At 35.5% G+C, this 53,658-nt stretch overlaps 2 long non-coding RNA genes across 3 annotated transcripts; one reads left to right on the top strand and one right to left on the bottom strand.

The window, feature by feature from the left end:
• Window positions 1–20,026: 20,026 nt before the first annotated feature.
• On the bottom strand, window positions 20,027–23,118 carry LOC135302974 (uncharacterized). Its single transcript, XR_010364520.1, has 3 exons — window positions 22,790–23,118; window positions 21,379–21,810; window positions 20,027–20,142 (listed from the first exon to the last, which is right to left on the bottom strand). It is a non-coding gene; the product is annotated as an uncharacterized LOC135302974 (long non-coding RNA).
• A 179-nt stretch (window positions 23,119–23,297) lies between these two features.
• On the top strand, window positions 23,298–34,215 carry LOC135302973 (uncharacterized). Of its 2 annotated transcripts, XR_010364519.1 has the most exons (4): window positions 23,298–23,528; window positions 26,515–29,085; window positions 32,497–32,601; window positions 33,949–34,215. It is a non-coding gene; the product is annotated as an uncharacterized LOC135302973 (long non-coding RNA). The 2 variants fall into 2 exon arrangements; XR_010364518.1 differs by lacking the exons at window positions 32,497–32,601; window positions 33,949–34,215 and having other exon boundaries at window positions 26,515–29,717.
• Window positions 34,216–53,658: the final 19,443 nt, after the last annotated feature.

Genomic DNA, 53,658 nt, shown 5'->3' with positions numbered 1-53,658 from the left:
ACAAAAACAAACAACACAACCAACCAAAAAAAGACCACAACACCAAAAAAAAAACTCCAGGTAAAAACAGAAAAAAACCCAAATATCAACATGTTTTGTTTTTCCACCACCAGAAGATTTCTTTTGTTATGTATTTTTGTTATTTTTCCTCTCTTTTTTTTTCCTGGGGAAAAGGTACATTTGCATATTTTGCTATTTTTTTAACACCCCACACCCTCAAAATGTTGTCCATAGATTTTCATTTTTAAGCCTATTTTCTCGGTCTTCTTTGTGTGCAGAAGAGAAGAAGCCTCAAACAAAAATTTTGGAAAATTTGGCTACTGTCTAAAACTACTGCTTTATATTTTTAATTTTGTCACTAATATATAATGGATGCATCACAGGTATGTGAGCTAGAAAGACTCTGAAATCAATTGCATTTCCTCCTCTAATATTATATCAACTCCTTTAGCATGGTTATAAACAGCTTTCAGTTATATGTAATTCAATATATTCTCTGAGCAAGGATTCATGTAGTATTAGCTAACTTCTAGTAGCTATTAAGCTGTCATTTAGTAATGAATCAATTGTAAATTTCTGGTGCTTGGTAATAGTTCTCTGCAGATTTCTTCCATAGCATTTAACCTATTACACAGACAAAAATAGTTCATAAAAAGGACATTTTAAGAAATTATTTGCCATTAGTTTCAGTACAATAGATTAAAAGACATTCAAGTTCTAAAGATATTTCCTTTGGTTTTATTTAATGTCTAGAAAGTCAGCCCTCTTGGGGGGATTAAACTTGATTTGTTCAGATAAAAAATTATTCTAATATTCCATATAATTTAAGGGCTTAATTCACTACTTGAACAGCTTTCTCATACTACAAATGACCTTTTTCAGCTCACAGCTTATTATGATAGGTATTAAGAGAGGATAAAAACCAAAGGAAACAACTATTTGCAAACTCTCATGTTAGATATTTATTATAAATGAACATTTTTATTTAATCATTTGAATTCCATCATCCAAGGAAAGAGTTTTACTTCAGAAATATTCAAATAAAATCTGACTTGTTACAGAAATTAATAACATAATTCATAAATATTTATAGTTTAATTCCAAGAGACATTATAAATTTAAATGGAGTCAGCATAATTTTAAAAATAGTTTTATAACTAATCTACCTTCCTCATATACACAGAAATGCCCTTCATCTAGTGTAATATAAAGCTCATATTTTGAAATCTTTTTCTTATAACTCTCATTTTTACTGATTAAAAAACTCAAGCCTTATTTTCTCAAGTTACAGCTCATCTATCATTGTAAGATCAGCCCAAAGTTAACCATGTTTAACAAAAGCCTTTGACAAACAGCTAAAATTCTGCAAATATGTACAACTCTTCCATTTTGACCCCGCCTTTTTTTCCAACACAAAAAGTTTAGTCAGTTCAAAGAATACAGTAATTTCACTTACTGTTGTCTAACTGCCAGCAGAACAAGTTTTCATTATTCTCACCAAAAACAAATGCAAGCCTTGATATAAAATTTCAAGGACCTCAGGTTTGGGTTTTTTTGGGTTTCTTTTGTGAGAGAAGGCTGACCTAGCAAAGGGCCATACCTCCAATTTCTCTCCTCTCTGTGCATTCAACCAGCCCTTGATCTGATCACCACAGGCAGGATGGGCACAGCTGTCAGGCTGGTGCTGCCAGGGCTGGCTCCTGCAGGGTGCCTGTGTGGCTGAGGAATGGGGGCTGCTGGAGCCACAGAAAGATCTGGGTTTATCCAGCCTGGAGAAGAGAAAGCCTCTGGGGAGACCCTACTGCTTCTTACGGATACCTGGTGGGATGATAGAGAGAAGAAGCAGTCGGACTCTTCTTGGTGGTGTTTTACTGCCAAAAGGAGCAGATATCATTCTGTTTCCCAACTTCATATATTATGAGAGAACAAGCTGTAGAGGGGAAAAGTTTACCACACTTTTTAAAGGGCTATGATACATCTTTACCTCTAAATATATGTATGGACAGTATTTTATATGAGGAGGCCTTGTGCTTCAGAGAGAAGGTAATTCTATTTTTAGCCTAAGTCTGAAAGATATTGAAAGGAGGTTCCAACAGTATGGAAGCATTGTGTATTTTCAAGCATTTGGAAAATGGCTTTACGTCTCTTAAAACACAGCCTCTATGAAAAGCAGAATAGTATGTCCTCTGTGACTTCTTAAGAATCTGAAACTGAAGCCAAGCTTTTATTTGAAATCCTCTTTTAAATTCTCCTAAAAAGTCTCAGCCAGTAGTAAAAAATAGACTTAAAGAAGTACTTCAGTTCCAGTAAGCCCCACAGCAAAGAGCATTCCTCATATAGCAGAATGAACTATAATGAGTCTAGACTAACCCACATCTCAGTGTGAAAGGCCTAAGATAACACCTCACGTACTCCTTTCTCTGTATGACCAGGTGTAGATCCTAAGATGGAAGTATCATTGAGTAGATGAAAATCATGTAATCAAGGCTAAAGTATAAGAAGGAAACCTGTAATGTGGCAGAAAAGAAATCTAACTGTAAGAGAAAAGTAAGATTGTTGCAGGTTATTCATTCTCATCTTTACTGCATATTTGTCTGATTTACTTGCCAATATAATCCTGCAACAAATAAATGCTGCTAATAACATCTCAAACTGTCATTTTAGAAAATATTTGAACCAGCTCAGTAAGCTTATACCACAATCTGATTCTGATTTCCTTCTCACAAGGAAATTTCTCAGCAGCCATTTCAGTAATTACAGGTCACCACTTGCACCAGAGAAATCCTTCTCACTCCTTACCTGTATGCTCCCTGCTCTCAAGGCTCAGATGTGTCCAAAATTTGTTCATGTGTCAAAGTATTGAATTGGATGCAGGATCTGATCTGACAGAAAATGATTCCTTTGCCTCTTCTCCTTCTTTCCGTTTTTATCTGTGCAGCTCTCTTGCTGCACACTGTATAAGCACACCCAAGCATTTGTGCTGGTATAAGGATGGGAGAAATGAGAATACGAGCATGTTTTTAGTGGGGATAAGGAATGCTTTTTCCAGTATCTGTGCCAGCTTAGTTTGCTGAAGGTGCTTATTGAATAACCTAGCTGACTCTTCAGTAAATTTGATGTAAAATTTAACTAGTGCTTTTACTCTATTCTTATATTCATTTTCAGCAATATTTTGGTCAAAAAACTTATGAATTATATAAATCACCAAACTGACTAAACATTATTTGTATATTGAAACTAATTATACAGGATGTGTTTTAATATACAATGAAAATATATGACGCAAAATTTGCCTTATTTTGCAATAAAACCTAATTTCTTTGGAATTCTAGGTGTTTTATTGTCTTCTTTGGAAAAAAATATTTCTTTTCTGTCTGACATTACCTGCTGAACCTTCTCAAAGAATAACTCTTCCAGAGATAAATCTCTTACTTCTCTTTTCAAGACTTCAACCTTCTCAATTTCTGCTCTGTCAGCATCATTATTTCAGAGAGTTATTATTTTAGCTTTGAATAGTTATTCAAGTTTCAGAAGTGCTCTTTTCTATGTAATATGTCTTAAATCAGATGAACTAATAATTTCTACCACAAACAAAATTTTAAAAAGGACAAAACAGGTGTACTGTGGAAGCTTGCATCTAGCATTGCCAGTCCCTAAATCTTTCTAAAGCTGCTGAATTGTCTTACAAAACAGTTTGGGTTCCATATGGGGTTCTATCTTTGTTTATTTTTTTTTAAACTTACCTTTTATTGATTCTACTCCAATTTTTCCTTGAATTAATGAAGACAAGATCCTGACTTTTTATACCATGAAACCTGAGGCTCTAAGATAGCACAGATGCTAAGTGCTAGAGGGTTCAAAAATCCAAAATCCACTAGGTAATGTCGATGTCAAGGCAAATCACAAAACTGCCATTTTATGAAGATATAGCTGTTATAAGCAGGAAAAAAGTGCTATAAAATCACTGGTAATGAGCAAAATGAATACAGAATATCAGATACCATCTGTCTGTGGCTCAATAGTTCTACTTTCTTGGAAGCTTTATTTACAGTGCTACAAATGTCCATTTACTGCAGTTACAGTTATGCACTGGAATTTCAAAGATCGCGTTAATTTAAGAAACTCTTTAAAGTTTGATCAAATCTGGGAAAACATCACCTTGGGGGAAAAAATAGATCTATTCCTTAGATGAGAGTACTGGTTATCTTATAGCATAACCTATCACAGAGAGAAATGAGGTTCAAGAAGTGTTTGGACAATGCTTTCAGGCACGTGGTGTGATTCTTCAGGCTCTTCTGTGCAGGGCCAAGAGCCGGACTTGATGTTCCTTGTAGGACCCTTTCACATAAGCTTACCGTAAGATATTTTTGATTCTACCGTGGTCATGTGATAGAGACTAAGTTTCTAGAAGGTATGCAAGAAACAAGGTAAATTATTATCATTACAGAAGAAGGATTCTTTCTTTAAACTGAGTTGCTTTAAATTTTCCAGAGCTCATGTGCAGAGTGAAGGTGTGAAGTTGAATATATAATATTTGTCTTTGTTTTTTACTATTTGATGTATTCTAATGGGCAGTAAATTAAATTAATTTTCCCCAAGTCAGTCATTGGTAAGTGATGTCCCTGTCTTTATCTCATTTCAATCTTTCTTAATTTCTCCTGATCCTGCTGAGTAGGAGGATGGAATGAACAGCTAAGTGGGAGTTTGGCCTTTAGCCAAAGTTAACTCACCATGTGAAAACCAGTTGAACAGAGCTTTCAACTTTTCTAACAGTTCTGCTTGTGGAGACCATCTGACTCATCACAGCTTCTTACAAAACCTTTGAACAAATGCATCAGAGCATTAGAAATAAGACTCTAGGTTGCTGCACAACTACATTAAAATTTTCCCTGAAGTATTTATTGACACACTAAATATGTTGATTAATAAACTCCAGTTAGAACTAAAAATAATCATTCAAAAATTTTTATCTTGAAATTTGCATCAGTGTACATTTCCACAGAGAATTTCTTTTGTAGACACGTACAATGGAAAGCTTAGATTTATGCATATGTATGGTGATAATTCGCTCATGGTGTTATTGCACATACTTTTTTGATGCACTTGTCCTCCATGCACAAATAAATGTTTTAGTTTAGAGAACTATGTTCAATGCTGTGCAGGAACTGCTTGAAGAGGAAGTTGAGTCAGAGAAAATTATATTTAGTTTTGGTTTCTGAGCATAGACAATTCTTGAAAAAGCATTTTTCTGTAGGCATGGAATACTAAAGCTGATCTGAGCTATCAGAGGAAAATGTTTCTTTGTTGCTTGATCAGATAGTTTGGAACTGTGCTTGGTGCATGCAAACAAATTTGCACGAGATTATATTTGAAATTATTTATTAACATCTGGGTACCTAGTTTTTAAAAAACATTTTATTAGCTGCAGATATCTATGACCAATAAGGGAAGAATTGATTGACTTTTCAGAACTAGAAGTGAAGAAGAAAAATTATATTTACATTTCTAGAGAAAATGCAGTTGTCTAGGAATCAAAGTAGGTGGATTTCTCTTTCTTTTGTACTAGGCATAGGAAAGCATGTTGCAAAAGATAAGACTGGGCATACCTGTTGTATGACACTGGCCAAGTCACTTCATGTTGATTGTGTGCTCCACTACACAATGGGATTAAAAATGTTTTGACATTTCTTTCCAAAAGAACACGTATGAGTTAATAGCTGTTATTAAAAACATCTATTGTGTGAAAATTGAACTGAAGATAGACTACAAATTTGTAAGCAGATAGTGAAATATCTACCTTGTTCCTTAACAGAATTCCTGTTTATTTGCATAATTTAAATAAGGCAAGGAACATACCTACAAAAAGCAATCAAAGAAACCTTTTCTCCAGCATGTTTGATTTGTGCCACATGATCAATTCTCCTCCAAACCTCATAGTTAGCAATGAGACATTGAATTGTCTGAATTGTCTAGCGATGAACCTATAGACACCTTGGAGTAAAGATCAAAGGAAAACCACAGCACTTAGGGATTTGCAAGAGCAACTGGGCTGCGTTATGCACGTGTTACAGTGCAGGACAGACTGAGGGCTCTAGGAACAGCCACGTTCCCCTGTCACATTGACAGGTACAGCTTCACACTGAGCAAGGACAGGGGAGGAGTTAGCAGACACGGATCACGTTTCTGAAACATCAAAACTTTTGATCACGTCTGATCAAAACATTTTCATCACGTTTTTACACACATAACTATACCCAAAGTCCAATCACAAGCTCTCACACAGGTGAAGAAATTGCTGCATCTGGTAAGTGTCACAGCTGGCCAGCAGCAGCTTCAAGTTATAGAACTCCTTAGGATGATAAAGGTTTCATGAAAGTTCAAAACAGTTCTTTGATTTCTCCCAAAATATATATTCCGCTGCTTATTTAACTAATTTAACTAGCTATCCTGATTTAGCTAATACCATTGGTTATAGACCTTATGAAAATGAGAGACTGGATACAGAATTCTATGCGAACTGCATTAGTAAACAAGCATTTTTCTTTGTAGCCCAACTGCAGCACTTTAATTTTTATATCTAAAATATTGCTGCATTCTTGTCTGTAAAAGCAGATGTAGCAGCTACTGCCAAATTGGGTGTTCCCTGATGTGAGGTGTGACTGTAGGTCTGGTAACTCAGTAGGGAACAGCTTGAGGAAATAGGAGCAATTTAAAAAGTAATTTATTTTTTTTTCTGCATGGCAGGTCTCTAAAAGAAATAATTTAATATTCATCGGTTAATCCTCTTTATTGACTTTCAAGAAAATGATTCTTTATTTCCTGCAAGTTCGGTTCAGTTACGTACTAGAAGTAGTCTAGTGTGAGAAACAGCACTCCTTTGGTGATAACTTTTGAAGAAAGTACTATTGTAGAAAATCTATTACGTTAAGTAGAAACATTTCCAGTGTGAGTCACTTTCTTGATAGCAGAGACATATTATTATCCAATAAAATTATTTTTAATATTCAGCAACATCCTAAGAGCAATGTGCAGAAAGTCATAATGTTCTATGCTTTTAAAAGCTCATTGAAATAAGACGTTAACATTTTCAACATCTAAAATTAACTTCTGAAATCAAGTCAAGCAAATCCATTTGTGGTCATTAGTTTCACTTATCACCACTAAAATTTGGGGAATGCTGAATATATTTAATATATGAGGTGTGTAGTAAAGCTATTGGTACTGCTTTTTTAGTAGTACCAATAAAGAAAAAAGAAGCCTGTGCTCTGGGACAGTGTCCAAAAATGGCTTTAGATAAATCTCTACTTAAGGTAATGTACAAGGAACTGATAGAAAATCTATTGTCTGAATTGCTACTTAAAACTACTGCTGCTGAGAGTGGGGCTTTGCTAACAATGCAGCTTCCCATGTAAGATCTTCAGAAAGAGATCAGGCCTGTATTTTTCCGACAAAGAATAATTCAAAGTTATGGTTTGTATCTCCAACTGATTTCCTCTCTCATTTTTCCAAAATGTTATATTCAAAGATGCCTTGCAAATCCCTAGGAAGCTCTGCTGCAAGGAAATCTGTAACCACATTTGAATTTCCTCAAAGTCTGTACTTTTCTCACACTATTCTCTAGTTTTCTTTATCCACAGAAGTCTTTCCTTCTGATATAAATGAAAATAATGCATTAAGTGTGAAAGCATTAAGTTGATTTGATCAGATGAGAATCTGGTCCTTGAACATGGGTGACTGAAGACTCGAGAAGCACAAGCCAATTTGAGAAAAGTAGATTTCTGTTGTGGGGCCTGTCACTTTGTCAGGTTTTCATGCACTGCCAGCAAAACAGGACTGTGACTTCTCTGTGGTGTTTCTAAGGAAAAACAACAAAAAGCCTCAAAAAGTGCTCAGAAGGTGCCTAAAATGACATTTAAATGTTTAGCTGTTTAAACACTCAGGCTGCCGTCATGCTTCTTCTTGTCTACAGATTCTGAGGATAAATTTCCCTTTTTTTAGTTTTTCACTACAAAACACTTCAGAGTGAAAGAGACCTCACCTCAGAGCTGAAAAACACTTAGAGAAAGGTAAAAACTTAATGCCTATTATATTCATCTGTCTCAGAACATTTTCTCCACTTCTTACCTCAAAATATAACTCCAGACACCAGCAAAATCACAAGTCCCTCACATTTTCCTCAGTGTCTTTCCCACTCTGCAGGTTTACTTTTCTTTACTTCTTACTCGACAGGATATTTGGGAAGAGTGGTATTGAATTTTTGTGTAAAACCTAAACTAACAAAGTGATTTTGTTGATTATTTGAAATTACATCTAGCAATTATCAAAAAGTCTAAGAAGGTCATAGTTTTAACTATGGAATTTTACTGAGGAATAATGGCACATTGGGAAAGATAAATTTGATATTTAAACACTTGCTGTATGCAAGGTTGACTTTAAGGAGAAATGTTTCACAGATCTTTTAAATAACACAATTATGTGAAGCTACAGGTCCTTATACTGCAAATTTATTTGAGCAACAAATTGTTCTTTTACCTTTAGAACTGCTAATAATTTGCAGAATGTACTTTCCCAAGTATAGAAACACAGAATATAGAATTTGCACCACATGAACATTCTGGAAGCAAAGAATCACCAGATTTTGGGTCAACCTTGGCTTATATTTCAGTGAGTGAGACTTTTGAAGATGGAAAACAGGGAAGATTTGTCTTGTTCTTGTTAATATGTTCATATTAAGATAGTACTGATACCATATAAGTGTTTGAACAACCATGATATGCTTACTAACTTGAAGAAAACTAAGATGTTGGTAACTATTACCCTCTTCTGTTCTTTTTTCTTCCCTTAGGGTTGAACTCACAGGAGATGAAAGTATAAGATTCAGAAAGTCTCAGAAAGTGTAAGATTCCTGTCTTATAGAAACATTAATTGTGGAGAAGAAACAGAATCGAGTCCATATGTCTGAAAATTGAAAGTGAAACTGACATTTAAGAACATTTGCAGGATGAAAGCTTTCATAATGTTTGATTCTCCCCATGTTCCTGCGTACTTGACAACGTGTTGCCATTTTATTAAAACTCTCTTAAAATCACAAGGGTTTTTAGTGTCAGATGTAGTAAGTTTTCAACTTACAGGCACACTACAGTGCTAGCCTAAGCCCCAATAATATTCAGTAGGATTTGTGTAGTGGTTTAGGAATGATATTTTCCAATTTAACACTCCCACTACAACACATGCACCGCTCACTCCTTTCCTCCACCCATTCCTCAGCTGGAGAGGAGAACTGGAGGCACAAAGGACAAAGATCACAGGTTGAGATAAGGACAATTTGCTGAAAATCACAAGGAGATAAGAAAAAAGTAACAGCAACAGTAGTAATGAAAGAAAGTGCAGAAAGGAAGGATTCAGGCAACAATCCCCCTACAATAAACAACACCAACAATGCCCTCCTCTGTATTTTCTTGACTGGAAGGAATCCCTTCTCCTTGGAAGAGACTCTCTTCCCCCCACCCCTGGCAATGATGTGAGGTGGTATAAAATAACCTCCATCTCCTGGCCATGCCCTCTCCCAGGTACTGCAAAACTTAACCCGCCCTCTCTGGGACCAGGATAATTTGTGTCTGAATTATTTATATTCTCTCATTCACATTTAAAAATAGTAGCAAAATTACAGAATAACATTAGGTTGAGGAAGACCTATAAGATCATTGAGTCCAACCATAAGCCTGGCACCATCATGTTCACCACTAAACCGTGTCCCTAAGTGCCATATTGAATTAATGGTCTACAAAAGCATCAATTTACATCTCAAGTCTTAAAAGTTTTTTCACATGCTTTCATATTTAGAACGATGGAGCCATATTCTACCCTATAACACTTGCACAACAGTATTAACTGGTATGAAGGATCATGTCTGCCTTTGAATTGCAATAAATCTCACTTTGGTGACTGCAGGATTATGAGGTATTTTCTGTTAATTGGAACAGAAAACATATGAAATGTTTCTGACATTTTCTGAGACATTGTTTTGCATGAAATGTGACATAAGTGATATTCTGAATTATTATCTGGAATTCTAGGGAAGTTTTAACCTTTATTTATGTCTTTTATGTTTCTTTTTGTCTTAAAAAAACTTAGGAATATAAAGGTTGAAATTCTCACTATCCTGCTGAGATACTTTTGATACTTAATGGAAAGAGATCATCCTTTGCCTAAAGGAATATAGATGAGAAATTTGACTCTGGTCAAGTGTTTTAGATGAGATTTAGATGTGCAAACTAAAGGGCTGTTGGGATACTGATAAGATCACCTGGAGCTGAGAGGCTGCAGCTGAAAATTTGACTTTACAAGGGGAAAGCCAGATACCCTGTACCGAAAATCACATTATGAAAAGCCAACGTCCATAAAGGAGACAGAGGAGTCCCACAACTTTATTTGAATAAAGGTAAAGAGTCTACTGGGGCACACGCCCATGGGGTTTTCTCTTGATGTTTTAGAGGGCACAGCCTGCTTTTATCCCAAACTCCCAGCTGCACGTTGCCCTCTTCCTGAGGCACTAGGAAGGTACAGCTTTCCTGAGCCACCTACCACATATTCTCCTCTTATTCCCCTTGAACCTGTCATTTTATCCTGAAGTTCAGAAACTCAAGCTTGTGCAGAACCTTGTCTATTTCAGGAGCTAAGCTGTCCAGGCTTTGTAACCAACCTGCTGCTCAAAGTTAGTAGAGACAGTAAGACCCGTTTCAGAGATGTTAGCACCCATACCTTCACCTGTAGAATTGTCTGTAAATACATTAGCACACATTCCCTATCATCCCCAGGCAGAAGAAAGCCCTTGCCAAAAGGCAGTTCCATGATGTAAACTACAATCTCTCACATGTACTGAGCTCAGAGGTCCAGGTGCCTAAGACATCCAAAACATGTCAGGGAAGCCCTTCTCCTAGGAGTTCATGTGAGACCTCCCATCAGTTCCAAAGCATGTGTTTCCTGGGAATTCCAAACCATGTTATGTCATTATCCCAGTTCATTCTGTGGCAAATTCAGTCTTAAGTATTGCTGAAACCAGGTATCAGAAAGTAGGCAGACATTTTTGCAATTTGACTGCAAGATTTAGCTGTAGAAAGAAAAGAGTCACACGGATCTCACCCAGCTACAGAAGTTTACAGTGTAAGTATAAACATCTCTAGTACTCACACTGTCTCATTGCTCCTGCCACATTCTTTGACAGAGGATATCTAGTACTCCATTGTTTAACATGGGAGACTTTCTGCCGCGTACAAAATTAAATCAGGTTATGATTCCTATTATCTAGCTTTAGTGATCTGGAAAATACCTTGATGACTAAGATACCTGTCAGAACTGTTTATAATCAATGAGGAGAATTGGGTGATCCCAGCAATAGATTATTTCCACTGTCCTCGCCACTTTCAGTCTGAAATAAATGTTGGAAATGCTCCCCCTCCAACAATGAAAATGAAACACAAAATATCACTTCCACAGAAAATGGGCCATATTATTGATTTATGATACTAGATGAGCTACTGAGTAAATAAATAAATAAATGCATTTGAGCCTAATTTAATAGAATCACAGAATGGCTGATGTTGGAAGGAATGTCTGGATGTTATTTGGTCCTAATCTCACCTTGCTCAAGCAGTCTCACCCGTAGCAGATTTCCCAGCACTATGTCCAAACAGCTTTCGCATTTTAACAAGTATGGAAAGAATAAATCTATTCAAGGATAGATTTCAATGTTACATGTGCTAGTTTCATTTTAAATCACAGTTGTAAGAGATACTAAATTTATTTGTTCTTTGGACAGTGAGGTTTGGACACATTCATCAACCATATTGATACATATTTATTCTCAGATGAACACATATAATTTGAATTGCTCTTAGGAACTAAGACATTACCCTTACTAGAAAAAAACACCTGTAAAATAATGATAGTGATTGGTTATATTAATTGAAATAAATTTAAAAAAGAAGGAAAAAAAAGACATAAAAGTGTTCACGGCAATTCACCTGTTTTTTCCTTCTTTTATACTTTTTACTTCTATACACATCTGTTTTTTTTGTTTTGTTTTGTTTTTTTGGGTTTTTTGTTTTTTTCCTTAAGAATTATGTTACTTATATCACTGGGACTCTTTGTCAAGAAAAGAATGCACTTAAAAAAAACCCAGTGCCTTAGTCTAATAAAAATAAACCATGAGAACTAATTGGAATGAAAGAACATTAATGCTATAATTCTGAGAAAGATTTCAACCTCTTTAAACAGTTGCTCAATTGGAAATTAAAAGCATTGCACTTATAAACTCGTTAGGATTGAAGCTCTCTGGGATTATCATAGGTTGTTTATATTTCTGTGCTTTATCCTATGTGATTTCACTAAAAATTTTGATGTCAACAGACAAATTAATATAATTTTCTTAACAAAGTACAATATTATGATATTTTTGATGAAATCATCTTTTCTTAGCCCGAACTTTTGTTCTTTTTATAGGTTAAAAAACAGATTAATTTGTTTCAGTGAAAATCAGTAATTGTACTTAGTATTTAGATAGCAGTTTGAATATTAAGCCTTAGTACCTGGGCAATCATTTTCCTGATTCAAATTCTTCCTGATACGTAATTTGTCAATAATTATCACCTACCATTCCGGAGTGGAAAATCATACTAATGGTACAGAGCAGTATCTTGAATGCTGGCTTGTATTTTGCATATAAAAAAGATAAGTTAGATGTGGGATAAAGATCTTGGACAAGATCTTGATCCTTTTCTTTGCTTATTAGAATGCTTCTCTTTGATTATTAGAATTAAAGTTAAGAGATTACTTCATTGTGCATTATTTATTGACCTGTTAGAGGAATCAATTCATTTAGAAGCAATTAAATACTTGCAAATATAAGGAGACAGTGTCAGTATAGAGTCATTAGTGATCAAGTCTCACCATTAAGTGAAAGCCTAGCACTATCCACGCAAGTACCTAGTTAAGATACAGCTTGATGTTTGAAGTTTCCCAAAGCATAAGAAGAAAAAATAATAAAAAATAATAAAATAGCATTAGAATTTGCATACTTTTGTGACTGCCCACAGCACAGATTACAACTAATTTTCACTGAACGTCTTCACAGAATTAATTATTAGCACATCAGCTAATACTTAGTCTGAGAGTAGGTTCTTAATGTCAATGGCTATGTTGTGTTGCTGGGAAAAAAATAGACAGTGTAAGGCAACAGTGTGAGATGTGGAGAAATAGAAGTGTATATAAAAAAGGCTTACTCAAATGTTCTTCCCTTGACCTTGTCTTTTTCATGATGCACCCTTCTGTCAACACATCAGTTTTCAGTCCCAGCACTGACATCTACTTCATGGGAATTTTCTTACAGAGTTGAGGAAATAGAATAATTTAAAACTCGTTACTACAGTACCATTTTATCTTGGAGAAGGATTGATCCCGTTGGGATTCTGGTTTTTGCTCTGTTTCTGGTGCTGTTAGTTCCAATATTGCCTCACTCCTCACTCGAGTTCATATGGAGGGCTCTCTGTGCCCGGCTGCACTGTTAGCCCAGAGTAGCTGACAAGCCTGGAAGTGTATTCTTTGGACCTCAGTGATTCTGTTCCGTCACACTAACAAGTCCTTCTCCCAGGGAAGAAAAAAGTTCAGTCACTTAATTGTTCATAATCAGCCTGTGTCTTCTCACAGTTTCCTCCCACCATCTGATAAGGAGACCTCTCTTACTCTTCTTACCTTAATACATTGGGAATACACATGAAAGTTTCCAGTAGACAGATTTCTGCTTGCATTTGGAAAGGCAAGTAAGAGCAAATTAAGAGGTTGCAAGAATAAATAGATTCCAGCATCTTCACAATAGGTTGAAGGGATTACTTCAATCTCAGTAGCTGAATTATGAACCGCACAGCAATATACTTACTTCAAAATCCTTACAGTGAGACAAATTTGAGAAGCTTGTTATTACTTGAAGTTCAGGCAAGACTAAGGCTGAAAGACCATAGCCAGCAGAAGCAGCTCTTCTTGCTCTTTTGTTGTGTCCTTTGTTTTGTTTCAGCAAGACCATCTAATACAAAGTTATGACAATTTAAAGATGTATGGGTGTGGCCATTAATTCTTTTTCCCATTTTGATCTTATAAATTTTACTGCAGATGTTCTAGAAGCCTCCCATAAATCAACATCAAATCTCACATAGAGACAAGCTTAAGAAAAATTAAAAGTCTTTGAAAAGATAAGTATATCCAATACTCTGTGGATAGTAATAGCATAATTTTTATTTCCTCCATGAACTTCAGTTGAAACAGAAAATTAAAAGAGCCATGATGTCCCATTAGTTACTGGTTTGTGAAGAATTAATTATGTAGTTGAGATGAAATGGTATTTTGAATCAATTTTTATATCCTGTGGTACCCTAAAAAGTAAATTATAGAGTTCTTTTGATATTTGATACTAAAAAAGGTGACAGTCTTACACTAGGTTCTACACATTTCTAGAAGCTTACTCTTTCAAACTGTGGACCAACATTTGTGGTGATTACAGAGAACATATACTTTAAATGCATGAACTTTGATTCTTTTTTCTGTGACAGGATTAATTACTAAAAAAATAACTCCTGAGAAAATGTGTTTTGTGAATATCCTGGTCTGCTCACAGAATGGGTGGCATATGCTTATAAAAGAAAGTTCTTGGCTACATTTGCATTTTTTTTTCTTCTCAAATATCTGCACTTAAGTTTAAAGGCATCTGTAAGCTTTTGCTTTTATCAATTACATTTACTTCAAGGTTCAGAAGATTAAAATTTGGAGTATCATGCAGAACAGATATCAGTATTATCAGCTGGTAAAAGAACAGAGTTTGAAACTGGTTAATACAAAACAGCAAAGTTAATGGAAGGAATTATAATCAATACTTTTTCTCCTGATAAAAAAACAGCACAGGCACAAGAGGAAAACGTAGTCTGACATTACAGAGTTTAATCATGTGGACTATACCTCTGCTGAGATAATATATTGGACACAGAAGTGTATGGAAATTTTTGTACTTAAAGACAAAAGACATTTTTTTCCTTAAGGGAAAATACCCCAGCTGCTTAACATGACAGAGGACAAGCTGGCTACAGAACAGGAGATCTGAGCATGTGGGACCAAGTCTACCTCGGGGGGTGGGGGGGGAGGTAGTCAACAAAAACCTCCAACTTTGGTGCAAAATAACCTTTCTAGAGAATGCATCAAAATTCTCCACAGGAGAGAAAAGACAATATGAAAAATATTAAGTCTTCTCTAAATAATATCAGACTATTATTTCTGATAATTCTGATGTAGAAATTGAGACAGGAATGACAATAATTATATATACCTAGAGAAAGCCTATAATTTTGCTGAAATTGCCTGCCCTGCATAGTTTTGTTGACCAGGAAAATAAATTTTGACTCTTTCCAATCCATATTAACTATTTATTTTAAATTAATAGAAGAGAGATTAATGTATTTATTTTTATCTAAAAAAGGAAAAGCTTAAAAACAAACTTGGTTTTCAAATAGAGTTTTCAAATTCCAGAGGACAAGGGACCAAACTAGATGTCAGAGGCCTCCTTTGCAGAGCCTTTCTGTCCTGCCTCCCTGTAGGTGGGAGCAGGTCTGGCCAGCTTGCTTGGTGTGGTCCCACTGTATGTGGGGCTGGAGGTGCTCTCTTTGCCTGCTGGGACCAGGGCTGCCCTGTAGCTTGGAACCACGGGGATGAACCCTCTGGCATGATTGAAGCCCTTTGATCATGGCTTGCCTTGCCCAGAGTGCCCATTATCTACAAGTTAAAATAGCTGACTGCAGTGTCTGAACTGTGAGCATAGACCAGTACATATGTTTCTTTTCTGACCATCACAACATTCATCTTTGTGTTTGCAAATTTTATGCAGATTACTCTTTGAGGACCATTTCTGAGTGAGGTAAAGCTGCCAAATTTCATACAAGACAATTTTCTGCTTAAGTAAGTTTGAATACTCCAGAATTTACTGTTACAGGAATGGAAATATTGTAATTTTGATCATCTGTGACAAGACTGTAAGATATGTAAGCAGTGTGGAAAAATGAATATTTTATTAGGCTGGAGGTTATTATCTAGGCTGAAAGAAAGAAAATATTCCTTAGAAAGGAACTACAAACCAATAAGCTGATCTAGATACCATATTGTCCCCAAATTAAAATATACCATGAGTGGAAATATTCCACTGTTAGTCTGGAGAATATAATTTAGGCATAGTTTTAGGAAGAGAAGCCCTTTATAGAGAAAAGTTCTGCAGAGAACTGTAGGAGATTTATGCATTCAGAAATGTCTGTTGTTTTCCATGTTTGTTAGTTGATTGAATAATATATATTCTTCTCTTTACAAATTCAGACTCTTTAAAGGATACAGATTTCTGTACTCATTGTGACAGCAGTATTATTACCACAGCTCATCACTGTTGGCGCCAGCTTTTTTTGTTGGTGGAGTGCTCAACAGAAAATTTTGTAGTGGATACATATATTCATATTTGTGTGTATTATGCAAGACGCTTAAGAGAAAAATATACAAAACAAGAACAATGTGGGTTATTCATCAACAAGACAAAAGTTAAACAGTATTTAACTCCTATCAGAAAACAAAACAAAAAAATGCAACTGCTTTTTCTGAGGGACCTTGTAACCATCTACTGCAGACCTTATTTCATGCTCAGCCTGACCATGAAAACACCACAACCTTTTCTACAATTTAAGAAGACCCAGCTAATTCTCCACTGAGGGCTACTTCACAGGTGCATGGGAGCACAACAACCCTGTAAGGAATTTAAGAGTTGACTTAAAAAAAAAGAGTCACACTTGTTACTTAATATTTCTTATATCTACTGCAGGTCACTGAACTCAAAATGGCAAAGAAAGCTTAAAGGAGTTGCAATGTGGATGGACACCATTTTCCAGAACAGGAATTGTGCCTGACATGATGTGGTGCCTGTGTTCACACACTAAAATCAAACAGATGCTGTAAGGAGGTATTTTTTACTACAAGGGTTGTGAGACACTGGCACAAGCTGCCCAGAGAAGTTGTGGGTCTCCAGTCCCTGGCTGTGTTAGAGAGCAGGATGGGTAAGGCCTTGAGCAACCCATTCTAGTGGCAGGTGTCCCTGCTTACAGCAGTGGGACTGGAACTTAAAGATGATCTTTAAGGTTCCTTCTAAGCCAGTCCAGTCTATAATTCCATGATTCTGTGATGTGATGCACTGTGGCAGAAGAACTGGATCATTCCTGGGCTTCTATCTACCTAGTTCTCCTGAGATAAGATTGGTTGGGATCTCACACTTTTGTCTTAAAGATTTAAGAATACAGAGATACCATGATGATTTTTTTGGCACCTCCTGGAAAAGGAATTCTGTGGTGCTGTAGAAAGTTTATACAAAGATATGGGAAAGAAGCAGAATTTTCACCATTAATAGCAAGAACTCTATTGTTATCATGCATTTAATAAATTAGGAAAATGCATTAGTTCTCATATGAAATGTAACTTTTAGAGAGACTGCCGTCCCTTTCAAAGATGTGAAATGAAGATCCTACAAAGGATTCTATAAAGGATCTTCCTCAGAGAACTCTCTGTAAATGATAGTTATGACCCAGGTAACCTATATTTCAGCTTAAATGCTTTCTGTTTCAAAAGCATATAGGTATATGCATATAGATGTTTTACATGTTATCAGTATGCAAAAAATAGTATGCAAGAGATTGATTTCATTCAGTATCACACAAAATTCCCACTCAATGATCAAAATGGGCAGTCTTTTGCACTCCATGTTCAGGAATGGCAGATTCATTGGTCTGTGCAATCACAGGACAGTGAAATTTAATATTCCCTCCCTTGCTTTTGTACTGGCAGTGGAACTTCATTAAGAGTGACTGTGATCCAAAAACCAGAAGGGTAATTTCAAGAGAAGCAGGAAGAACTCAAGGCAGAAATTCTAAAACCTACACATTAAATTACAAAGTCAGTGTGGATGTGGAGAAGTGATTAAATAAGATTTTTTAAGGAAATGTAGTATATTTCAGGCTGCTGCTTCAGTTCTATTGACTTTATTTTCTTTGTAAATCAAGTAAGGAATAACTCTCCTGTCTAAAAAAATCACTTCTAGGAAAGAGTCAAGAAAGAAATACATGCAAAATGTTCCCTCACAGCAGGGATTGCATTTGCTGCTGTAGTTTCACTCCTTGGACTAAAGGGTTAGTTTGCTTTGTTGTTTTTCTGCTGCTGTTGCTGTTGCTCAAATTAGGCTGAGAGATCTGTTTCCACAGTCTACATCTTTTCATGCTGTGAAGCTGTGGAAAATGGTCAAAAAGTCCCTATGCAGTGGATCAAAAATTACGTATATTCATTTAATCCTAAAACATGAATGAAATAGAATGTCGACGTTATTTCCACACTCTAAAAATTCACTGAAGACAAGTAAGTGAAAAAAAACCCCAAACTACTGAGTTTAAAAATATCTAGGAAAAATAATTTTTGCAATTTGGCAGGCTTTAATAACAAAGCAAGACTTCTAGCAAGAACTCAAAAAATTACCTTAAAATGTTTTAATGAGCTGTTTTCGGCTTTCCCTTCTGAAAACATGTTCTGTGACTTGGCATCCCATCAGAAAGCAAAGGTACATTATTCTGTGCAGTTTCTGCAGTCTGGTGTCTGAAAGGATCAGCCTTAGAACTGTGTTACCATTAGCTTTCAGCTACCATTCTTGTTTTTGTAAAGGCACTTTCTTTCATTGCTGTTTCCATAGCAAGTGTACAGTACTCAGAGTACAACATGAATTGGTAGTCTGCAAATAGCTCATAGATATTTCTCAAAACTAGGTAATTATTAGGCAGTTTAAGGCAATGCCCATCATGCTGACATGGTGATTGTCTTTCTCACCCTTGCTGCTCTGATTTTCCTTTTATACTCAAAACTGAAAACCTGATCAGAAAGGAACCAGCACTGATGATGTAGTTATGCAGTGTCTGATACACTTGTGACAGATGCTCACACCAAGCTATTTCTCCTCCACACTGATTATGAGGTGATGAATTCTCAAATGGATGTCTTTATAAAGCCCCTAGAACTTCTGTTTTAGGATTTTTATCATGTTCTAGAAAGTATCTGCCCTAGGTTCTAGAATAACACTTAATGTTTGTCTTCAGCTTCCTGATGACAATCACAACCCTGCTTTAAATATGAAATTGCTCTTACTTGACTGTTCTCTCAGATCTGATGGATAAGCAGGGGAAACTGTTATGATCTTTTAAAACATTTGTTCTATTTTCTGTCACCTAGCTCATTCAAATTCACTTCAGTATTATTTGGGTGCAATCTTTGCTGCACAGAAACTGTCATTAATTTCCAGAAATTTTGACTCATTAATGTAATCTGAAAATAGCCCTGATGAAGTCCAATAGCTGGAACTATATTGACATTGGCCCTCTACTTCCCTCTCCTGTTCAATTATGGGAATCTCAGTGGATTTGTTTTTCCATTTTCCCAATGACGTCTTTTTTTCTAATGTTCAAGTCATTTGCAGAATGCTGTGTAAACATCTTATTTACCATCAGGGGTAATATTGAATAAAACACAGTCCATAACATATTTCAGGCAGATCTGTTTCTTACAGTGTTCCTTTTCAGTGGGATATAAATATCAAGATGACAGAATTAAATATTAGCTAAAATTATATGTTATTCTTAAAAGACAATTTATGAAGCTCTGCATTGCTGAAAAGAAAATATAAAATAATATGGGCTAAAATTTCCATCTTGGCTATTCAAATGCTGCATAATATTATCCCTAGATCTATCTGATATGAATTTAGGTTGGTATATGAGCTGAAGCTTATGTTTCTTATGTCCATGGTAGCTATGGAAGGATAGATGGTTGGGCTTGACTTCAGAATAAGGCATTGGCTTCTGAGGTTTCCAGAGCTGCAGCTGCTTCCCTGATTTGGGGTATCAATAAGCCCTTTGTCTTTTCCTACCTTTTTTTTTTTTTTTCACCCAGAATGTTTCTTCTCTGTGTAGCCCTGCTGTAGACTGAACAGGCATACAGATCAAATTCTCTCTGCCCTGTCCAAAAAACAGATACAGAAGTATCCTATGGAAAAAAAAAAATCCATGTGTTTAATTATAGTAAAATAAAATCTGAAGATGCAATCAGAAAGAGTTTGTAATTTAATATCTGCAAAACCTGATAGCTTCATTTATGTGTTGACTGCTAGTGAATATAATGTCAGGTCAAATGCTAATATAATGCCAGGAGCAAAGGTGATGGGTTATTAACATGGGGGTTCTTGTAGCTTCTTTGCTTCACATTATTTCTACTTCTCATTGTGGTAGAATAATGCAGTCCAAACACTTTTATTTCTTGTAAAAATTACATAATAAAAGTCAAACAACATAACTGAAATAGATTTCAAACTTATAAAACCAAATAACTTGAATAAATGTAGTAGAAATGTTCACAAAATCAGTTATTTCTACCTGAAAGATTTAGATATTGTCAAATTAATAGCTTTAATGGAAATATTGAAAAATCTTTATACGAAGTATTTAAATCAGCTGCATTACAGAACTTGTAACAAAATCTATAAGCTGATTCTCTCTATAAGTTTCACTCTAAGATTTTTTTGCATCTTAGTGATGAAAATATGTTATAATTATCTTCCAATTTTGCTGCTGATTAGGAGCTGAACTCCAGTATTATTAAGAATGTCTAGCTATTTCTGTTATCTTGAGGATTAATTAATCATCTGGAGTGGTGGCAGAGGTTTCATTGCTTGCTTGCTTAGTGCACAGCCAGGAGAGCATGGAGAAAGGGTAAGAATATAGGAATTGCAACTAGCAACTCCCCAGAAAATTCTCCTGCATTTCTCCAGCGTTTTACAGCTCAGACATTCAAAAGCCAGGAATTAATCCTTTATGTCTACTAGTCCTTAAAATTATTTTTTCTTCCATGAATGCAATCTTTGGCTTTTTTGACTCTTTTAAACTTTTAGCATCGACAATTACTTGTTACAACTGAACTAGAAATTAAAATTTTCTAATCTCTGACTTTATTTGTTCATTTCTGTTGTGTCGCACTGTTTCTGTGTTTATGGTTCATGACAATTTTTTTTGTTCTTTCCCTTTCATTCTATCTTTGTCATACTTACACATATATTTTTCCTTGTCCCTTTCAGCACTCATCTGTAAGACACAATTTTCTTGACTTTTTTTCGCTAGGAAAAAAAAAAAAAAATTCTCTTTTCCCCCCTGGTGTTATCAGTTTAATTTCTCCAATAATTAGTATCTATATGGTGCTTTATAATTTTTTAAATATCCATTTTCTTACCTGGAAAAGTGGAACAATTAAATCAATCCAGAAAAATAACAGGGGTCAGAACTGTAGGCACTGGAGGCTTGTGGTGCTGATCCAGTCATTACTGATTTTTGTCATTCTGCAGAGATGTCCCTCTTTGCAACCAGAGATATTACCAGCTTTTGAGACTAGGGGTTAGCTGACAGGCGGGCAGCTGTGTAAGAGCTGACACAAGGCTTGTCCTGAGTCCTGTTAATGGCAATTGAGTCACCAAATGCAATATATTTTCCTGTATTTTGCTCATATCTTGAAGAAACAGCCACCCAACAGCCTGGTACCTGTGACTACAGGAATTGAAGACCTGTGAAAAGTCTCTGAATTTGGAAAAACTTTCATTATGATTGGTCCATTAGACCTACAGTCAGTTTTCCTTAACAAGGGTGTTACACAGGTATTGAATGTGCACTGGAAACATAAGGAAAAAAAAAAAGAAAAATTATGTTGAGACTTTATGGTTGCCTGTTTCCCAAAGAAACATTTTACTGATCTATAGCAGTTCCTGAATCAATGTAAATGTCTTCAATGCTTTAATAGGTGGTAAAAAGGTATTGATATTTTCCCTAGCTAAACTTGGAAGAGCAGTAAGATAAGTTTTCAGTAAAATACAAACAGTTTTATTAAAATTAAACATTAAAGTATTCAGTGAAAAACATTGTTTTAGACAGTATGAGTTTAAAGTGTTTATAGCATAATATGTTTGTACTGCAGTATAGCTATAAACATCAGTAACCTCCAGTGTATGTGGCCCAAGAGGATGGTATAAAATTTTAGTAATGCAGTTTGGTGCTTTCTGAACAAGTCTTGGGGTTCAGAGTTTTATTTTAATCTCTTTTTTTTTTCAACAGAGAAAAATGTTAGTTTTCAAGAGTTGCTTTAACATAGCATGGACAACACCTTTGACAGGAAATAGGAAACTACATTAGAGGTGGAAGTTTAAATTGTAAGTACCTTTAATCAAACAAGTATACCACAAAATGTCTGCACCACGGGAAGCAGTGTTCCTTTGTATTTGTCGTCATATCATCTGTCATTTTGTCGGTCATTAAGTGTTATCAGTGCAACTTTTCACTTTCAACCTAACATGATTAGTCTGAAAAATTTGATAGCAGCAGCAAAAATTACCACTTTATTGTTCCTAAATAATTGTGAATATGTTGAACCAGGCAAAAGTTCTTGTTTTGAAATCCCAAGGTGATTCCCCAGAGTACAAGAGCTTAAAGATAACTGAAATTTTTAGGGCAGCTTTTGGTCACAAGGACAGTCTTTTAGATTTTGAAGGCTCTATACTAACACTACACAAGGTTAAATATACTTAAAAGAAATAAGATTTTCCCTATTGTCAATCATTAAATGAATAATAAATGTCACGTTCGTCTTCACAAACCTGTTCCTCAGATGTACCATTAAGCAGCAGTCCTTGAAGTGTTCTTTCAGACAAGTCTGACTGAGTTTCTATTCATATGTAGATAACTATTAATAATGCACATGCTGAAGTGTATTATCATCAATTCATTATCAGCATTGAAGCTTTTAGACTATTTTGCAATTGTAAAGGATACTAATAAGCCATTTGCTTTCAACTCAGGAGCTTCTCACATACAATGTTTTCTTTTTAATTTAGGTCATACCACCTAACTTTTAAATTTCAACAAACATGGCTGTAGTTAGGAATGGTGATCAAAGTGTTATTGCCCATAGTGCTGAAAAACCTCATTCTCTCCAATCAGTTCCAATTTATCTAGCCATTACCAGTCTTTTATACCCCTCATGTTCACACACTGCACCTGTGTGCCCTCTGCTCCCTTTGGTGGTTGGTCAGTGCCCCTGGGCACTCCCTGGCTCATTGCTGTCAGTGCTGCTCACCTGCTGCTCACAGCTGTGCCCACTGGGGATGAGGCTCGGCCCCAGCCCCACTCCCAATCACCAAAACCTGTGTGCCTGCAGCATTCTGCCCTTACCTTTGACTTCTAACATGTTTAAAATGTTGCAGTGCCACTGTAAGGTTGTCTACAGAGACTACAGGCCAGGTGCTGAGGAAGTGGATCCCACAGGTTTTTCCAGAAATAAATCTACAGAGATAAGTCAAAGCACTTTGGTTCCAAGGAAGCAAACCATGATGCTGGGTAAGAGCTTTCTGCAGAAAATATTTGCCTAAGCAATTGGAAGTTCATTGTCTGAGAGAAAAAAAAAAAGACTGCTTTAGTTAGTTTCCTTGAATACAGATTTTGTAAAATGCATTGTAGCTTAAAATGAACTTTGAGATAGCTTCAGTGTTCAATTACTACTTATTGAATTTATATTTCTTAAAATAAAATTTGAGAGAGTAAAAATGCACAAGTACAGATATTTTAAGAGCTTGGCAGCAAGATTATGATAGCCATACAAAGATAGTTATTTCACTTGTATATCAAATTCATGTGCTTTGGATTGTATGTTTGAGAAGTGAGACGAATAAGAAGACCTTCAACTTTGATATATTTTATTGACATTTTGTTCAATGTCTTTAGTGTGTCTCAAATATGTGTTTCTTCAGGATCATTTATTTAATGATCCATTTGATTTTCAGTCTGCAGTCAAGTCTTGGTTCCAGTTGCAGTCTTGAGCAAACACAAAGGACTATTTATTCAACTGTTATATTTGGGAAAAAAAATTAAACTATTTGTAGACAATAAAAGACTTTTTTCTATACATTGTGGAACCAGAAGTTTGGTCTGTGGTCTAGCTCTGAATTTTTAATTGCACAGTGAAAAACCCCTAGTTTCCTTAGCTCAAAGGCAAGAAGGTTAAGGTGACTTATTTAGTTTATAATGACTTTCGCAGTAGAAGGTACTAGTACTGTAGTACTTTCTTTGTAGTATTCAGAGTGTTTACAGATTTAATGGCCAAAATTCATATTCCTTAGAGTTGAACCAGAAAGAAAATTAAAATCACAAAATTGACATGGGTGGTGTAAAGGTGTGTAATTTGAACTCAAACAACAAACACCTGCTTTTCAATTCAGAAAATCATAGAATCATAGCATGGTTTGGGCTGAAAGGAGACCTTGAAGGTCATCTAGTTCCAACCTCCCCTGCTATGGGAAAGGACACTTTCCACTAGATCAGGTTGCTCAGAGCCCCGTCCAGCCTGGCCTTAAACACCTCCAGGGATGGAGTGTCCACAATTTACCTGGGAAACCTGTACTAGAGCCTCGCCTCTGGAAATGTGGATATTATTGACTTCAGCATCTTATTCTGTTCTTCTTTGCTCTTGTTAACAGCACTTTCCTTCTTTGTTAATATTTGCTTATTCTGTGGTCGCACAGAATAATTGTACCACACATCCTCACTCACTTTAGTATGGATCAAAAATACTCAATTTAAATGTGTACACTCTGGATAATCCGGCTTTATTCCAGGCAATAAATTTTAATGAAGTCTACAAAATGCAATGAATATATATATCAGGTAACAGGAGAAATGTGCTGTTGGTACTCTTGCTACGAATCTTATTCAGAATTGAGCTTGCTTTATAAAACAGATGAATATTTCAAGTTATTTAGGAACATTTACAAATTAAAATTTTATAAAACACAAAATACAATGACAATGAAAGGACAAACAATTATTTGTATGTAGATTTTTTGTTTTCACAAGTCACTCCGATTTTTTTTGTGTAGATAACAAATGTTGCTAAATTGTAATTTGAGTTGAAATTTCAGAAAATATTAATGGAAAATAATTGTTCTGTCACTAGCATGTCACTTCAAGCTAAGTATTTAAATTTTCTAAGGTTTTATCTTTGTGAAATAGTCTGTCTTCCCCTGTAATTTTTAATGCAAATAATTTCAGAAAGGTGACTGCATAAAGGAATTAATTGTCATAAATTGGTGGTTTAAGGAATTAATACAAAGCTGGATTTTGATTTCCTGACTTTATAGATTGCCTTCAATAGGCCTACTCAAGTTTAGTATCAGGAACCCTGCCACAATGAACTTATATGTGCTCTACTGGTACTGTATCTTCTATTATATATGGTGTATGAAATTGTGATTTTTGTTTCCTACCAGGTGCTATAGAAAAGAAATTAAAAAATATAGGTGATACAAAGTTTTCTCTGCAGAGTGGCACTATTTTTTGCTCTGAGCAAATTGAATGTGTTGTGCTACCCTGAAGAAATTTTCTTTTTTGTATTAAATGGTACTATAAATCAATAGTTTCTGTTACGACAAACTGCTGAAAAATGTGGGCTTTTTCTTACCAACTGCTCACAGTAGAACAGAAACAAAAGTTGAATCACCCTTTTGCTAATTTGAAAAGATGGCATTAGTAATTTGCTTTTTCTGTTGTATAGCATTTTTAACAAGTGATCTGATATTTTAAAAATCATCTGCTAAGTATCCACTCATTGAACACATACTAGAGCATTGTAACAGAATATTATTTTTGTTCAAATGAACTTTTGGTGACACTGATTAATTCTCCAGATAACTAAAATAATTTCCTCTTTGGTGTTCTACTCACAAGGGCAAAATGGATCAAGCATGTGTATGTTTAAATCTGGTAATTTTAATAATCTTTAAAAGATTGTGCTATTGCAGTTTTGCAGATTGTCTGCTGTTATGATATCCATCAACAGCTGAAGGAGTATTCTAACTTGTAATTTTGAATAAGCAGCAACTTTGAATAACTGAGGTTTTGAAAGCTGACCAACACAGTCTTGTAATTCACCTATCTGAGCATATCTTCTGTACTTTTATTATGTGTTAAATACTTCTGAACTGGTTTTTCCACTCTTATTCTATGCTTATAGCAAAATAAGGTGTCGTATTTTGTCATAGTATAATTAACTGAGGGTAATGCATCATTTAAGCCAGTACAGCTCCAGTAGTATTAGCAGAGAGGGTAAGTTCTGATAGATAAATTACAAGACTGTGGTGGGTTTGCATGGCAAGGTTTCTGGTGGTGGTGGATGATTACAGGGGTGGCTTCTGTGAGAAGTTGCCAGAAGCTTCCCCCATGTCCTGCAGAGCCAATGCCAGCTGGCTCCAGGAGGGACCTGCTGCTGGCCACAGCCAAGACAATCAGTGCCTCTTTGAAAAAATATTTAAGAAAACCCACTATTGCACAGATGAAACTGGCCAGAGAAGAGACAAGACAGAAACAACTCTGCTGACACCAAGATCAGGAGGAGGGAGATACTCCAGGAGCTGAAGTGGAAAGTCCCTTGCAGCTCACGGTGCAGACCATGGCAAGGCAGGCTGTCTCCCTGCAGGGACCATGGCAGACCAGAGATCCACCTGCAGTCTGTGGAAGAAAAGGGACCCATGCTGGAGCAGTTTGTAACAACTGCAGCTCCATGGGATGGACTCATGTTGGAGAAGTTTGGGGAGGATAGTCTCCCATAAGGGACCCCACACTGGAGCAGAGGAAACAGCTTTAGAAAGCACGGGATGAGCTGATTGTAAACCACATTTCCCATCTCCCTGTGCTTTGTGGGGAGGGGATAAAGTGTTGGGAATAAGGTTGGGCATGTGATGGAAAGAGGTGTTTGTGGAAGGTGGTTTTAGGATTTGTTTTACTTTTCATTATCCTGCCCTAATTCTGACTGGTAATAAACTCAACTAATTTGCCTAAGTAAAGTCAGTTTTGCCATGACAGTATTTGGTGAGTGCCTCTCTCAGACCTTAGCTTATGAGCCTTTCATTATGTTTTTTATCTCCCTTGTCCAATGGAGGAGAGAGAGATAGACAAGATTTGGTGGGTACTGGCATCCATCCAGAGTCAAGCCACCACAAAGACAAGGTAGTAATAAATGTAAACTATATAGAAAGGATATACGTGCTTAGAATGGATTTACAGAGAAGCTAAACATTCTGTGGTCCACAGCTGCTTAACTTGAACTGCTCTTCTGTCCTTTAAAATTGACCATACTGGATTTGAAATCATTACTTTCACTTTTTCCTATACATTATATCATATACCTGATCTCCCAGTCAACAAAGCTTTTAATGTATGAATAGGAAAATGCATTTGAAGTTTCAGTGATTGGAACAAAACCTCAATTTGATTTTCTCTAGAAGTATTGGGTGGAATAAATGCAGAAAGACAGCAGTGGAAATTAATAAATTATTTGACCCATGTTTAAAAACAGGCACATGTGTTCACTGTTGTTGAATTGAGCCTAAAGATTATACCAACCTTTAAAGGCAGATTGTTCCATGTGAAATATCTTGATTTTCTGTAGTAAGCAGTCTCAATTCAATATTCTAGGATAAAATGAGAAGCCCAGTTCAAAAGAGTTGTGCAAGTTAAAAGAAATTTGATATTGTTCCTATTTTGCAACACAGTATCTCTTAAAAGTGATCTTTTGATAATTATCTATTGTTCAACTTGTATAAACTCTCAGGAAGCTTTTATTTTACTTTTTAGGCATTTTCTTTTGTATTCCTATTTCAGTCACTAGCTTTAGCTTTTCAACAGTCACTACACCTTCCCCCATGTGTTTTTTCATCCCAACTGGAAAATTATTGCATACTAAGGAGTTAGTGATCCACAAAAGTTAACCCTAAGTATGTCCAGGCCCGTGCTGTGCCACACTGTCCATCCAGAACACACCTTGGGACCGTGTGGTGTGGCACAAACCCTTGGCCACAGCATGACCCCAACTGGATGTGAGTGCACTATCAGTGTGGCCTCAGCTTTAGCTAAAAGGACAGTGAGAAGTTCTCCTGTGACCGTCACTTCTGTTTGACTGTAGAAGTGATGGACTGAGTCATTAATCTTGCAAGGATTGATTCTTTGTAAGAAAATTCAATAAGAGCTCAAATGATCAAAAGTGGGAACTCTCTTCTTTGGACAGGGTCTGCATTGCATGTTGCATGTGGGTTGTCAGCAACTAAGGGAATCTAAGATTAGCTGTACTATTTTTTTCGTATTTTAATTCTCATAAATGGCATCATAAATGAATGATACCTTACAGAGTCTGAGTGACTTATGGGGACAAAAATGGACCAGCACTTCCTGTTGCAGAACACCGTGTAAGATAATGGTTCTATTTGCTCTTTTCCCCAAGGTTATCTTAAAGGATTAAATTATTGTCTTAACTTCAGCTGGCAACTAAGTACCTTGTGGCAGCTCACTCACTAACTCCCTGCCCTCCCCACCCCTGGTGGGAAGGAGAATTGGAAAGAACAGGTGAGCTAAGAACAATTTGATAATTGAAACAAAATATAAAATATGAAAATAAAAACTGTATACTACTACTACCAATTTCAATGTAAAGAAAGAGATATATGTGATATGCTGTAACATTGCTCACCAACACATTGACTGATGCCTGTCTGGTTCCCAAGCAGTGACTGGTGGCTCCCAGCCAACTCCTTCCAGTTATATGCTGGGCATGATGTTCTTTTGTACAGAATATCACTCAAATATGCAACATCTATTTCCACAAACAAAAGAAGAAAACTCTGTGACAAGACTTGGATATACTTAATCTCTTCCTATCTAAGTACTGTGAAATACTGAGAAATGTCCAGATTTTGGCTGCTCCTGTAAGAAACTAACTCTGCCAACAGTGATTGCTACAGCCTACTTCATCTCTTCTAGCTGAGGGAGCTACGTCCAGTGCCCCAGGAAGGGGCTGGGCTTCCATGCGTGTACCAACCACTTGAAGGACTAGAAATCTGTTTCTTCTCAGGTCAGCATGATGTGCATATTTTCCATGGCATTCTGCTATGAACTTGCAAGTCTGTGCTGAGACCACAACTTCTTCCCAAGTAGCTCTCAAAAGTTGTATTTGCTTATTAATAGGCTGTTTAGAAGGTTTTGTTATCTTTTTGCTTAGTGAGTTTTACAGGAAAGAAGTGAGCAGAGAGCATCTTTACATCAAATGTGGTAATTGTGCATAACTGGCAACCTTTTAAGAACATGCAAAGAGGAATTTCTACCTACATTTACAGTCGTCTATTGTCAAAAAAGGACAAAGCAGTCACAGCTGATGCTATTTTTAGGCCTCCCAGAGTGTACTGCAGAGCAGAGACTGACACAAACTGAAGAATAATTGCAATCAAGCTCTTGAAATTTTAACACAGAAGTGACTGCATTATTTAGAACATTAATGTGGTTTCAGCAAAAAGTAATTATTGGTTATCTGTTGCCAGAGACATTGTTTGCTGTCTAACTCTGGAGGTGCTGTTTATGTAGGAAATAATGCAAATACTGTCAAATATTTTAAGTAAGTCTACAGTAAATATTTTCTGTGTGCTTTAACTGCCTTTGATTGAAGAAACTGGACTGGTACCAAAGAGAATACATGTAATTTCTCCTTAATTATGGTGAATCATATTTCTTTCAGTTTTCTAGAGTGATTTACATAGCAAAATTTACTCCATTATAATAAATTCCTCCACAGCTCTGTTAGCTGAGAAAAATCTTGGGCTGTTCAATGAGGCTGTATCAGAAGTAAAAAAAAAAAAAATAGCCACTCCCACTTTAAAGTTTTGGCTACTAGGAAGGTGGAGAAAATATGTGCTTCCTCATAATTTTGTGTTTTACAGCAACATCCAAAGCACAGCAAGAGATTTAAAAGTAAAAGAAATGCAGCTAGTCCATGTGCTGTGTATGGGAGTGCATAGTGAGACAGGAGGAGAAGGATGGTGCAGAGCCCTTTCTTTACCCTAACAAGAGCATTCCAACAACAAACGGTACAATAAAATAACTGTTGTATTACAATAGAATGCAAATATAGATTGTGAACAAATCTTCCCATATGGGAGAAACCCATGTGCACAAAGCATCTGATAAACCCTGAATCCTCTCCCAGGATATGCTGCACAGGTCCTCTCCACAGAGAGAAATTATTTATTTTGGTCATTTAAGCTGTTATATAAAATTTTCATACAAGAAGGCAATTCTGCTCATAAAGGATGTTTGCATAAAAGCTTCTTACTGCACTTTTAAATAAAGTAAGGTAATCTTTAAACAAAAGCAAGACCATACATATTCAGGTATGCTTACCTTCAAGTTATTTCAAGAACAGTTAAATAGGACAAATGTAAAGTTACTGTTTTATTTATGTTCTTACTTGAACTGGCAGCTAAAATCTAAGGAAACCCTATGGATATGGTCCTTTTATTTAGGAAGCATCCTACCATTTCTGTTTTATTTACCATTGAAAGGAATTTTTTTTCTCAATACTACTTCAGCTGCGTTGGTCTTCATTAAATAGATCTGCAACAATGCCGTAGCAAACTGTGAAAAATCCCTGCCTTTGAGTAGAGATTATTTTTAATATATTTTGTTTTTTTAGTACCATGTTGATTTCTTAAAATTTGACAGGAAGTTTTGACTGAAACTTACTTTACACTCTGACTTACCTTTCACTGTGGGCTTTGATGCTGTTTTAGATGTCCAGACAAGAATGGTAGTGTCCTTGAGCCAAAAAAGATTAGTTAACATCAAACATTCTCTGACCCCAGTGTTTGTCCTCTTTTTTATTTGAAAACATTTACTGCAGGCAGGTAAAACATACATTAAAGATGATACAAAGTTGTAGAGAATATGCACAAGAAAGGATGGTGAAGAAGAAACAAGATGAAGAGTCTGAAATCTGTTATTCATCTTATTGTAATGCATGCCCTGTAAAGCAAACTGCATTATATAAAGCTGCTATAGAGCTTAACAGATGACAGTTCGACAGAGCCCTTCAGTGAGTTTAAATGTACAGCTACTTAGGGTGTTATAAATTTTGAGACCAAAATTCATCACTAACTCTTCATCAGATTGCAGCATTAAAATATTACAAAAATGGTAGACCCATAAAGATTCAAACTGGCCAGTAATGATTTGGAGTAGCTGTAGATTCACCAGCAGAGCTGACTCATCCCCTGCCAAGCCTTATCTGCATCATACGTTTCATTGTGCTAATACACTAGTTTTTACATCTGCATGTAACAGGGAACATTTCTGTTCCTGGTGAGAAAAATTACCTGGTGAGGGAAAAATAAAAGATAATTTCCTTGAATCTATTTATCATGAGGGCTTAAAAATAGTTCCAGAAAAACACAGGAAACTGGGCTTTTAAAAATTATATTTTCTGGGAAAAAACCCTAACCCGCATGTCTGCAACATTAGAGCAGAAATATTCTGTTAGGGTTTGACTGTAATACACCTCTTCCCTTCTGACTTTGCATGGCAAACCCTCAGAGTCTTATTATTTGTCTTGTAAGTCGTAAGAACCCCTTGGATTTATTAAACAGGTTATCAGATTTTCTTTATTAAAAATATATTTTCTCAGTCCTCCGGGTTGTAGAACCTTTAAGCTTGACTGAACAATATTGAATCTTAAGTGTAACACTGAAAAATAAAAGACTATTAAAAACTCTTTTAAATCTGACTGGGTATTTCTGGACATTTGGAGCTGGCAATACTTCTGATGCTCATATGTGGGTGAACATGTAGGTCAGAGCTATTTTATGGACTTGTTACTATGAGGGCTTTATACCACCTGGAGAGTTTCTTTCTGCCAATTTCTCATTGACAGCACAACCTGACAGGAACAAAGGTGTAAAGCCTCATTTCTCATTTTAGCCAGTTTAACAAAAAACTGTCACATCTTTACTGAATGGAAAGCTCCTCTGTAACACACTCTGTAATAAAAAGATTGCTTTTTTTTTAATAGCAGAAAGTTAATGCAATACAATGACATTTGCAATCTGTTGAAATTTTTTATCTTTATGTTGCTTGAAGAAATCAAAAGGTAATGTTAATGAACAGGTTATATTTCTTTAAGAAGAAGTCTATGCATCAGTGGGGGAAGACATTGGAAAATTCTTCTAACTTTAGCACAATAATGTATGATCCCTATATTCGTTTTAGTGCTTAGTTTTGTTCCCTAAAGTGCTAAGCACAAATACTAGAGATTAATGTGGCTTTGTGTTAGCTCCCTACATCTGTTATTAATGAGTCTTTTGCCAGCTAATTCTTCCTTATTAGCTTATATTAGTGATTGAGATGTACCAGAGAAGTGTTAGTTTTGAGAACAGAGTGCTGAAGTAAAGAATGATAAAAAAGCACCACAACCTAATGACATATTTGAGATTCTCTCCAGGAAAGAAGATTCTTCAGAAGATCTGGGACTATAAAGAGGAATTTTGAGAAAATAGATGTTCCCAAACCACCACCAAAGACCCTCAAAATATCCAAATAAGTTCACGTAAGTAATTAGCCTATGTGCAGGTATTCAGTAAATGTGATGGGTATGTAATAGAAATGTAATAAATATGTATTCTCTTCGGGAATATAACCTGATCTGATAAGTTGCTGGGCATGCATGCTGCAATTCTGTAGAAAACTTTATGATTAGTTTTATCCCTATGTTTTATATTTAAATTTAGTTCTTAATAAATTTTTTAAATAGTGAAATTTGGTATCTATTTTAAAGTTGAGGGAGTAAGATTTTCAGAACCCAAATATGTGGAGTTCTAACATACCAGAAGCAATCTCAGAAACTTTTTTTCCTGAAGCCACTGAATATCAACTGATATCACAGCCTTTTGAACGAAGAAGACTGATGAGGCACACAAATTAATCTTGACACAGGACTGGATGAAATAGAAAAAGGTTTTGAAGAAGGGAAAGAAAAATATTTTCATCTCTTAGATGAGACTGAGCAGAAAAGGTTCTCTCTTTTCTACTTTATATTTTGTCATATGTTGAGCTGATGACCATAATGGAAGACAATCTCTTAAAAAGTGCTCAAGAACTGTAAAGAAAATGAACATTGTTCTTGGTCTTGTCTACACCTGTATAGCACATTTGTATGAAAGAACACTCTAGGCATATTTTCATATTATGATTTTGGCCTCCACACACAGAATTTTAAAATACCTAATACCTACATGAGCATGCAGTTAAGCAAATCCACAAAGATGTTTTCTCTATAGTGTCATGTACAGAGTTGAAGTTGGATAGATGAATCTGATCTTCAAACCAAAGGCCCTGTGCTTAATGTGGATTGCTCACAGTTAACCTTGATAGAAAGGAATTTTTGACATCATGTACCAAGAAACTTAGGGCATATAGAAGGCTGGGCTTTGTGAAAGAAGGGAAAGCTGAAAGCAGATGGAGTTCATTGGATGAAACTCAAATGATACAGATGATTGACTAATTTGCAAAAAAGTTTTCACTGAATAGCTTATTTTGATCCCTGTCATTTCATCTTCTTAAAAGACTGCTTTTTTGGCTACAGTTATGCTTAGTGACATTAGCATTTTATCTTATTTTGTAATGATTTTGGAAGTAGAGACTAAAAAAATGGAAAAACCCTTGTACTCCTTTGATAAAATCAAAAGAATGTTTGCATGTGTTTTTATTTCTAATGAAACCTTTACTCCAGAGTAAAAAAACAAACCCAAAACTGTTTAGGAAATGCAGAAGACATTTTCAATTATTTCTGAAAGTGCAGTACTATTTTCTGACATCTATAAACTGTAATATTCTCCTGTGTCAAAGAAAAAAAATTGTTATAATGGACTAGTTTATGTCAAATTCATATTTACAGAATGAAAAAAGATTTCTTCATCCAAGTTGCTATATAAAGGATTTATTCTGCTCAAACATCCTGAACTTATGGGATCTTTGGAAGACTTTCTTTCCTAGGAAATGGAAAATGAGAAATTCCTGCAAAAGAAGTGGCAAAATGAGAAGCAGGAAGGGATTCTGTGACATGATATCTCAAGTGGATGCTTTCAGGAGGTATCCAAATATGCTAAAGACACAAACCCATATGCTTCAGGACATTTATAAATAAAGTACTGGGGGATACACTGTTTTTCTACAGATTAAATCTATTTTAGATTTATGGCATGCTGCTCCATAAATTAATTTATGGAGCATAGGTGCATAGGTGCAATTTTATGGTGCAATTAGTTATTGCAGCATTGGTGGCTAATATGTTATTGTCACCCCAGGCTCCATTGGAAAGTGTTTAGAGTTTATGGACAACATTTTGCATTTACATCAGGATTCAGCTTGTTTTAAACCTTAGCAAGAATCCCAAAATAATGTAGACACATCATGACTATTTTCCTTTTCCTAGGTACTGGAACAAAAAGTGTGGTTCAATAAGCTACAGCTGTAGATTATAAAAGTAAATCTGTTTGAATACAATTCTCATTACTGTAGTTAGAAATGAAAATTGAGACCCTCTATGGTTCCCATATTACGCTGATTTGATAATGATAATTTAATGGGATTTTAAAAATCAAATAAATATTAATAAATCATGACTTATTCTTGCTGATACCATTAGGTATCAAACAGTTGCTTTCAGTATCATTATTGTTCTGCTGCAATGATTTATAATCAAAAATCAAATGTACAACCTGCCTTCACCTCAGGTCTGGGTCCCCTCAGTATCTACACATAACTTGATGAAAGAGAGCAAACCTCATCAATGGCACTTGAATAAATCAATGTTTTCCAGTTGTTATGGTGCTGCATCTTGTGGCACTCCTTACTTGCAGCACAAAATCTTCATTGCATACTGTTGTTCACTGGCTTACCAAGACCACCTCTGCTGTTGTTGGATGAGGAAAGAGTTGAACAATTCCTTTTTCCTGCTTACAGTGTTGTTGATTACACTGACCAACTAATTTTAAAGAGGATCTGGCATATTGATAATAACTGTTTCAATGAAGGAGCACTCCTTTCATGATTAATTTATGATGTAGTAACCTTATCTGTTACAACTTTATGTCACTGTAAGTTAATGCCAGAAATAGTTTGGACTTGTTATTGAAAATACGTAATCTACTTAATTTCCTAGTACTTCAAAAAATTATACACTGTGATGCAGTCTAATTTTTTCTCTCACTGATTTTCACCTGAAATAACACAATTAGACCTCAGATGTTAAGTAAGTTTAAAATCAAATATCTTTTTGTAGAAAATAAAATAGATTCAGGTTGTGCCCTCCTTCCTCTTAGACAAGTTCCAAGAGACCTGAGAGAGTTACAGGCAGCTCACTTATGATGAAAATAAGAAGAATAATTTAATCTAGAGCTCACAGATGGAATATCAAAATAAGCAGCATAAAATGAGCTGTGGTATGTAGAAATAGGTTGTTGTTTAAACAGCAGAAAGAAATATCCTGGTATCTAGCATCGATTGAAAAATATGTGCTTAACCATAGATATGGACTTGCCAGAAAGTTCCAAATAAAGGAAAATATCTGGGATGAGTCCTGTTAGAAAAGACTTGGATTAAAATTTAGTTCAAAAAAGTAGTGTTTCAGCTTTATTTAGGGAATTCATATTTCAATTAAAGCTTTGTTTCTATGGACAAATCATTCATAGTGAAAAGGTAAAAAAACTGAGGACTTCCATCTAGCATGCAAATTCTTTCAAAGAGGAACCCTGTGAATGAGAATATATCGCTCCATCCTTAGAAGGAATAATACCTTCTTTAGTAAGATTAAAGAGATGATGCAAGTACCACAAGAGTTTCAGGATACAGAAATAATTTCTTAGCTTGAGGAAAAAATCTGACCTTGTTTCTTTCCCATAATATTCTATTGAAGAATTTTGGTGGTATTGGGGTGGGGGTTGGGGAAAGGGGTAAAATTAATATATGTATAGAAATGTTTTCCAAAGTTAGGCTGGTACTATGATACCACAATGCCAGACTTCAAAATTCCTGATTTGCCTAAAAAGATGGAAAGAGTCTCAGTCTGATGCAGTAATATAAATATGCTCTTTTCCTAGGAAAGTAATTAACACATTGCATTGCCACATATGACAGTTATCTCAAACAAGTTAATAAATAAAAACTTTTGCATTTGTTTAATGTAAAATATGATGAATTAAATTGTGAAAAAAACCCCTAAAATTAAAAAAACCCCAAAACAAACAAAACAAAAAACACCAAAAAACCCAGAAATAAATTGATGAAATTATTTTGGGAATGCTTTGTACCAAAGTCATTATTGATTCCGTTATTTTACTCTGGTGGGACCTAAAAGAAATTACCTCACCTGGGAATACTATTTTGGGTTGCCTGATAATGCCTTTGTCTGCCTTGAGGGGCACCTTTGAAATCTATAAGAAATGTCAAGGTAACTGCAGCTTTTCATTGAAATAGCACCTAACAAACTCATATGTTTCTCAGGAATGTATATTATTTCTATAACGAAAATCCTAAAATGAAGATATTTTGTTTCTTTGCAAATTTTGGGGTTGATGATTTTTTTTGTTTTGCTTCATATCAGTTTATTAAATGAAAAAAAAAGGCTACTAGAAGAGAGAATTAGTATCTTTTCACCTAGGTTTGTAATTCTCAACATCAAATATTTTACTGAACTGAATGAATGTTCTCTCTAAGCCAAACCTTGTATTTGAGTTTTTGAAGAGCTACTTTGACTATAAAATACACATGTTCCTTTTCACTGGATTAATTATATATTCTCAATAGCCAGCATTGATTTTCTCAGTACTCTCAATATTTAGTACTCAGTCACTTTTTTGCTGAAATTAGATTCTGAATAATTTTGCACTCAGTATTTCTTTTATTGGATTTGACCAATTTATCATTGTCCTTTCTCACTGTAGTGCAAATAACTTTTAGCTGCATATGGACAGGGGACAATTATCCATCTATTCACCAACAGCTGTTAGGAGCAACCATTGTAACTGAACTCAGAAATAAAAAAGGTTACAAAATTTTAATAGAACTATTATTTTTGACAAAACTTATTTTGAATAAAAAAGTATTCTTTACAAAAAATCTACTGAAAAAAGATATTTAGAAACCTGTTTAGGAAACCTTTGCACCAGAAAAAAATGTAAACTTCTATTTGAAAACTACATAATTTGGACAGATACTTTTTTATTTTATAGTATCATTACCATTTTTCCTTTTCTTCATGATGTTTTAGTAGCAAATGCATTTAAAAATATCATATCACATTACATCCTATGATAGATCATGTCATGGCAGTGCAGCAGAATTTAAATATTCTTTTTTCTTTTCTGTCTACTTAATTAAAAAATAACAGGCAGATGTCACATACAGTAGGATTAAATGCTTTTTCAGAATGTTTGGTACACATTTGGAACCAAATTATTTCAAAACATGAATGCATCCCGCAAAGAAAACTCTCAGTTCTCTATTGAGACTAATAACAAGTGTAATGATACAGTCAATAATGTTTTTTCTTTTACAGGGAAAAATTAAGTAACGGTATATAATTAATAATGCAGCACCTATCTCCTACACTGCATACAAAATTGCAGTTTTATATATCTAATGAGGAGAAGAGAGGTAATTTCTGCCTGCAGAGGAAGAAAGATGATGTGGAAATAATGGGGAAAGTTCTGAGTATAATGGAGTTGTAAAATTCAGAGTTGACCCTAACAGACTGCTGAGGTTGGACACTTAATGAACACTGCAGTCACTACATTAATTTCTTTTTTCCCAGGAAACACGTCTCTGATAGACACTGTACTTTAAATAAGGTTTCTACTCCGCTGTACTCCGCTACCAGAAGTATAAGTGTGGGCATAGACACCTTTGGGCTTCATCTGACAATCTAACCTGACAGAGTGCTGATTTACTCAGTGTGTTTTCTACCTTATTACTTCTCACAGCAGCAAATTATGATCCCTATATACCTATTATTTGCTCTTTACTAGATCCATCTCCTTTACGTTTTCAACACTTCCTCTCCTTTTCCAGATTTCTATCTATCAATTGTGGCAGCCACTAGCCAAACTATGAACTATGACAAGATTCCAATAAATTCTAGTGACAATATCTGTAGAGATGAGAAAATTTTTCCTGTTCATTTTTCAAATAAAGTTTTTCAGAGCATAAAACTTTGATCTTATTCTTTATGCTAATTTTTGTATTTCTCAATTTTTTCTTTTTTTTTTATTTAGTAAAAGAAAGCACCAAATGAAAATCACTCTTCTCCATGGGGTGTTTTATCCACTTTGAGCTACTCATTCTTCACATGGTCAAGTAAGAGTCCAGTAGTGCATAAAATTAAGGGGGAAACAGCTGCTGTTTTTCCAGACACCAGTACATTTTTTAGATGACTCATGGCTATACCTGCACCTGTTTCTGTGGTCACCTACTACATATTCTTTTCCATTAGCTTCAAATGTAAACAATTTTTATGAAATGTCCACTAGCATACTTTAGGATCTGCTTTTATTCTTCCTCCTGACAACAGTGAGAGTGTCTGTGTAGTTATGAATATATATGAATGCAGTAGCAAAAAACCCAGTCAACATAATTAATTCAAAACTCGTCGTAATAATGCAGAAGAATGTATCTCATCATCTCTGCTCCCTTCATCAATGTTTTGCACTGGGGGGAGTGAGTGAGATGGTGTTGGGCTCTTACCAGACTTCCATAAGAAAATTGTGAAAAAAATTTCCTTTCCTGCCATTCATGAAGAGGTTTCTCCTTCCTCTGATATTGTGGTAACTTTTATTTTGTGTAACAAAAAAAAATATCACATCTTCTCCTGACAAGCTGGAATGCCATCTCTGCCACAGCAGCCACTAGCACTCAGCACAGGCTGCCCAGGGAGTTCCAGCAGGCTCATGCTGCAGGCTCAGCAGCTGCTCATGCTAATGGGGTTCTCAAATCTAAAGTGAAAGTTCCCAATAGAGTAGTAATGTTTTGCTCAAGATCACTAAGGCCTTGAATATAATGTATTCCACAAGACTGTGAAATCTTCATATCCGATAGTATTTTATAAGAAATTAGTTTTCTCAATTTTTTTCATTTTTCCTTATATTTTTTCTACATGTTTACTAAACAGTATCAATAATAACATCATCATAATGACATCCTTGGAGGCTATTACATAATTTCATTGATACAGGAAACAAAATTGTGCTTTTTTGTTTCTGTGATTTGAAGCGAACAATTAGTTTGGTGGCATGCGTTTGCTAAGAAAAAATAATAAATTAATTGAAATAAATATATTTCCTTACTTCATCAAAGATCTTAAAGCAGTAAAAACTTTGGTGTAAAAGCTTTGAAAGTTCCATCTCAGTATATCCTAGTCAGCTTCTGAATATTGGAACTATAATAATCAGCACTTAGGATGAAAAGAATAACTGAGCATAATTTTTCAACAGAGAAGAGAAACTGTGTAAATTAGAAAGCATCTGGTAAATACTGGCATTCTGAATAGAAGAATAATGATATGAGAACAGGGAAGTGATATTTAATTAATTAAATGAAAATAGAAAAATATCATTGCTAATGTAATTTCAACCAAAAGTCAATATTTCATTGTTTAGCTGAACCAGTAGTTATGCAGAAGAATATGCAGTCCAAATAAGACCTGTGAAAGGACTACATGCTTCACAGCATGCTAATGTGATTGTTGTATCTAGGCACATAAGTAATACAAAACATATTAATTAAAATGAGCAGGTAAATGACACAAGATGAACACTTGAAAGCTACAAGAATTGCATCAAGGGGCATAGAGGATTCCAATAGTCTCTGAATATTGCAGGATCGCCCATTTATGACTTTATCTGCTTGTTTGTTACAGACTCCATTCAAAGATTGTCAGCATTTCTCTTCATCAGAATTCCTAAGACGGATGGTGGTTGTAATGATTCTGGTGAAAACAAAAAATACTTCACCATAGTCATAAAGCAGTAGCAGAAGGAAAGAAATTGCTGGAAATTTTTCTTGAAGCACCTGTCCATTGAGTGCCAGGAAACAACCCTGTCTGACCATCCAGGAGCCCTCTGGCATGGTCATCTCACACCACCTGGGCTGGGACCAAGGCTCCTTCACAGCTGCACCTCCTGTTCTCACACAGTCACACCAGGTTTCCTCACCTGCTCGACCCCATAACAGAGTCTCAGATGTCCAGATCTTTTGAATATTTTGATCATGGTGCAATAACTAAATATCAAAGCTATGGCTCAAACTGGTGCCTCTGAGGGGCTCAGAACAGAGGAACCCCCAGGCTTTGCACCCTCACAGTGAGAGTGGGAGAGTCTGGGGGATGTGGGCCCCTGCTGTGCCTCTGAGGGTCCAATCCCCCGGCTGGGATGCAGGTCCCTGTGCCCTTTGTTACACAAAGAGTTGGCAGGACATGGCCTCGAGCCTCTGGCTCTCATCATCCAGCTCACACTGCAGCTGCTCACTGAGATACTTGTCCTGAAGGCTCTCCTCAACACAAAAACCAAAACTTGCTCTGTAATGATATCAATTAAAGAGATTTTTGTTATTCCTGGCAGAGCTGCATTCAGTAAGAAGAGTGTGACAAGCTGGAAGTCACATGATAGGGTGAAGCAATATATCGCAACTGGAAGTGTCTTAAGAGCACTTCTCTTTTGCTTTGGGGCATGGCTCTGAGCTTTCTGAAAAACAATGGTGTTTAAATTCACCATCATGGCTGTGTTTGGGTTTTGCATCTGTGGTCTTATACCTAGTCATGTTCTAGAAGGTGTAACTCTTTATTCTGAATATGCTGACAAACAAATGCTGACAGTAAAAGTGGATACAGCTGCACTTCATCTTAGGGACTTCAGTAAGGCAGTCCAAAAGATCAGGATTGTGTGGATCCATGCAGATGATAGCCCTATAGACATGGTTACAGGCACAGCTAGAGGTGATACTTTTCAGAGCAAGAGAGACTCCATGTAAATACAAGAGGCAACCATAGGTGAGTTTCAAAGTATATTCTGTTATTCTGTATAGAACTCCTTCTTTCTGCCAATCAAATGCTGTAGAGGTACACTTTGGAGTGCCTAATTTTTCCATCCAGGTCATTGGCTTAATGACCTCATTATGCCAATGACCTGGATGGAAAAACTTATGCCAGTATGGACAATTATGCCATTTGTCCTCAGTCATTTATGTTTCCTTAATAATAAAGGGTTTTTTTTTGGTTCCTTGGCTGGTATGATGTGTTCCATGATTGCAGTCACCATTGTATTAAATAATTCACATTTTTATAAAATTTCTTCTCAGAATTGCTTGTATCCATGAAACAGTGAGGGTAATTAATCATTGACACAGTTATTTCTTCATTACTTGGTGAATTTAATTAAAGGTGGACTTCCTCCTGGAATAATGAACTTTTCAGCTCACAGCACTTAGACTTCTAATTTCCGCTTTTGAAGCTCTTGTGTACTTCTGTGGGGAGAATTTCAAATGTTTTGACAGCACTCCTGACAGCCTGATTGACTGGTGGCAGTCAGAGTTTCAGGCTGCTTCAAGTGATTAATGAGTGTGACTAGTGCAGAATTGTCACTGTCAGAATCACAGAATATTCTGAGTTGGAAGAGACCTACAAGGATTATCAAGTTCATCTCTTAAGTGAATGGCCCATGATTGATGATATTGTCAACTGAATGGTGGCTCAGACTGTGACACCAGTTTATAATTTAATGTCCAGCTATGTGTTTGACTCCCAAACTGTACTTCTGTGATTTCACATCTTATTTTGTGAAATTAAACTTGAAATTATGAGCATTAAGCAACACCCTCAGAAGATATTTAAACACTTACATATAGAAAAGTGAACTGCCTTATTTATCACAAGCAAGGACTTGATATCTTGTTTACTAGCCAAGTTTTTCTGCCCATCTGGTGTAAGCATCAAATACAAATAAGTGATTTTATTGCAACTGTGAGAGTCCAAGTGCATAATCTTTGCCAAGGCTCAGAAACCCCCTTTCTATGAATTGTACAAGTTTCTGGCATGTTTCACTCATTGCTACAGGACAGATATGACTACATTTCTTCAACCTGTATGTCTTCTGTGTGTCTGAACAGCAGAAATAAGTTTGTGCCAAACTGTGTTTTAACTAAGACTTGATGATCAGTTCTTCCCACTAGTTTCCACATATAATCACAGAATGGTTGAGGTTCATGCCTCAGATTTTAGCTTTAGCAAGGTTAGAAAGGAAATTTGTAGATCCTACAGTCCAACCCAACCAGTTCAGCCAGTGTCAACCATAGCACGTTGCCCTGGACTGTATCCTACTGAGTTTTGCACATGTCCAAGGATGAAGACTCTACATTCTCTCTGAGCAACCTCTTCCAGTGTTTTATCACCCTTATAGTATATTACTTTTATGTTTAGTGGAAATTCCATTTAGATTTCCTGTGTTTCAGTTTGTATCGATTGCCTCTTTTTCTTTCCCTGTGTACCAATGGGAAGAATCTGGCTGCATCATTTTTTATCAGGTACTTACACAAGTTGATAAGTGCCTCCCCCTCCCCCAGGATATCTTTGTCACAAGTTAAAAATTCCCTTTCTTTTCAGCCTGTCCTTATGTGACAGTTGCTCAATCCTTTAATCATTTTAGTGGTCCTATGTGTATACACTTTCTCCTGCAATGCCTTTGCCTTTATCCCTCACAGCCACTGTCAATTTTTTATTAGAGCGTTTGAAAAGAAAGGCGGTGTTCTCAGTCAATAAATCATTTCTGTGGCCATAAATGGTTTGAGGCATTGTTTTCAGACAATCTGAACCTCTATTAATTTAGGACTGTTTTCACAAAAGATTGACCCTTACCTAAAATCCTCTATGAATTATTGATTTCTGTACTTTCAGAAAAAGTTGAACTGGACCATTAGAATTTTGTAAATAATTAAGAAAAAAACTAAGTGTAGAATATAATTTCTGTTGTAGGACTCAAAAAATATGCTGAAGTTTCTGATGTATTGCCTGTAAAGTTTAATTATACAGAAAATAACTTGTAATTTGAAAGGAAATTGTAAAAATCTTTAGTCTCCTGAAGTGTGTGGGTTGCTTTCAATATTTACTCACATGCACAATCATGGTCATAATTTACACTCAAGAACTGCATCACATCAGAAAAGAACTCTTTATTCAAAACTATTTAGCTAATTGTAATTGTGTGATTGCATCTTGCAAGGACTTATTTTGCTTTTCAGCTGAAATCTGTATTATGTTTTGTTTGTTTAAGTAAGGTGACAGGCTTATTTTAAAAATATTTGGATTTTTTTAACATTACACAAAAACCTGAATCCTAAAGTATTCAAGGTCAAACAATTTCCTCTGCCTCAGTTATATTTTCTATAGCTTTTACAGACAGTTTTGCATGAGGAAATTCTACTTTTCCAAGGGCAACTATCAAAGATTATGAAACATGCTTTCAAATCACAGTTACCAAACAGCATGTCACTACCGGACAGTTTTCCCCTCTTTCATAAAGCCTTTGTTATACATTTATTAACAAAAATAAACCCCCACCAAATGCTTTGAAAGCAAATTATTAGCAGCATACAGTTTTCAAGTCCAAATTATTTAATTAAAAAAGCGCAAGTTTATATATTTAATTTGGAGTAAAGAAAATTACATATAATGCAATTCTGAAATAACTTTTTCAAAAAAAGCCAGCCTAAATGGTATTATTTTGATTCTACTCTGAAATAATTGAATCTCAAAATTGTATTTTTCTGTAATCAATATGAACATTATTTAGCTGGGGGTTTTTTTCCCCTTAAATGTTATATGTAATCTTTATGTTGATAAACTCTTTTTTTCTTAATCACTGTTAGGAAGCTTTCTATACTGACCTTGCTTGAAGGCAGAGCAAGGCTATTTGTCTGGCTGGCAGACAACAGCAACTGATAAAAAATACTGCTACTAAATATGGCTGCTCACTTGGAAGGGTAAAAACTAACCAGATATATTCTGAAAAGTGGGGGAGGTGGAAACTTCTCAATGTGCTCACAGTGCAAACACCGATCGTGTGGTATGTTTTAGGTTATGTTGCCAATGAAATCGGAATGTGCTATTGAGAAAAATAGCATATAAACTCCGGTGTCAGGCCTGTAAACAAAGAGCTGAATCCATTAAGGAGTGATCCTCCTGCATTATTTCTTGCTCTGAAAGATGAAGCATACCAAAGGAATCACCCACAGAAACAGGAAAAAAAACTGTTGAAGGGACAGTGTTGAAAGGAAGATGAGCATGCAGGAATAGGCAAAGAGAATCCCCTGAGTACTGAGCTCCTGTGCCTTGATGTATCTGTTCTTGAAGTGACACTATGAGACACATCAAATCCACAGTGAGATTGACCTGGGGCTGTTTGACCCCCAGGCACAAATGTTAGGTGTGAGAATTAAAATGGACCCCTGGTTCATCTTCCTGTGCTCATCTATTGTCTCTTCTCTTCAAACCCTGCTGCAGCTGGGCCTTCAAACTGCCGGACATGCAGGCTTGCACTGCAAGCAGCTGTGTGCCATTGATGGCAAGGCTCTGAAACTGGCTCCTTCTCTGCCGTGGGACAAGAAGTGTGATGTGCTCACAGTGACATGTTCTTCATCTATCTCCTTTGTCTTCTCCATCTCCCAGCTCTGTATTTTGGCTTTTCTTTTATCTGAGAGAATATGAACAATGTGTGGTAGACATCTTACATAGGAGCTCTGTACAGAAGATATTTTCTCATCAAGGCATTATTCCTGACTCCTACATACCATTCATCTTTTATAAAACAATAGAAACATAACAAAGAATTAGGTCTTCAGTCTTTTGATGTAGATAACTAGATAGACAGTGCGTAGATATGGATAAAATAAAAATTGCTACCATCTTGCACTGTGGATATGGTTCAAACCAGACTCCTGAGATGAAATTAAAAAAAAAAAAAAAGAAAAAAATTACTCTTCCTTTGAATCCTGATTCAAGGGAACTTGAACTTCAAGGGACTTTGGAGCCGTATTCCCAATTTGAATCAAATCTAGCATCTACAACATCTTTAAAAATCCCTCTTTTTGTGGAATTATAAGCCTGTTCTTAAATGTTAATATATCAGATGCATTTTAAAAACTGATTAGTCTGAGTTTCACTGTTACAATAAAAAGGAAAGAAAAAAAATAGGAAAATAGAAAAAAATAGATTGGTCTTCTTGTTTGAGATGAGAAAAATATTAATGATAAAGCTGTCATAATATGAGGCAGAATGGATTAAAGAAAGCTTTTTGCCTGGGTTTGAAATTGAAAAAGTGTTCATTACCATAAGATCTTCTTTAACAGTATGATTGACAATGTTTTTTTTAGTCTTAAAAAAGGACAGTTTTGGAATTTGACAAAGCAGGAAAACCATGAAGAAAACCATAGCATTTTATTCAGGTTAATTAATTTGACCTTACTTGAATCCTTATGAAAAATATAGATCATTATAACAGTGAACACAAAAAAGAATATTATTAGAAATATATATTAGGAAATATATGAAGTTTTGACCAGTGTGATAAATTATTTTCAAAGGCAGGTTTTGGTACAAAAACCACTCTATTCAGTTTGTTGTTGTTGTGGGGTTTTTTTTTTTTGGTTTTTTTTTTTTTTCTTCAATTGATTAATCCTTTACTATATACTTTTTGCTTTTATTTGTAACTTGAAACAGGGAATGCTTGTTTCCAGCAAAGAGGTATTTGACATAATGGACTATTATTGTTGTGTTTTCCAAACTTAAAAATTTGAACTGTTAATCAGGTTACTTAAACAAACCAGAACACTTCTCTAAAATGCCTGTGTAAACATGGTTGAAGTATTTCCTTTTGCAGGTAAAATTCACATGTTTGGACTGGTTCACATTCTTATGAAAAGGACTGCTGACTTTCAAACTCAGTATAAAATACTTTTGTCTAACCAACTTTTCAAAGAATTTACCATTTCTCAGTACCTGAGTTCTATGAGAAACATAGAAACATTCTCTATTTGTTTCAACCTCTTGAAATTTGCAATTGTTAGATGACCTTCTTTTCTGATAAGTCTTAATCAATGTGTCTCATCAACTGAAGAGAGAGAAAAAAGCAGTCTTTTAAAAAAAAGTTAAGGATCTCAAAATTGCAGTATCTGACTGGGTTCATAATTTCACAAAATGTAAATTTCCCCTCAGAAATTTCAGCTCAGAATATTAGACTATGACACAAAAGGTATCTTTTACATCTATCCAACTACTATTAAAACAACACAGAAATCACTTGTGTCCTGGAAACTGACTGTTCCACAATCAGTGATAGGAATGATGGACTGTGTGAATGAGCTGTAACTGCATAGAGTCATCAAGTAATCCCTGATTGCAATTGGAAGATGAAGAAACAATCCAATTAGCTTGATATATACACATATATATATACCATGTATAACTGGTAGTGTAACACATGCAAAAAGAAATATGCATACGATCATTGTTCATCCTATTCCAAATTCACACTGCAGGGACAACAGTGGGATAGCTGTACTTCATGTCTCACTACAGCCATAAGTAGGAGGCATAATTTTTTGACAAAAATATCTCTGAAAGCTGGGGAAGGTTCTCAGCAGGAGCTGGGCAGTGGTGCAGACTACTGGTGTAGCATTAGGAATAGAAGTGCTCTGGTATTGCTAATCTCCAGCATTCAAGAGTCATGACTAAGGCTGCATAGAAATCATGAGATGGCATAAAATAGTAAGATACAAACAAACAAGCAAACGGTCTGTAGAAGTGGATAGAATTTTAATTAGTTCCCTGCATGGGAAACTTTTGGGTTTACTGAGGCCATGTATTCCAGCTTATCTTAGCAGCTGCAGAAGCTAGATATACTTTGTGAAATGAAAGTGTATGTTTTTGTATAAGCAGCAAATGTCTTGAAGGGTTCAGCCTTAAGCAATACACAAACACCAAAAAAATTTGCAAGAAATGAAAACTGTTTTTTCTTACTGTAGTGTTTAGCTTGTTCAATATTGAAGAAAAATGCTCTGAAGAAAATTTCTCTTTCTTTCCTCACAGTTGATGTTGGCCCCCCATTCTACCTTATAGCAAGAAAGTCAGGGTTCTTCTGAGTTTTATCAAAGAAGGATGAGAACTAACCAGAAGTTAGTTAACTTCTAACTAAGTTAGAAGTTAGTTAACTTCTAGTTTAACTATGTTCTATGTCATAGAAGTTAGTTAACTTCTATGCATAAATGCATAAGCTGCATTTCTCTCAGGGATGGAAGAGTGTGACTCTACTAATCTATTTCTCTCTCACACTCCCTGATGGGCCTCAGCTTCTTTACCTTCTCTATAAGTTCTGCTGCCAGACCTGGTCACACCACATGCATGTGTCGTCTCTTTTGCCCTCAGATGCTAATGCCAGGCTCAAACACTCCCTGCGGCCTGAGGAAGTGGAGATCTGGACAGCTGCATGTTTCTGAGGGAGCTCCATCGGCATCACCATGCTCCTTCTAGCGTTGGCTTTCAGCTGTGTGGAAATCATCCTTGGGCATGTTCTAGTTGGGCGGGTGAAAACTCCCAGGTGAGCTTGCCTCAGGAGTTGAGGGTGGCTGAGTCCACCTACATGCTCCATCACTGTGAAGTGCCACACCATGCCCTGAGTGTCTGTGCTGGTTGCCCACAATCCCTGGGGTCATTTGCATCTCCCGTGCCTGCTCTGGCAAGGCCCTCAGCATGACAGCTCACTCATGAGAGATGCCAGGTCCTGCCGAGTCTCTGCATTTTTTCTTAGGTTTCTCTGACTCCAGGAAGCCCTCCTCAAGCTCCTTCAGGTATTTTGTGCAAGAACTTGTCATTGCTGCTGCTGTCACTGCTATCGCTATGTGCCTTGTTGATTGACTAATGTTAGTTTAAAATGAGCAATAAAAAATGTTCTTAAAAAAGAGTAGTTTGTTTTTCTAGATGCAGATGAAAACATGTCTGTAAACTGCTGAAATGTACTACTTTCCTGTTTTGTTCTTTTTTGGTATCTACACTTATCTACACTGATTTTTTAATTTCAAGCGTTATTATCCCCTCTTACCCTTTGCCAAAGTCTGCTACTAATACTTTGAGTCCTTTTTCAATGTTTTACAGCCTATGTAAGTAGGTACCAGCCTTCTTTCTCTATAGTCTATGAATTTCAGTTCTATAAAGTATACTTAATTTTTTCCAGTGCAAAGATAAATCAAATCTGAATGCTTTATCACCAATTTCAGCTCAGTGTATGATTAAAAACCTACTCTTAAAGTGGTCAAGGTGTAGGACTGATCAGTTAATTTTTATTATCAGCTCTTTACTCCTTGCTCCTCGTAATTGCTTTGACTAACTACTCACTCATTTCAAATTATAACTCAGTTATGGACCATAGTTGTGGGCCATATCCACATAGTCCTTTCTTTAAAAGCAACTCACTGCTAATGAAATTTTTATTGATCCTGCATTGAGTAGAGTCTCCCCAAGATTTAAATGCCACCCCTCAACTGTAACAGATCAGTTGACCAGGGATTTAACATTTTAGAATAGGCATAACAGAAATGTAACTCTGGTTCCATCTTTTCCCTCCTTCCCTCCGTCTGTGGCATGCCTAGGTTTCAGATTTCTGATGAAGAAAACTTAACCATCAGGACCTAGTAAGGAGTATTAGCCCCCTCTTGTGGAAAAATACCTTTGATTCTTCAACCTCCTAACATGGTGAATGTTACAGAAAACATACACAACATTATATAATACAGATTGTGTGTCAGTGTAATACCCACACAAAAAGTTTAAGCATAATATATTGGCTGACAAGCCTACCTGTCAGCAACCATTATATATAGACAGCTAATATTAAACTCACTGCTAGAGTATCTTCTTTTGTGTATGAGCAAGAATGCATTTCAGTGGTGTTATTTTCAGTCCTTTCCTTAAGAAGCTCCTGCTGTGCTTCTGACTGCCCAGAGCTGGTAGAACCAATGGAGGTAATTATCCCTTTGGATGTTCTTTCTGAAAGAATTCTGGTTATAGAAGAGAAGGTTTGAAAAATTAAAAAGTAATGGGAATAACGTTTTACAAAAATTATTGCATTGCTTATTTTATGTTTATTATAAAATCTACTGATCAGATGGAACTAAGTTTGACATTTAAGGCATTTCTATCAACAACATTAAAGAAAAATTATTTTAATGAAAACTACAGTATTACATTAAAATATAGAGTGTAATACCATTTAGTGTAAAGGTATTTTATCTAAGATTCAGAGAAGTTAAACTAAATATATACTGCAGTTTGTCTGGCCCAAATTAGCAAAGCAGAAAAATCTCATTGCCAGCTCATTCCAACACTGACATAGCAATTAGACTGTAAGGACCTTTTAGAAGTTTATATCTTGGATTGGTATTTGGGAACACAGAGTTTGTGGTGCTCTGTCTGACAGTCATCTGGTATAATAAGGATTTCAGACACTGAAAAACAGCAGTCTGGATCTCATATTTTACAATTAAAGAATGTAATATACAAGTATCATGCCAAGAGTTTTCTTCATGAGGAGCCCAGTTTTAACTGATGGCATTACATAATTAACCATATTTCTCTAAGATGTAGTCTTGCAAAACTAAGTTGAACTGCATCAAGCAGTTCATTAAAAAGCACCATGAAAAAAGGTAACAGATGGTTCTATATTAAATATATAAATTTAAATATCTCCTACCCTGAATATTTTGTCTTTTGTGGATTTACAGAAATATACCCTTTTTCAGTAATTTGTGGACTGAAAAAATCTTTTAGCCTGTTTGTACATGGTAAGTCATAATTGTGGTGAACATGACAGAGGTTCCTGCTTTGTGTTTCTTTTAGGTTCAGTCAATCTAATCTCAACATCCATATTTATCATTATGAATTATAGTCTAAATTTAATTTCATTGGAGCCTTAAATGTTGCATTAGTGTTATTTTTAAAATAATATGACTGAGATGATTGGCAAATTATATTTGCTATTGTCATATTGATTTCATGTTGACATCTGATGCAGTCAGATGTTTTTCTATTTCATAGTGCTTCTACCAGGCTTCAAGATTATAGAAGATTCTTCTCATTAATCCTCACTACATGGCCTTTTATTTCAGTTCACACTGTAAATTTCTTTCATCTCTAGCTCTAAACTACCACAAATCAAACTCACACTTCACTCGAATTTAAAAAGGTATTAAGATCTATTCAAAACAAGTAACTTCCTTGTGACTTTTTTTTTTAACATAATCTACTCTGATTTCTCTTGGTTGAGTTATTTACCAAACTTAGCATTCACCTACTAATCTCTATTTATCATACTTGATTTGTAATATATTTTTATTCTAACTAAATTGCTGAAATTACTGATACAGAATCTTATTTCATTAGAACTATATACTGCAAAATGAGGAAAGTTCCTCTGAGACATACTCATGCAAAACTCTATTGAACTGAAAGAAATAATTAATAAGTGGAGCAGAAAAGAAAATGAAACCCAATTAAGACTACAAGAGAGGACTGATAAGAATTATGTGATAGAACAATAACGTGATGAGAATTTCTGTTTTATTTTCAATTTACAAACATATTGTATGTCAAAGAACATCTCTGTTTATAGTAAAACATGGACAATTTGGTATATATACACAGAAGAACACACTTCTCATAAATATGCATTTTGATCTCATATTAGCAATGACTTACACATTTTGTTGCATATAGAATTAGATCTCCAAAGTATCATGACTCTTTCAGTCTTGACTGTGAGCCTTTCCTTTTCCCTTTTTTTCCCTTTCTGGTCTTTTTCTTATTTTTTTCCCTTTTCATTTCCCTTTCCTTTATTTTTTCATTCCTACTAGAAAAATTGCTTAGACAAATACTTGACCTTATTAATCGAGGGAAATTAAATTAGAAACTTTAATGGTGTCTACAAATGTGCACAGGCATGGGTTTGGAAAGTTTACCATTATTTTATACATTGTTTTGGAAAGTCTAGCATTTAGGAAGACCAGCATTTCATTAGATTTTTTTTTCTTTTTTAAATAATTCACCTGTTTGTGTATTTTACACTTTGAGAGTTTGTTTCTATAGCTACAACCTGTAAAGAGAAAAACATCCCCAGCAGAGCACGAGGCATTACCTCACATTGTGGAAAAGTGTCGGTGCACTCCCTCCAGTGGGCAAAACTAAAGCTGCTAAAGCATTGCTGGATTTTTCCTAAGAAATTACACAAAAAAATAAGCAAACCTCTCATAACTGATAAGCAAAGCAAAGCAGGTAATTTAACTTATTTTTATGTATTTAAATGAATAAAAAAATAATGTTAAGTACTTATACTGATCTAAATGTAGGAAACATCTAAAACCAGGTTTGGAAGAACCATAATACTATTTCCAAGAATGAAAGAGGGATTCACTCTAGAGGTTACCAGACAAAAAAAAGAAGTACATATAATGTTTCATAACTAAAAATTATAATAGTAAACCAATTATTTCAAATACTCTTGCATGCTTTTATTGTTTGGAGTTACCTTATATGACAGTGATATTACAAATCTACTCCAAAATCTTCCACACATGTGGATACTTCATGCGTCTCTGAAGGTATGATACTTACTTCCATTGTACTTCTACAGCTACCCGTGCCATGCATGATCATTCAGTATTTTAAAGCTGTTATCAGCCACTGCATTTTACATGAATTGTTGTTTTCTGGTCTCTTAACTATAATTCTGTTTTCCCCAAACAGTAAATGCTGCCAAACAAATCTGTTACATTCCTTGGCAGTTTTGTTTATTGGCAGAGCTATTGAGATATTTAAAAAATAAATAACCCCTATATAATTTAAAAGTAAATAGGATGAAAAAATAAGAAAGAATGCTAAAATTTCATTGATAAAACAGGTGAATTAAAAAAAAAAAATATGGAAAACTATTCCTTGTTTGCCTAGCAATCTTCAAATATGGTGTCTTTCCCCCTGTTGATAAACACCTTGAAGGGTATCCAGGGAAATGCTACTATTTTCTGTGGTAGGACTCTGCACAATTGAATTGTGAAACAATCAGTTCTCAATGGATTGGTTTCCAGCTGGGAAAATTACTTTGAATGACAATCCAGCCAATGTCAATGATAAGGATGTGAATTGCCTCCAATTCTATTGCTATGAGCCATAGTATAATGTAGGTTATCCTATTTGCAATGAATAACTGAGTATCTTTTGTAGCATATGCAGACTGCTTGTCATTTTTTCCTGCAATGAAGTCATGGCTTTCAGCAGTCCAATGGATTACACTGCTATGCCTTAAGAATGGCACAGAGTCAGTAAAGTAAAAAAAGTTATTGCTTATCACTTGTTTCACAAGAATTCATCCTACTGAACAGAATATTATTTTTCACATAATAGTAATAGTTTACACTATTGGATGGATGAACCCAAAAGTATTGCTGAATAAGAAAATGGATTTATTTCCTTATTTTGAAATTGAATCAGTACTCATTCAGTGTCTGTATAACAAGATGGTCCAAATTAAATTGTTATGTATACAAGACCACGCTGTTGCTGTTCAATACTTCTGATGAAATTAATGCTACTGGGCATCAGAGGAAGTAAAAAACTGAAATTTTTGATTTCCTTGAAATCGCAGGTATTGAAATAGTTGCTTCTCCATCAATTAAGCTTTAGACATTACTGTTACTGTAAGTGAAAACGAGGGTTTGTAGAAGTATTCCTTCGACCATGCAGTATAATAGATCTATGGACGTTAGTTTTTTAAAATTTTGAATTAAAGTAGCTTAGAAATATGATCTGATGAAGCCTAAGTTTAATAAAGGCAAAACAGAAATCTTTTTCATACACGAGAACTTCTGCTAAAGAATGGGTTAAACGACTCAACATACTGTTTCAGCCACTTTCAGAAACTAACATTTCTAGATCTTTCTTCTCACTTCAGAGAAAATTGCTGACAAATTATCTGAAGCTTCAAAATCTAGATCTCAGCTGCATACAGGCTCACTGGGAACTTTGACTGATGGAGGATTGACCCAATAAAATTGATGGTCATTTACTGAATTTTGCCTTCTTTATGAGTTGTGAGTACTCACAAACTTTTGTCAAGGAGATGGTTTGGAGAGAGTTCCCATCTGCACTCCCATCACAGCTGTGCTCCCTTGGCCGTTCTCTCTCTGGGTTTCTGAAAGGACTTGGCTCTCAGTGAACACACTCAAGGCTGTTTGCCACTCACACATTGTAACCTTTCTCATCTTTTTTACATTCTGTTGTTTTCTTTGTTACTCTGCAAAGCCTTGCAAGTCTTAGGTTACTCTTGCAGGGCCTCAGGAACTCATGACCTCTTTTATATTCTGATGCTGTTCAAGAGTTTTCTTATTATTTTTTCAACTCAGTGGAAGTATTCAGCAGTTGCCAAAGTCCTGCCTTATTCCCTAAACTTACACCTATACACTACCTTACTGTATCTTTAAAAAACAAAATCCAGAAGATGCTTTATGGACTCATCATATTTTTAAC

This window comes from Passer domesticus, chromosome 6 (genome assembly GCF_036417665.1).
Source record: "Passer domesticus isolate bPasDom1 chromosome 6, bPasDom1.hap1, whole genome shotgun sequence".
Lineage (NCBI taxonomy): Eukaryota > Metazoa > Chordata > Aves > Passeriformes > Passeridae > Passer > Passer domesticus.
Note: the sequence above shows the minus strand (reverse complement) of the source record. Positions and strands in the feature narration are given on the sequence as shown.